The 60,948-nt window shown below is 45.1% G+C and overlaps 1 protein-coding gene across 1 annotated transcript; it reads left to right on the top strand.

Annotated features, from left to right (window-relative positions):
• The first annotated feature begins 805 nt into the window (after window positions 1-805).
• On the top strand, window positions 806-24,375 carry LOC135830886 (uncharacterized). Its single transcript, XM_065343105.1, has 7 exons — window positions 806-905; window positions 1,882-1,977; window positions 20,046-20,280; window positions 20,467-20,866; window positions 21,297-21,435; window positions 22,161-22,276; window positions 24,133-24,375. The coding sequence occupies exons 1-7, from the start codon at window positions 806-808 to the stop codon at window positions 24,373-24,375; spliced, it is 1,329 nt and encodes a 442-aa protein (XP_065199177.1).
• The last annotated feature ends 36,573 nt before the right edge of the window (window positions 24,376-60,948 follow it).

Here is a 60,948-nt window from a genome sequence, read left to right as displayed (position 1 = left end):
AGTTACGTTGGTTAGTCCCTGTGGGGATTGCTACAGAACAGTTACGTTGGTTAGTCCCTGTGGTGATTGCTACAGAACAGTTACGTTGGTTAGTCCCTGTGGTGATTGCTACAGAACAGTTACGTTGGTTAGTCCCTGTGGGGATTGCTACAGAACAGTTACGTTGGTTAGTCCCTGTGGGGGTTGCTATGGAAAAGCGCCGGACATCGCTTACAACCAAAGGGTGACATAAAAGTGTTCTTCGTTATCCCCCCTGGGAATGCAGGAAAGCAATTCAACTTTTAGGTGAGCAATAATTGATGGAAGGTAGGGTTTTGCAAAGGATTGCGTTCTTTTGTTGATTCTTGAAGAAAACGTTGCAACCTTGACACCGGTTTTGGCTGATGTGCAGCAGAGTAATGTTAGCCCAGTTCATTTCCTAGCATTAAGTTTAGTACCCCTCCGCCACAACTCGGAGTGAGCTACCCTCCTTTGGCTAGAACCCTGCTGAAAATAACTGGTTCATTTAGGCGAGGTCTAGTTTGAGGTCTGTGGCTGGTATCCATTGAACTGGTCACCAACTATGGAGAAGTCAGGTTTTGAAAGGGGAAATGGAGAAGGAGGTGCCTTAACATGCTGTATATGAGCCATTGACTGAAAAGGTATCTTGGGACCTGATTTCAACTTTCATCAGAATGTGACGTCAAAGTTACTGGTATTCAAAGAAAACGCGACCGCGATCAATCGTGAAGGCAGTGAAGTCAAAGACGGGTCAATCTTGAATAGGTTGTTTGCAGGTTAGATCGATTGATCCTAGGCAGCCAGAATGGCAAGTAAACGACGTAGCATTGAGTTCGTTGATGTGTCACGTCAGGACGCGTCTCTCCGGGATGAGCATGACAAGTCATTCTACGGCGATATCCCCGGTATGCAGGCAGCGAGGGCAATACTGTCGAGACCCGATAGGATATTCAATATTGCGTATCTGCCTGAGTCCAAGAGCACATGGATGCCATGCTTCTATTCACTTGTGGTAGACTATGGTTATACAGTACAGCTATAGGAGACCCTACACATCGACTTGTTTGCTTTTGTTTTGTTGTGTTTTGCAACCACTGAGCAATGCTCACCCAGATGTCCGGGCAACATGCATTCTCCACTATGCGCCAGCAACTGGAGAACACCCATGGCAGTGTCCACCGCTAGTCAGTCTGTTCACCAGTAAACCTGGACAAGCACAGGCTACGAGTTAGGAACGGTTCTCATTGAGAAGTACACTGGACCAAGGCTTCTTCATCAAAACGTGGCTGCTGCCCACCTTCTTTCTCGCAGGTAAACATGATCACATTGATCGTAATTTATAACTAAGCTGTCTGATGAGAAACGGTGGTTACCGATGCCGAATGGGAAATTTGAAACTGTGGGCAAGGTGACTTCTGGAAACTTTTGCCACTACTGTAACAGCTTACAAATATGGTTTGAAAGTGCTGCACCACAATAACACTGGAGGCATGATAACGCTGACTTCTGGATCCACTTGAATCCAGGTTTATGGCTCCATAAATGAGTACACGCTTTGTGGTGGTTTCCCTTCACGGTAAGGGGACACCTCCTCCAACAGTGACTGGTCCGGGCCCTCTTGGATGGGGACCCACTCCTGTTACAGAAAACCACATATGCACGCGACATGAGGCCTAGCTAGAGCCCTCCACATCGTACTTTGCTATTGGTGGAGTGCATTCAATTTGACCCAGGAGTCGTAAATCGTGTCCTAATGTCTTCGCTTTTAAGTGCAACTACTGCGAATGAGCAAAAATGGGCAAGGCGCCGCACTATAGCTCTTCGAATAGGTTTCCCAAAGGACCATGTTGTTCTGTGTCACTGTTTCTTGTGTGTGCCCAGTCGAGTTTGTCGGGGACAACCTGTGGAGAGTGGGAAATAGGATCTGTTCCCCTGTTGTGATAAGTATCAATTTCGGCTCCTTCAAAACTCACAACTGTAGGCTATTGTATATTCTATCATCCGCGTACTGCTGTGAACATGGAAATCCGGTCGAACGACACGAGGCCCGGCGGTGCCCTCAGTACGTACAGAACGTTGCATGCACAGTGCACGTGTTGATCGTATTCGTACTCACGGCTGCATGGCCAGCATGCCTCCGACCGGATTTCAATGTCCGCAACAGTAGTTTAAGACCTTTGGAGCTTTGGAAATCTGTCCAATTAGAGCCAAGCTTATTAAGCTGGAAAGCACTTTCAAAAAGTTAGGTTTTGGACTGACAACTACGGTTGGATCATATCGGCAATAAAAACCCTGCTCCTTTATCTGATTTTATCAAACCTCCATGGAATGTGAACAAGAAGAGCTACACGAGTCCTACAGTGAAGTGTGTGCAGTTGTTTCCATGGTTTCTACCAGTATGAGAACGAGACAATAGAAAGGATTTGCCGTGCATAGCTTTGAACGAGTGAGCATGACTGGCAATCATAACAATTATTGTGATGGTACCTTTTACGATTTCTTTGAGAATATCGTTACTTGCTCCAAACTGCGCACAGTATTATGTGTGTGTTGCGTCTCCCCATCGTGTGTGTGTGCATGTCTGTGTGTGTTTGCTCCAGGCTTGCCATCTGCCATCCATGCTTCCCCATATGATATATTTTGCTCCTGGAAAACCTTTTTTGGGGGGGGGGGCACTTCATTGCGGCAAGACTCTTGCTGCAATGTAGGTGCCACAAAATGACAGGTGTTCCGTTCCATTTCCCCTGGTTTCAACCATTACGAAGGGGTAAAGGGGGTGGGGTGCTGCTGGCGACTCCATGACTGCCTTCGATCAAACTTTGCCTCAAAAATGGGGTTGCAGGAAAAGGAATCTGTAAGTCTGTGAATAAATCGAAAATCTTGTGCGGTTCAAGTTGCCTCTATTCAACACCTTCCTGGCCTGTATTGCGGAAGACCGCTGGTCAAGATTGTACGGCAAAAGGCCAAACAGCGTCACGACAAAACATGTTGGCTATCGATCTTTGATTTTGCTATTTATAGCATTCAAGGTATTTCCTGTATGTATGCCATCACAACACATGCCCTATATAGTCTGTAGTAGTCTGCAGTATCCATATTCCTGCCCTAATAGAACTGTATTACCTATCTTGCACATTCACTGATCACGTTTGGATGAATCATTCATGAATTCATTTGTTTGTGGATGAATTCAAATGTACTGTTGCATGTAGCATTATTATACAGCCACATCATTCTTACTATTTCCACGCCTGCATGTCTGTTCCCACACACACCTCAGGGATCAGTACACCACTACACACTCAGCGAGTACTACACAATGTGGCCAGCGGGGAGCGAGGTGGAGCAGCACACACTCGGCCGATGATTAGTGCGACCAGCCAAGCAGAGGCGGCAACTGGTGGCTGGAGCCGACCAGACTATCAACCACAACAAACACTAAACAATATTCGACCCTCATGCCACACTATACTCATATTTTCACATTATTGCATTTCTCTCACTCAAATTCTAATATATCCACATTCTTAGTTAGGGTAGTTAGGCATAGATCAGGGCAAGGTAAGAGCCCTGTAGGTCATCTCTTCTACAACCAACCAGCGCTACGGCGTCAAGTCACCGGGCCTACCATTGGTAAATATGTAGTTATGTACTGCATGCCTGGTGTATTGTACAACACCATGTTGTTTAGTAACCGTGTCTGTTACTTGTACTATCCCCATACAACAGTGGCTGTCACAGGCTGCTGTTGTGTGGGTGTATGTAACCAATCAATTGTGTCATGCTCATTCATTCCCTCTCAGGTAGGTTCAAGCACTCCACGGACACCATGGTAGCCTCGCTGATGCCCGTCTCCCTGGTAACGTATATTTGGGTGGTACGTATGTAGACATTGGTAGGGTATGCATTCTGCTGTTTTGGCTTGCTAGTTGCCCATGTGACCATAGCCGGCGATGGCTGCTGTCACATGGGTGTATGCTTCTAATCCATTGTGTGAAGCTGTCTATTTTTCCTCCGCTAGACTTGCAAGGCCAATGGACCAAGATTCTTCACAGCATGGCTAAGTATAAGCCATTTGTTTGGTACGTTACACAATCTGATTTCTGCATGCAGCAATGATTCATTTCTGACTTGCAGAGTAGGTGATAGGGACATGGCCAGAGTGTGTGGTTTGGATATGTTGCTCAATTGTACATGGAGTGTTGAGGTTACTGATGAGTAGCAGAGTTTACATGCGGTTGCTTGCTACTGGCAGGTGTGTTGGGTCGGTGAATGTGTGGCTAATTCTGAAATGGAGCAATCAATGGCAATTGCAGTCATTTTCCAGCTGTTTGTTGCTGCACAGTCATTCTTTATCCCTTTGTATTCACGACATGTGCACCAGTTTGATGCACCTGTCCGTAGCCGGTGAATGTTTGGACGGCTTTGCAACTTGTTTGTGGCTGATGATTGCATGTACAACGGGAGGTACATACCTTGGCCACATCTCAGACCATGCCGCTTACTCTTCTACTGTGCTTGCCAGAAATTTCTTATCTGTTTGAAAACTGTGATCACCATAATTGTCGTGTACCTGGTGCTAATCATTACTGTTTGCTCCATACCTGCCCAGGTAAATCATTACAACCACCATCATTTCAATCACTACTACCGATGCAAGCCATCTCAGTACTACTGATGTCGGCCACCTCGCTACTACCGATGCAAGCCATCTCAATACTACTGATGTCGGCCACCTCGCTACTACCGATGCAAGCCATCTCAGTACTACTGATGCCGGCCACCTCGCTACTACCGATGCCGGCCACCTCGCTACTACCGGTGCCGGCCACCTCGCTACTACCGATGCCAGTTTGCGGCCATAACGCTGCTATCGATGCCGGCCGCCTTGATGCGATACATGCTGACCACTTCCCTATCACCTATGCCGGATGCTTTGCTACTGGCCGCATCAGCCAAACGTGATACTACCAAAACTGCAAATACTAAATAGCTACTGTAAATTGCTACTACCGGCATTGACTATCGAATCACAACAGCTGTGTGACCATATCACGCCAATACCGATGCTCTCAACACCAGCTATCACATGACTGATCACCTCTTGCATGTCACAATGACGCCGGCACCGTCAACCTCTCTACTCTGCAGATGTCAGTCGCACTGTTACTACTGATGAGAAGCTGTCTCTCTCATCGTCCGGGTTGGATGCAGCTTGGAGGTTGCCTTCATCCCCAGCTCTAAAAAAAGGTAAAGCATTTTTCTGGTACCCATTTGTGCGGGCTTGGGAATGAATTGCATGAACTTGCACGTTGTACCCCGGTTAGCACTAGGTCTGGGATCCCATGAGGGTAAACTGTACGCTGACTGGAGGGTAACAATTAGAATAGACACTCTCAACTCCGATACCATGATTCCGAGTGAACAGGGAACTACTAGCACTTGCCAAATGCATGCTTCTCAATAGTGTGAAGCCTCCACTGAGTTCTCAAAGAAAGCCATTTAAATACTATTTGAGAGACCCATTCTAGGGAGCGTACGCATCTTAGAAGGCCTTTATCCACAGCAACCTCTCATGTCCCTAGTCTCCTTGCATGGCTCTTGCCGGTGGAGATTTGACCACGCCTGGGATTTGTTGTGATGGCATACACGCAGCCGTGGGATGCGCCTTTCACAGATAGATGTGTTCATTGCCGCAGCACACTCCACATGTGACATCAAAATTGTACAACTAAAATTGCTGTTCACTAATTCGTAGATGGATTAGCCCGCATGTACAGGTTATCGGCACGCCGCTTGGAACGTCGATGAAGGCCACGTCATGGAGTCGCCAGCAGCTTCCCTCTTATTATTTCAACATTCCCAATAAATCAGCAATGAGCATGGATCAGGAGTTGAGCCTATAATCTTTGATCCTTTCCATTGCATGGAATTTGGCTTTCCAGAGTTTCTTCAATTGGCCGCACACCCATGTCCTTGTCTCATTGCTGACCCGAAAAATGGAACGGAACACCTGTCGATGGGGAGGGAAACTTTTAAACTCACAAAGTCTTTGAAAATCAGATCATAATTGGGGGCATAAATGATGTAATGTTATTATTTTAACTAAGAAACCTCAAATTCCTAAAATACACACAAAAAGGGAAAAAAGCAACAGACCTATGCCCAAATTTTTCAGGTTTGGCTGCCATTTTGATTCTGTATGCATTATATGGGCCCGATCTGATTGTATGCACACCATTCAAATGTATGGACACCATCTAAATGTATAGTTCTCATTCAAATGTATGCACACTGTTCAAATGTAAGTATGCCATTCAAATGTATGCATGCCATTCAAATGTATGGTTCCCATTCAAATGTGTGTACACTGTTCAAATGTATGTTTCCCATTCAAATGTATGTTTGCCATTCCAATGTATGGTTCCCATTCAGATGTATGGACTCCATTCAAATGCATGGTTCCCATTCAAATGCATGGTCCCATTCAAATGCATGGTTCGCATTCAAATGCATGGTTCCCATTCAAATGCATAGTTCCCTCTCAAATGCATGGTTGTCATTCAAATGCCGGTATGGTGGACTCTATTCAAATGTATTGTTGCCATTCAAATGCATGGTTCTCATTCACCCACATTTTTCAGGTTTTAAACTTATCTCCTAAAAGGGATACAACAGAATCGACCTACAAGTGCAGCAGCGTTGGCTAGATGTGGTTAGCTGGCACCTCAGCGCAGTACAGATTACCTGAATGTCTCTCTCTGTGCATAGCTGCAAGGGTTGTGATATTTGTTGGTACGTTGGCGGGAAAACAGTGCACGTGAGTTATGTGTGACCAACGAAATTACTAGTGATTTTAAACGGGGAGAGCAGTGAAGCCTGTCAAAAAAGACCGCTCACGGAACCTTCAACATGTGGTCTCTGTTACCAGGTGGTCTCCTTATCCAGGGTCACTAGACTTGAAATAGCATTGGCCCTGATAATAGTGGTCGCCATATCCGAGTCGTTGCCTTGACAGGTTTTACAAGAGCATAATACTTACTCCCTGATTGTCTTGGCATGCACGCTGCCATACGGGATTGTTGTGTAACTGCAGGTGACATATCTAATCAATTCGTTCGTCGTTGTCAGCGTGTAAACGAAGTACTGCTTGCCTTGAGTCAACAACACGGAATTCACGAGCTACGATAGCTCTTACTACGGCGTTGCATGTTGTTTGTACATTTACAATCACGTACAAGTTGTGTCACGATGCAATGCATACCAATTTATTTCACTACACGTACTACCAAGAGTAGATAAACAAGAGTGTGCAACTCCGGATCTCTCCTGCACAATCTGCAGATACCCTCGCCCACGGCGGAATTTTTTGTTGACGTCACCTTTTTTCAGAAGAACGCGCATTTCGCCGCAGAGCAGTGTGAGAGCACGTGCTGGGCACCGACCTTGTAGTGTATTATTGTAGTGTAAAGCCGGCCAAGAGCACGAGGGAAAACTTTCCGAAAGACTCGCAGCTCGTGCGTCGTCGAAAAGATTACGTCAACAAAAAATTCCGCCGTGGGCCAACCCATCCGCGAGTTGCACACTCTTGTTTATCTACTCTTGGTACTACCCGTAACACATCAATTCTTACTTCGTAGGTGTTTAGGTCCGGTCTTGCGTGACAGAGATAGTTAGTAGGGACTTAAGACCATTTTTTCTAATCGTTTTTTTGTGGCTTGTGTTTTGCTTTTTGGATAGGTTAGAGCTTCCTGAGTAGTTTGGTCTTTAGTTTTTCTAAATCGGACAAAGGAAAAAGTCACAACCAAAATACTCATCGCCTATCACCGGATTTTTCCGACAAATGTCCCACATATTTGAGATCAGAGAGATATGTCAAACTGAGAGAACCCACTTTCCTTAGCAACGCATAGCAACCGCACACCAGATCCAAAAACAATCTTGATTCTCCGCATGAAATAGCTGAATAGCATGGTTTACAATGTAGTGGTTAGTAACAGGAGACATTGATGATACGGTCCTGAGATAGCTTCGGATTGTTGGTGTCAAGAAAAAGAATGGTCACGGAAGAGGCACCTATCTACTTCCTCCGCCCAAGCAAAATGTTCGCTTATCTTTACAGTTTTTACTGATACATTCCAGGTTCTCAGAACGGCTTATAACAACTCGGAATGAGTTGAGGAGTCGTTGAACATCAAGAGAAACTCTCCAATTCGAAAAATGTAGAAGGCATCCTTTGTCGCGAACCATGGACATACCCTTTACATAAACCACTCGAAGCAGACCATTTTTTCCTTAGTGCCCAATTTTCTTGTGAATCAAGACTGAAGAATATTTACAAGGGGAGAGCGATAATATAGGTGAGTCGGAGTGCATGCCTGTAGCAGTAGTGTGCCGTGAAAGTGTCTTGCGTACAGCGTCAGCAGAAATATACAAGCGATAAATATACAAACGCATCGAAATTAGCTCCCAAGGAGTAGCGAAGAATCAAAGAGAAGCAAGAAGAGCACCAAGTTGTGGAACTAAAACAGCTCCACGTGCATGTAGCTGAAAGGGTGACACATAAATATACGCACGGTGCAACGAGTCCAACTGTGAGCATGAAAATGGATAGTGAAGGCCATCAAAGATGCCGATAGTCGTACACACAGTCCGTGTTGGATGTCAGTGCGTGTGCAAACCAAAGTGCATGGGTTCAAAGGGTGCCCGGAACGGAAACATTAGAAATGCAACGAATTGCAAGGTGAGAAAAAGGGTGCCCAGCATTGAACCTTAGAAATGCAACGAAGTGCAAAGTGAAAAAGGGGTGTCACAAAGGGATACGAGTGATTGAATGTACAAATCATGCACTGAACAAGGATACATGTATACTAGCTGTGAATTCTTGGTTATATACATGCATTGTGCTCGTGACTACGAATAAATCCGATCGCATTCGCGACACTCCCGCCCGCTGAAAGTGACTACCATAGTTATGAAATAGCATACGCGTGAGTGAGCAAATACAAACCGTGAATGAAGTGTCGACAGGGAAATTTGAGTGTAAGCAGTTATTTGTAATCAGACTGAATTCGTATTAGTTAATCATGGTTTGCATTTCATCGAGCCTTCGTTGGATTTGAAACCCAATATGTCCAACGTAATCTATGCCTGTGAACTCATACGGTAGCAACTCCATTGTTCTTTCCTTGTGCAAAAGGAGGGGTTTCGGAAGTTGAAACGGGCCACCATCGTGCTGTTTACATGACAAACAGTGTTGTCGTTGTGTAAATTGTATCCATTTCGATTCCGTTCGTTGGTATTCGTCGCGTGAGATGGTATTGCCAACCGGTTTTTTTTGGATTTTATCAATAAATTTCTGTACGTACGCTGTGACTCTGACTAGTTTCCCGAAAGAAGTGAATTGCTCCGGGTCCATGCCTGCTGGTGATCCGTCAGGACCCTCCCCCTGCACGAGAATAGCAGTGACAGGAGTATCCTCCATTGGATCGTGGCTTGTCGTTGGCAACGTAGTGAGTACATGTACTGCATCATCTGTAATTCCATGATACTCCGTACTTCCTGATGGTAAATACCCGAACGTTGATTTTACCATGTACATGCCATTCTGCAGTGCAATACTGCCGTCCATTATGAATCTGTGATAGTAATCTACACCAATCAGTATGTCCACGTCACACTTCTCTGGTTCCTGTACAGGTGGTTCCGCAAGAGGCATGTCATGCAACTTCATATCGTTTGGAAGCGGGAATCGTTGAATTGGGTGACACAGGATTGATGTGACATTTGCGCAGACCTCCGTGCAAGATTTGTCTGGTTGTTCAATTCGTAGATTGAATCTTGGCATGGTTTCGGTTTTCCGTTTTTCGTTACCAAAGCTTGACACTGAGATTGTGTCCTCGCCAATCTTGTTACATTGCAGTTTGTGGCATAGGGATTCAGTGATAAAGGATCTAGTTGCTCCAGTGTCGAATAAAATCCGAGCATGGCATTCCTGGTTTCCACTTTCATTTGACACTTCTGTAGCTGCAGTTTGTAAAACCGTTTTCATGTGATCTGAGATTGCCACTCCCATTGTTGTTTGAATTGGGGATGACACATTCCCTGTGCCAAATTTCTCCGGACAGATACTACAATGGTGTGTTGTGCGTTTGCAGTAGTAGCATGGTTTAGTGCGTTCACATGCCCTTGCACTGTGTCCAGATTTCAGGCAAATGAAACACCGTCCATTCAATTGATCTTTTCTGGTTTCTGCATCTGTGTTCCTGGTACACTCATCAGCGAAATGCGATTGTCCGCAGTAGATGCATTTACGTTCCATTTTCATAGTGTTTGCTGCCATTGAGTGAGCCACGTGTGTCGTTGGGTTGTATGGTCCGTCCCTTTGTCGTTCGTTTCCGCCGGTAGTTGCAGCTTCCGCTGCTTCCATTGCATCTACGTAGTGGTTCATTGCCTCACGTAGACTTCGCACTGTCCATTTCGTGGTAGTGCCTTTCTTTAATTCTAATTGAGACATAACCGATTTGGGTAATTTGGAGGTAATCAGTGGAATGAATAGTGCCTGTGACATGTCCTCATGTAGCGCACCTAGACTTCTGATGTTTGCCTCGACGTCATTCAAGAATTTCCGCAATGATTCAGGTCGGCTAGACGGTTTTTCCGAATCAACTAATGCCAAGTACCGAGCATTGATTACAACATGGTCTTTCCCAAACCGATCCATTAGCAAATCCCATGCAACCTTGTAATTTGAATTTGACAGGGCCAAACCAGAGATACATTCCAGCGCTTTTCCTTTCACGTGTGTTTTCAGGTAAGATAGCTTCTCCACATCAGACAAAGATCTATTTGCGTGAACAGTGGCAGTAAACATATCTTGAAATTCCTTAAATTTCATTACATCACCATCAAAAGAGAACAATTCCAGTTTAGGCAATTTGACCGTGTTGCCAGTTTTATTGCTAGCATTACTCTGAGAATTCGTCAAATTTGTCATGATGCTCTGATTGCTTTGATTCATTGATACCATTTCCGACAGCCGTCTGTCGAGTTTGTCGTCATCCTTTATAGTTGCTGTAGTTCCTGCCGCCATTGCCGTGGCTGCAGGTTGCGGATCCTTTTTTTGACATTCCATTTGTAAGAATTTTAGTGACACCAAATTAATGTTAGTTACACGTATAAATTCATCCATTTGTTCGATCCATTCCGTTTGATTTTCCTTGAATTCCTGGTCGTCAGACCCTTTTATTTCGTACCTGTTAAGGTGGCTCACACCCTCTGCGCGCGCATCGTTTGAAAAGTGTAGATTTTCAGTAAATTTTTCGGTAGCGATGATTTTTGTGCGATCAATCTTTGTAGGAAACGTCTTCTCGCTTTTCTGCAATTCTGGCGACCTAGTACCTAGCTAGAACCTGCTGCTAGTGTCCCTCTTCACTCGTTCTTTCTATGAAAGGGGAAGGCAGCACTCGCAGAAGATTTTCCAAGAATGCAATGGCGACTGGTGCTCGTACTATAAGAAGGTAGAAATCAAAGTCCGCTCTTGAATCACGCCTGAGTCTTAGAAAATTATTTCAGAATACGCTTGTGTAGATTTCCTGTCAGTGCCACTGACATCTCGCAACCTTCAAATATAACTTGCTCGATCATCTCCCGCACTGACTGGTAAATTCGTCGGGTAGCTGTGGATGGATCGATTCAGGGAGATCGAAGGTAAATACATCGAAGCACTTCAAACACGTTTCAAGACGCACTTCAAATTTTGTAATTGTGTCTTGAAAATTGTTTACAACAATTCGTACTTCAATGCGCTGTTGAATTGTATCCTCTGCTTGGGAGTCTCGACTGTTTTATTGCTGCATGGCTTTCCTCAACACCGTTCACTGTACATGTATCGCGGAACGCAGATTGGATGGCATTGGAGGTGAATTTGATAATTTATGACTGTGTCATCAACCAAGTGACGGAGGACATCAAATGTCAACAGGGACGCTCCGAAAATCACAAACGCTGCGAAATAGGTATGAAATGGTATTACACACTGGTGGGTATTCCACATTCATTGTGTCATATCTTTAGACTGTCCGAAAGTTTGTCGTGCGCGTAACTTTCACAGACTAATCCGATAATTGGCATGTGGCCCTATCGGCACACACTCATGCGTATGCCGCTGAGTCTATCTATATGTGCACGCACATGTGTGTATACTTACACAATTTTATTACGTATGCAAAATTAGGCAATCCGGCTACATGTACAATATATATATATATATATACTCAATCTGCGGACAGCATATACAGCATATATATATATATGTGTGTGCACTCACTCCTATGACATAGAATGACAGTGCAGGCTATGTAAAGTCGCACGAATGTGTGTTACCCGGGTGTGTACATGCATGCGCACTTGCGCGGGCGTTTTGTGTGCGCGCCTGGCATGGCATAACGCCGTTCAATATGACTAGTGTTGAACCGTGGTAATTTGCCCCGCCCCTTCTTTTTTCTATTGGCGTTGGATATGCAACTAATGACATAAACTCGGTTGTTGAAAACGAGTGCCATGCACCACAATGGATTGACAATAATATAATACAAGTAGCGCTGTAAAAGCGCTGGTAATACTCATATTGCAGCCATGGCAGTTGTGATTAGCTTTCCAAGTCAAGCCTGCTGCAGAAATTATTGCACTCTGACCAGCTGCAGTGGCCCAGGACTGCAGGTTGTGGAGAACAGGAGTGATGCTTGTATATACGCTTGTATTTACATGATGGACTTCGAAGTAACGTTAGGTGTATTACTTGTATATTCTTCTGCCTGTGCACGTGTACATGTGCTGGTCAGTGTGGAACCGCCATCCATATCAGATCATACAGCTCAGCTGCTATCAATCTCAACAGCTTATATCTGGCAAATAGGGTTTTAGTGACTCAATTTTGCTTACTGTGTTCAACAGAGTGGCATTGCACACAGCTACTTTATGTAATAGTAGCATCTTGGAAATTATATATTTTTGATAGTTAGCTTCAGTAGAAACTTCTCCAGTGTGGCTCTTAGCTTCATTACCACGGAGACTAAGCATTCAAGAAATGCACGAAGAACAGTGGCTAGATGCGAAGTGAAAAGCAATTGGACCGTACCCAATGGAATACGCATTTAGTATAGCAGTATTGCTTGCTATGTTGGCAGCAAACACTGTATACCTAATAATAATTGCATTACCAGTAGAAAGTGCCCAATGTGCATTGCTTCAGCACTGTGTTTTGGAAAAAGCAGTCAAAAATTCCACATCAGTATTGGCTTCATGTTGGAGAAAGTTGTGAAAAACACTAGAGCATACATGTACACTCAATACACATGCTCAGCTACATGTATGGCATTTAGTATGTGGGCGACTTCAAAGTTCTATTTCGGTAGTTAGCTTCGGTGGAAACTGCTAAAACTTGATCCAAAGCTCTACTACTATGTTCTGAAGATGTTGCAATCAAGTAAAGTAAGACACGTATCTGCCGCATTGGAGCTAGTTGTGAAAACCTTTAGACCATACACTCAATGCACATGCTCAGCTATTGCATTTAGTATGTGGGCGACTTCAAAGTTTTATTTTGGTAGTTAGCTTCGGTGGAAACTGCTAAAACTTGATCCAAAGCTCTACTACTATGTTTGGAAGATGTTGCAATCCATTATTGCAAGATACGTATCTGTCATATGGTGGACTCAGGGGTTCTAAGGCGTTGGACAATGTCCCAGTGCAATGTGCTGATTCTTGAAAATATGGCATCACTTGACACTTCAAAGTTTTATTTCAAGAGTTACCTTCGGTAGAACCTGCTCAAACTTGCTACACAGTACCATTATTAAGTTATGATAGCATAACCATCGAATACAGGGCAAGTCCAGTGTCAAATACTTGTGGGCGGGGCTAATATGTGGGACGTGTGCGCTGAAATGGGATGATTCCGAAAAGAGAAAAAGGTCACCTTCTAGCAGAATTCTACCCACTTCTAAAGCTTATGCTGGTATTTAGCAAGTATACTACTGTCCTGATGTTGGACATCAAGAAAAATGGGGTAACTACGAGTGCTACGGCCAAAAAAGTGGTTTTCCGGTGTTTTTTTGGCCTAAATTGGCAATTGTGAGTATGCTATGTTTGGCCCCTCCCCCGAGTGAAACCGGCCGGTAGAACTTGATAAAATTTTGTCTCCGTACACTAGATATCCTACGGAACAAAGTACAATCGTTTGTAGCCACGTTTCAAACAAAAAAAATTTGGACCCGAGGGGTAGGAGCCACCTTAATTAAATCAGTATACTTTTCCAGCGAAATTTCGAGTGCCTCGAGATGCGAGTCCAATTGGAAATTGTGTTGACATAGCTCTCTGACTGCTGCTGGATCCGATTCAATGTCCGTTGAGATTGCCGAGAGGAAACTACCCGTTGTCGTTTCCATATCTTTGATTGTCTTGTGGTGACGAGCAGCCTTTTGGCGCTTGCCCCTCACCGCCGCTTGGTTTTCCATGGTTCGTCGGTCGTTCAAATTCCTATACTAGGAGAGTCGCCGCTCGACTCTCCCGGGTTTCGGCACCAAAATGTCGCGAACCATGGACATACCCTTTACATAAACCACTCGAAGCAGACCATTTTTTCCTTAGTGCCCAATTTTCTTGTGAATCAAGACTGAAGAATATTTACAAGGGGAGAGCGATAATATAGGTGAGTCGGAGTGCATGCCTGTAGCAGTAGTGTGCCGTGAAAGTGTCTTGCGTACAGCGTCAGCAGAAATATACAAGCGATAAATATACAAACGCATCGAAATTAGCTCCCAAGGAGTAGCGAAGAATCAAAGAGAAGCAAGAAGAGCACCAAGTAATTAGTTGTGGAACTAAAACAGCTCCACGTGCATGTAGCTGAAAGGGTGACACATAAATATACGCACGGTGCAACGAGTCCAACTGTGAGCATGAAAATGGATAGTGAAGGCCATCAAAGATGCCGATAGTCGTACACACAGTCCGTGTTGGATGTCAGTGCGTGTGCAAACCAAAGTGCATGGGTTCAAAGGGTGCCCGGAACGGAAACATTAGAAATGCAACGAATTGCAAGGTGAGAAAAAGGGTGCCCAGAATCCGCGATATTCATGTTAAAATAAAATGGCGTCACGATTTATTGAAAGTGGTATAGTTGGTGGTATAAGTGTTCAAAACCATTTGAACTTCATACTGTTCGTCTTCTTTTTGACATGCTCTCTTTCCATCGTCCTTAGCTTTTGTTTGTTGTGAGCTGTTTTGGCTTTCTCCTGTACCTCTGGGGGATGCCAAGTGATGGTTTTGAGAGGCTGGTGATGGCTGTGAGCGAGACTTTGCCGATCGGCGTCGTCCTCGCTGTAGCGATGAAAATACTAGTTACTGCGCACCTGGCAGATATCACAACACGTCGAAGCGTCCAGGAGCAAAGGAATCTTGGGTTTTCACTGGAATCTAGTTCCTCCAGCATCGTGTAGCCCACCGTCGGTGAATGGCGGTCCAGAAAGGTCGAACCTGGTCTTCTGCAGCATCTCGCAGTCCTGCGAGGCACACCGTGTACGCCTGTCATGTATTGTGCAAATAAAACTCATGCAGTAGTGGACTCTACAGTGATGAGTCTCAGCCTGTATGCTGCAAAAGACACAGGAAATGTGACTGGTGCCTGTACACGCAGTGACTGGAGGCCAACACCCCAGTCTTCTCCTGCAGGATCTGTTTGACATTGACATTATGCAGTAGGTCGGCATTGACCTGGTTTGGCAGCTATCGTAATAGTATGTGCCTGGTTGGATGTAGCAGGTTGGTGTTTGCTCGTCGTCCAGTCCGGAATTTTCTTGTAACTCACGGTGGAGTACGCGCAGGGTTTGTGATCATCCCTGTTCACTTCAATATTATCAAACACAACGTTCCCTTTGTCACTCATCTTATCCTGAGTACTGAATTTGCTGACAATATTGCACCACACTTGTCACAACCTACCGCCACTGCTGGCGGTGGCGACTGGTTCGTCAATGGCGGTGACCAGGCTGACTGACTAGCTTCGAGACAGCGGCCTCCTTGTCAACCCCGCGGCAGCCTAAAGGTTGATTTTATCGATCCAGCCTCAGCGCCATGTTGACGATGCCCTAGTGACTGTGTGTCATGGATTGCCTTGCCATCAGCAGTCATTGCCGTCCACCTTGGTGCAGCCCTCAACAACTGGCTCAGCCCATGGGAGTCTCAAGTGGACAAAGTTGTTGCCAAAGTAGCTCAGAGGATTGGTGCATCGTGGTGTAGGTGAGCACATAACTAGAACTTCCCAGGGCCTATTTGTCCAGGCTACGATACTATGTGACATGCTGTACTGCACATTCTTTTCAGCACTGCAAGGCCGGCAGGTGGACCGACTGCAGGGGCCGCGCACATGCAGGCCGCCTGTTGCCAGTGCAGCATTCTGGAACGTTCCTTCCTTCTGAGATCCGTGGAATAATAACTTTCTTTGCTTCAAAGCAAGTTGCTTACCTTTCTGTTGTGCTCCTAGTGTCCTTACAACAATAACCTACAGCAATGTTTTATTTTCCTTTCCATTCCCCAACCAATGAATACTACAATGTCGATTCTATTTCTGAATACTTTAGTGTGTGCCTGCGCACGCACGTGTGTTTGTGTGTGTGTGTATACCTCACTCGCCACTCGAAGTTCTGTTCCCCATCACTGGAACACTGCCTGTTCTTTCAGGACCTGCGGATGGGCATTCAATGATTGTATTGTGTGTGTGTGTTGTTTCATTCAGAATCAGATCCGCTATCGTTGCTATAAGAGAAAATCTGTGGGTTCACATCCAGTGCATTTGTAGATTTGCGTGCTTTTCTCGCCACGGGCGCATACATGGGACATTGTGTGTGTGTGTGTGTGTGTGTGTGTGTGTGTGCGTGCGTCTGTGTGTATGGGGATATTGTCTGTATCGGCTTTTGGTACTGATGTTCAGGTCTGTGCTTGAATGTGTGAACATGAAATTGTTCGGTTCTGTGCATGCTATTGCTATGTTGTACTTCAAGTATATTATTGTATGTATGTGTGCATTTCCATGAACAGTGTAGATGAGCGTGGAGAGTGCATTCATCCCTCATCAACCACTTCCCCTTGGGCTTACGAGAGTTTTTTCTGCGTACCTCTCATTTTTGTTTGTTTCTCTCTGATACTGTATTGATGCCGGTACCTGTACCTCGATGTGCTCCTCTATCTACAGTCGCCTTTAACCTTCGGTCAAGTTAACGTTTATTGTGCTCTATTTATCGTGCGAATCAAAATAAACAATAATAACACAAGTCGTGCTAGAGTGACGACATGTGCGTTTAGTAGGGTTGATGCGATGGGACGTTATAATTAGGTGGAACAGAACACACATTGGGCAAATTGATTGGGCATCATTGATTGTGCTCAGTCTAAACAGTGAACATAATAATTATCTCCAGTGACAGATTGTAGCGGCTAGCCTCCAATAGGTAGCTGGCACTAGTCGCTACTGCTTGTTTGACAGGTGCCGCCAGAACCCCTGTTGTGTCATGCTATAGATGCACATGCCCTATTCTGGGGCATACTGAGGTACTTTGATTTTGTTGACTGCATGTAGACAGCATCCAATAGTAGTACTCGTAGACCTTGGCTCTTTGTAGGTCAACCACCATCGCATGGATCGATCAGTGACTATGCACTTGGAGGTTGGAATAGCTCGCGCTGAACAGATCTTGCCATGGCCCAGGGAGTGAACTCGCTTACTTGACTATCCCGGTTTTAGTTAACCAGCATGAGTGGTGCAATTTGTCCATACCATGTTGCGAGCTCACAGTTGTTTGGGCAGGTTTTGAGCTGCACCACGAAACAAAGCGAAACTTAACGGCGTGACTGTAGAGCAAGGAAGCGGCGAGACGGCACTTCCAGGACGAGACAGGCAGTAGAGATAAGTTCACAGCACGAGCAACCTCTCAAACCCTGCCGGTACTCCACAGTTACAAGAAAATGTCGGACTGGACGACGCGCCAATGCAAACCTGCTACATCCACCCAGGCAGATAGCTGCCAAACCAGGCCAATGTCGACCCACTGCATACCGGTATGTCAATGTCAAACAGATCCTGCAGGAGAAGACTGGGATGATATTGGCGTCCAGGGTACGGACACCAGTCACATTTCCTGCGTCTTTTGCAGCATACAGGATAGACTGATCACTATAAAGTCCACTACTTCGTGATTTTTATTTGTAGAATACATGACAGGCGTATTCAGTGTGCCTCGCAGGACTGCGAGATGCTGCAGAAGACCAGGCTCGACCTTTCTGGACCGCCATTCACCGACGGTGGGCTACACGATGCTGGAGGAACTAGATTCCAGTGAAAACCCAAGATTCCTTTGCTCCTGGACGCTCCGACGTGTTGTGATATCTGCCAGGTGCGCAGTAACTAGTATTTTCATCGCTATAGCGAGGACGACGCCGATCGGCAAACTCTCGCTCACAGCCATCACCAGCCTCTCAAAACCATCACTTGGCATCCCCCAGAGGTATAGGAGAAAGCCAAAACAGCTCTCAACAAACAAAAGCTAAGGACGATGGAAAGAGAGCATGTCAAAAAGAAGACGAACAGTATGAAGTTCAAAATGGGTTTGAACACTCGTGCCACCAACTATACCACTTTCAATAAATCGTGACGCCATTTTGTTTTAACACGCATACGGTCCATTGAACCTTAGAAATGCAACGAAGTGCAAAGTGAAAAAGGGGTGTCACAAAGGGATGCGAGTGATTGAACGTACAAATCATGCACTGAACAAGGATACATGTATACTAGCTGTGAATTCTTGGTTATATACATGCATTGTGCTCGTGACTACGAATAAATCCGATCGCATTCGCGACATCCTTTGTCATCAGCCGACGCAGCACTTGTTGTCGGGTAGTACTTCGCACTTTCCAGAAGCGCAAATATTTTCTATCGACACTTTTTTCCCAAGCGCTTCACCTCCTTCACGAGTACGATCGGTTGTGTTTCTTTCCAGCCGAAGCTGGCGAGCTCAGTCAGCGTCGCTTTGCTGGACCGTTCACGTTGACATCAGGCGAATGAGCTGGGCGAGTGACAACCCTGTCATCGAAGCCTTTCTTTTCCAACTGTTTTGCCCAGTGCCGATTCTGGTTCATTTTGCAGTATGTGGGCGAGCGTCGCTGAGTGGCTTTCTCAGCTTCAAGCTCGCGTGCATTTTTACCGTACACACACCTTGAGCAGGATGCAATCAAACACACTAGCTTTTCGCAACATGACACCTCTGCTCTGTACTCCAGTGCCAGCAGTGGTACTCTAGCAGCACCCACCTTGACTAGTGACTGACTTCGTGTCTTTTTTACCAGTTCACTCGCATTCAACGCGCTCTACTCTAGATGTTTCTTTACTCTTTGCCGACTTGTTTGGAACTGGTACGCCTGAACGAGCAGATTTGTGTGATGGTGAAGTGCACAAGATGCAAAAATTGCTGTCAGACACCTGTCATTGGGCTGAAGGAGATAAGCGAAAATGTTGCCTGGGCGGAGGAAGTATTGCATTAGGTAGGTAACAGCATGCTAGGATTCACTTGACAGGTATTTACTTGCCTTGGGAAGATCAATGAAATGAAATGAAACGTCTGAAGCGTTTGTTCCCGATCAGTACCAGAACCCTTGGCACTGGACCTGCTCACCGCTGCAAAAATTCAGCCACCGGTGGTTTGGACTTGGTGGAAAAGTAGATTCACACGCTTCCAGGCCGCCACCAACTTTCAACGGAGTCGGTAGAAGTCCAAATCTCCATCGACATGGCACTCATCAGCAAGACGTCACTCTGCCAGCTAGGCTCCCAGATTCCTCATCCTTTTCCCCTCACTGGAACATATGTTGGTGGCCAGACGCTGGCTGTATGTTTGCATACGTGTGTGTGTGTGCGTGTGTGTGTGCGTGTCCGTGTGTGTGTGTGTGTGTGTTTGTTTGTTTGTTTGTTTGTTCTTTGCTGCATGGCAATACAGGCGCTTCTAGCCGGTCAGCTGCCGTGGAGTTACTTAGACCAGTGGACACGTCCCAGCATGTCAGCTTTGCAGCACAGCCGTCAGTACATACTGTGTCCGCAGATAACGGTGGGCCGGATATAATGCAGAAAGTCGATGATGGTGTGTCAGACAGCCTTGTTTCCTGTGATGACATGAGCCAGGACGAGTTGGAGTCTGAGTTCGACAACCTGGTGCGCCTCTTGGAAGTTTCCAGGTATAGTGTGTGCTGTGGTGTACTGTGTGTACTTGAGTTGGAACCATTGCTGAGATGATGTGAAACCTGACTGTTACTGCAAGGGTGTTCAGTTCCTGATCACTCTGTTGATCCCGCATACTGTGCTGTGCTGTGCTCGCGCTGTGCTGCCATGTGCCATGCTATGCTGCGGTTATCGACCTACAGAAAAGACACCGGTGCTCTCCAAGCAAAGGTCAGAGAGCAAAACAATCAAATATACACCCTGCAGCGCGACTTGGCCGGTGCTTCGGCTCAGTTAGCTGACCTTCAGGCAAGTCGCACCCAGGAGAGTATGGAGATTGAGAGATGCCTGAAGCAGGAGTTGAATGCTAAGCATGAGCTGATCCAGCGTCGGCTTGGTGAGATAAGGACGATGAAAGAAGAGAGCCAGCGCCATAGTACTGACATGGAAGCCCAGGTGGCTGAAACACAGTATGCACATCAGTTACTTGAGGCAAGTCACGGCGTGGAGAGTGACCAACGTCAAGAGCTCAAACAAGCACGCATGCAATGGAAAAGCGGTGTACGTGCACACCGACAAGAGTTATCTCATCTGAACGAGAAGGTTATTTCATTGAAAGTGCCGCCGGTGCTTGGCACATGCCATTTAACCTTGACTGCACTATGATGTGAAGCAGCAATGTTTGCTGTCCAAACTGCTGCTCAGATCTGCTGCCAGGATGTGTTTGACGGAAGAGTGGCTTACAGTACTTAGTGCCAGAACCAGTTGATGCTGGTAGTGAAATGCATAATGGTTCAATGGTTCTGGTCAGTTACTTTATTCAAGACTCTATTTGGGGGGGGGGGGGTATGTTGGGTAATTTACCATTACATGCGTGTTCTGCCCTTCGTGTGTATATAAACAGGTACATGGATAGGCAATCCAACACAAGGAAATGATACAGGAGCAGGATATAAATACATGTGCTAGACTAGTAATGGGTCAGGAAATGAATGCCACTCGGCTTTGTGCTTGCCAATCTCTTCCTTGGCAGCATCAGAAAACCTTTAGCTTGGCTGAAGTGGGAGCGCGCTGCCAGGCACAGAACCATGATCGAGTCATTCGGGATCAGAGTGCAGCATTGGCAACGCTAAGGCGCGGAGAAACACGGAGTCCTGCAGCGACTACGCCCGGTGAGTCCGTCCAAACAGCTCTCAGATATACTTACAGGGGAGTTGCATAGTGGCGTAGTGTAAAACGTGTGAAAACTCCACCGGCACTACTAACTAACTTATAGAGCCTGTGAATAGTGTAGCGGGAGGAGGTTCTATGGTGACATACATCACGTATTTTTCCGGTTGTAAGTCGACCTTTTACGACTTAAAATAGACGGAGAAAGGGTGGGGGTCGACTTACAACCGGGATTCGACTTATAACCGGGAACTATCAGTATCTTACAAAAATGACCTGCACTGCATGCACGAGTGCACCATGTGTACACATTGTTGCCAGTTTATTGGCATTTTTTTTCAAGGATTGGGACGTTATGCCCTCCAATAAGGAATGTTTACATGATTTGTTGATGTGCTAGTAGCAGGAGGTGGTTAGTAGTGCTTCTTTGGGTGAAAACTTTAAAATGCAGAATTGAGACCTCCGGATACGGGGGTCGACCTATAACCGGGGTCGACTTACAACCGGTAAAATACGGTATGTACAATGTAATAGCATAGCGTTCATTTTCTTCATGTGGCCGTTCTTTACTATCCTCTGATAATATTTGTTGCCACACTCAGGATCCCCTGTATGAAAGATGTTTAATCTACCAACACTAGTGTAGCAGTGTGCACCCATTGTCCTGCATGACTCATTCAATGTGCTATTTAGTACGTCTTCTGTGCACTGCTTTTGAAATATCCAGGTCTATCCTCTTCAGCACGTATGGATGTTGACAGCCAACAGCTCCAGGACACACGGGGTCAGCTTGCATTGCAGAACAAAGCTGCACTGGCCACCACCGCTGAGCTTCTAACCACGGTGAGTTGACAGACAGTGTGTATACAGTCAAATCTGCCGTTAGCGACCTCTGCTGTAGGCGACCATCTACCGTTAGCGACCGATTTTCCGTGCACCAACGGTTTCACATACAAGCTGATCTGTCCAGAGCGACCATCTGCTGTGCGCGACCAGCGACCGCGATTTCATGCACGGTGGCTGCATTCAAATCTGCTGTAAGCGACCGCGACCCAGGTTCAGTAAGGTGCGAAACTGTACTTGCCAGTGCGCTGTCAACTGCAAAGTGTGAAAATGCGCTGTCTTGCAAGTGCGATCGACTGGCGCCTGGCCTGTAGGCTGTACTGAGGCTGTGCTGTAGCTCTCAAGTCCAGGCAGTGTCGATCTACTGCTGTGTCGCATACGCGTACTATACGGGTATGGTCGTCGTTGAATATTTAATAAAATGATATTAAAAATCACATTATTCTCGTCGATTTGAGTACATGGAAGCATATACCTGGTATGCCGGATTTACCATACATCTGCCGTAGGAGACCATCTGCTGTAAGCGACCGCTTTTTCTTGCACCAAGGGGCGGTCGCTTACGACAGATTTGACTGTATCTACATGCCGGTTACACATGGATGTGTGCGTGTAGCGTGCATGTGCATGCATGTGAGTGGTGTGTGAGCCGTGGGCATACACACACACACACACACACACACACACACACACATTTCAGCATGGTCACATAAATATGTGGTGCTTCTTTTTAAATGTAACCGTGACATGTACATGTGGCGACCTTGCTGTTGTGTGTACGTATCATAGTATCATGTATTCATGTACATGTGGTGACCTTGCTGCTGTGTGTACGTATCATAGTATCATGTATTCATGTACATGTGGCGACCTTGCTGCTGTGTGTACGTATCATAGTATCATGTGGCGACCTTGCTGCTGTGTGTACGTATCATAGTATCATGTGGCAACCTTGCTGCTGTGTGTACGTATCATAGTATCATGTGTTCATGTACATGTGGCGACCTTGCTGCTGTGTGTACGTATCATAGTATCATGTAGGCAACCTTGCTGCTGTGTGTACGTATCATAGTATCATGTGGCGACCTTGCTGCTGTGTGTACGTATCATAGTATCATGTGGCGACCTTGCTGCTGTGTGTACGTATCATAGTATCATGTGGCGACCTTGCTGCTGTGTGTACGTATCATAGTATCATGTATTCATGTACATGTGGCGACCTTGCTGCTGTGTGTACGTATCATAGTATCATGTGGCGACCTTGCTGCTGTGTGTACGTATCATAGTATCATGTGGCAACCTTGCTGCTGTGTGTACGTATCATAGTATCATGTGTTCATGTACATGTGGCGACCTTGCTGCTGTGTGTACGTATCATAGTATCATGTAGGCAACCTTGCTGCTGTGTGTACGTATCATAGTATCATGTGGCGACCTTGCTGCTGTGTGTACGTATCATAGTATCATGTGGCGACCTTGCTGCTGTGTGTACGTATCATAGTATCATGTGGCGACCTTGCTGCTGTGTGTACGTATCATAGTATCATGTGGCGACCTTGCTGCTGTGTGTACGTATCATAGTATCATGTGTTCATGTTTTCATGGAGCTTCCCAGAGCTCTGGGGTTGGTTGTTGAAAAAAAGCAAGAGAGAAATACTAAAGCTACCAAAGCAGAGTCTCCTCTTGGCCATTACCGTAGTGCACCGACTTTCCACTTGTAAGCAAGTCCTTTCAAGATCGGGCATAGTGAAAGATCACACATGGGACTATTTTGTTTGTGTTGTTATATCCTGCCTTCCTATTTCTACTGAGTCTGTGGTCTACTGTTGTCATGTCTTGAACCCTGTACGTTGCAGACATCTTCCAACAACAGTGAGTATGAGCTAATTCACAACCAACTAGAGGCAGAGCGCCACGCTCAGCATGAACTCTTGGCCACGCTAGAGGAGAGCGAGAAAGTGGTAAGTTCTGACAGCGAGGGATATATCAGCTGGGTGATGCTCAGCACATGGATGTGGACATCAGGCTGGTCGTGTCATGTTGAAACTAACGTGATATGTAGATATCTGTGGTATCTGTATACATTCAGAAAGTGCTAAATACTTCTAAGGAAGAGCATCAAGTATTACAGTCATGTGTTATATATGTAGGACTCAGTATAGAGTCCATGCACTATATGATGTCCAGCACCCTATATAGAGTCCATTGGTCCAAAATCCACTATACAGAGTCCAGGAGTCCACTCAGTTTTGATCAGCTTCATCCTGCCGCGCAATCCCCTATAAGGAGTACACTTTTTCTACAAGTCCCCTATTCACAGTCCAGGAGTCCAGTTTATCCAGTCACGCCGTCCTGTGTGTTGTGCCCGAAAGAGAACACATTTTCAGTTTTGCTTGCCTCGTGGCAGCGCATTCCTTTCTTCACTTCAGCCATGGCTGCCAATTCTGCTGTGCAGTTGCTGACAGTAATCTGTCTCGAGCTAACCAAGGAGGATAAGGAGACGTTCAAAATCAAATCTGGAAAGCGTCTTGTGGTTCTCTGAAGACGTTTCATCAGTGCGCGGGATGAACGCAGAAATTGCAGAACGAGAAAAGTTCAGCACAGTTCAAATCTGACGAGTCAGGTACACTGACGCTCTCTTTCGTTCGACGCCACAAGGATCCCCTGTTTGGCTGGCCATTGCTGCCAGTAAGACGTTTGAACGGTTTCATAAGAGCGAGGGATGAAAGCAGAAAGCGGAGAAAGAGAAAAGTTCAGCACAGTTGCAATCTGACGAGTCAGATACACTGACACTCTCTTTCGTTCGACGCCACAAGGATACCCCTGTTTGACTGGACAAGAGCTGCCTGTACCACCGTGTCAAAAGGCTGTCCAACTTACTACATGGCAGGACGATGACTGAGGTAAGGAAGCTTTTACTCGTTTCGATTGGTCTGCTGTTCTGTCGTTATGCTTGAATTTTTTTTCCATTTTCAAGGAGCGTATCGCGTTTGTTTGATGTTGCTTGAATGAATGCCCTAAAAGTAATCAACCACTTCGTAATAGTCCTCAAGGACTGCAAGGACTTTGCATCAATCGTATATGATCGTCTAGCTATCATCAATTATTATTTTATTTCATGAGAAATGTATTCAAGTTTATCCCTGTGATAATTATGTGAACTCCACGACACTCTTCCTGTAGTATGATGTCAAATACAATGGGATCCACAAACGCAGTGCCAGTGTACTAGTAGTAGTAGTAGTAGTAGGACTAGGAGGATTGCTTGTATGCCAATGACAAAAAAAGCTTCTCAAGCTAATACTCGTATTCCCTGAAGTAACCGTTTTGATGCCACCAGCATGACATTGTGTCAGTGAAACTGCCTCGTGACAACAAATCATTGCATTTCCATCTTGGGGAAGACTGACTGACAGCAACGCTGTACAGATTGTTCAAATCATCTCATTTCAATTTAGTTGCAGTGAAGTGAAACACTGTGTACACTACATGTATGTTGGTGTGTCTGTGCGTCTTGAGTGTGCACAAACGATCTTATTCCTCGTATTACTAATAGATTATTGTCCCCACCATCACCTCGTCACAGGTCTTTGAGTGGATTGATTTTCATTGAGCATCACATTCGTTGAGAACTCGGTAGTTGTGTGCTCCCATGCATCATTACGGTAATAAGCGTATCCTTGTGCTATCTATTTGTTGCAGGTGTGCTGATCTTCAGAAGCTTGCGGAACTGAGTGCTGCTGAACATTTGCATGGCCATGAGCAATGGTGAAGCTTGCTATTGCACTCTCAGCATGTGCTAGTATTATGCTGACCACTGCACTATGTTACTCTCTTACACTACTACGTGTATGTAAACATGCGTGTACCCGTCCCCGTACGCATTCGTTTCGTATAATTATTTGTTATCCCTCTTGACTTTACATGTAAATGGGTGGACGTTTGCATGGCTGTTGGAGTTGCGTGTGTATTGTGTCTCTACTCTTTTCTTGGTGTTTTCTTGGCGTTGTATAAGTTTGTGTGTGTGTGTGTGTGTGTGTGTGTGTGTGCGCGCGCACAATAATTTGAAAACAAATAATTAATCCTGGGCTCTCCATTATTCTCTTTCGATTCTTGGTTTTTTTCTAGTTATTTTCTTGGCGTTGTGTGGGTGTGTGCATGTGTGTGTGCGTGCACAATAATTTGGCAACACTACATGATTGAGATGTTGTAATTTGCAGCGTCTGCGAAGAGACCACTTGATTTGAGGATGGTGTTTGTTGGGTTTTTCATGTAATGAAGTGGCTGCAGTGGCGCCTCAATACATATTTTTTATCTTGAGAAGTGAATGATGTAAAGGATTAAAGGGAGAGGCCGTTTTCTGGTTAATATTCACTGCTTACAGCAGATCCTATGTCTATTTTCGAACTCGATAGGGGATGCCTAATTGGCTGGACTTTATACAGGGGGTGTTGTCCACATAAAGACTCTTTATAGTTGATTTCAAAGTTTGGACTCCGTACAGTTGATTTTGGACCAATGGACTCTATATAGGGGTGAAGCCAGTTGGCTGGACTCTATACAGGGAGTGATGTCCATCGAAACTTTGAGCTCACAGTTGATTCCAAGTTTGGACTCTGTACAGTGGATTTTGGACCAATGGACTCTATATAGGGGTTGGACATCATATAGGGGCTGGACGCTCTACTGAGTCCAACATATAGGGTGTATCTGTTATATAGGGTGTATCTGTTATATAGGGTGTATGTTATATAGGATGTATCTGTTATATAGGGTGTATCTGTTATATAGGGTGTATGTTATATAGGGTGTATCTGTTATATAGGGTGTATCTGTTATATAGGGTTTATCTGTTATATAGGGTGTATCTGTTATATAGGGTGTATCTGTTATATAGGGTGTATCTGTTATATAGGGTGTATCTGTTATATAGGGTGTATCTGTAGCCAGGGCAGGCTGTCGTAATAAAACGACTCATCCGTGTTCCATTCCCGTGCATGGTACATGCATGGTGCGACGGCACAATGACAGCTGTCGCAAATCACACTGAGTATTACGCGTGTTTTTTTGGTAATTCCTGGTTAGCTGCTAGCTTTTCCCTACTCGAAGATGTTGCCGCCGCGAAATCTGGGGGTTTGTGCTCGTCCTGGCGAAAACCGTGTTTTGATCCGTTGAGGGAGACGAGAGATACAGTGCGAAGACGTACGATCTGGCCGAGAATCGGCGAAGAAGAAAGCTTCGCAGACGACCCGTAGTGGTTGGGAACAGAATGGAACAAATACCAGTCGATGCCTGTCATGAAAGGGATGACTGCTACGAAGTTTTAGCCCCTTGCTCCCCAGCGCTTTTTAGCGCCCGACGATAATAACCAAATTTCATCGATTTTCCATATGGATCAAAGCATAGTCTCCTCAATCTTCTCCAGTCGAGCTGAGTCTGGACGCTACAATGTCGAGACGCGAAAAGAGAACATGCATGAACACACAGGAGCATCACATGCAGCTGCATTCTGCCTTGACGAAGCTGAGAACAACACCAGCACCACGCATTTGGAAGACATTTCGAAGAAGACGAAGAACTACATGTAGGAGTTGCATTTTGATATAAAGTATATTTTTCGCAGTAAACGAGTATTTATTTGTAGAGCTTGTGTTGTTACAGATTCCTAGGTTCAAACCCCAAGATGGGCAGTTAGTTACATTTTTTCTCTCCTTTCGTATTTTGTATCTGCATGTTATTACCCTTTCCGTGAGTCGCTCGTGAGTAATGTATGAGTCGTGTATGGCTAAACCCGTATTTACCCGTATGACTGCGGCTAGTGTTATTGTTCTAGAACATTAGCATAATTAACCAATCACAGTTCACAGCTCTGGAATATTCTAGAATTTCGTCGGCAACCGGTTTATATAAATTACTGATTGGTTGATGACCTAAAAACATGGCACCGTTCGCCGTGTGTTTTGTCTTCTTGCATTGTTCTTTTCTTGTGCTCTTTTCACTTCTTATCTTTACTTGCCGAGTGTGCAACTAATAATTCTGTCCTAACGAGTATTCGTGAAACCACAAAGTGAGTGCTTTGTTTGAGTGTGTGAAATTGTCTCCGAGGGCCAGCTACTACATTGGTGGCAGCGGTGGGATTCGAATCCACGCCTCCGGAGAGACTGGAGCGTTCAAAAAAGCCTCTGTACTGTGCAGTATGCATGCGTGCATGCGCAAAGCACGGGGTCCGCGGATCAACTTCGTTCAATAATCATTGTGCCACACGGGTTGTATGATTTGTGTGCGATCATGGTCTTTCTTCTTGACAAACAAAAGTGAAGTTTTTCGATCTTCAAATCGCCATAGCGTCCTTGTCATGACTCCAAATCAGCTGAAACTTTGCAGGAGGAATGAAAATGCCATGCTGAATCGATTGGTACCATTCTCGAACGGTTTCCTTGAAAAATAAAATTTAGCCTGCACTGGCTAGTATCTGTTATATAGGGTGTATCTGTTACAGTCAACTTCGCTTATAACGACACTCGGCGGGGCATCAGAAAAGTGTCCTTATTCGCAAAGTGTCGTTATACCCAAAGTCTCATTATATGTGTCACAGTTGGATGGGACTTTGCTCTGGGAATGAAAATTATGTCGTTATTCGCGAATTGTCGTTATATCCGCAGTAGTTATAAGCGAAGTTGACTGTATATAGGGTGTCTCTGTTATATAGGGTGTATCTGTTATATAGGGTGTATCTGTTATATAGGGTGTATCTGTTATATAGGGTGTATCTGTTATATAGGGTGTATCTGTTATATAGGGTGTATCTGTTATATAGGGTGTATCTGAAGAGATCACACATGGGACTATTTTGTTTGTGTTGTTATATCCTGCCTTCCTATTTCTACTGAGTCTGTGGTCTACTGTTGTCATGCCTTGAACCCTGTACGTTGCAGACATCTTCCAACAACAGTGAGTATGAGCTAATTCGCAACCAACTAGAAGCAGAGCGCCACGCTCAGCATGAACTCTTGGCCACGCTAGAGGAGAGCAAGAAAGTGGTAAGTTCTGACAGCGAGGGATATATCAGCTAGGTGATGCTCAGCACATGGATGTGGACATCAGGCTGGTCGTGTCATGTTGAAACTAACGTGATATGTAGATATCTGTGCTATCTGTATACATTCAGAAAGTGCTAAATACTTCTAAGGAAGAGCATCAAGTATTACAGTCATGTGTTATATAGGGTGTATCTGTTATATAGGGTGTATCTGTTATATAGGGTGTATCTGTTATATAGGGTGTATGTTATATAGGGTGTATCTGTAGGGTGTATCTGTTATAAACTATTCACAGCAATGCCAAATTTTAGGCGTCACTGAATGCGGGAGCCAGCGGCCTACAAGCAAACCAAAAATGAAATCAATCCGACCACTGACATCACAGCTGGGTCATGTTATAGAGAGGTACGTTGAAAGTGACACGTGGGCACAAATGGGCAAAAAGCGACAATTTCTAACCTTTCTGCCCGTTCGAAGCTCAAGAACTGACCATAGCCACCCTGATCTTGTTGTTTGGCTGGACATAGGGAAGTGAACCGAGAAAAATTACACATTTCAATAACCAACTCGCCCAGGGCTGCTCAAAGCTGATATCAAACTATCTCGAAGTTTTGGGCCATTTTGCCCGTGATTCTTCACTTTGCGACTAATCTATTCACAGCAGTGCCAAATTTTCGTTGTCACTGAATGCGAGTGCGAGCGGCCTACAAGCAAACCAAAAATCAAATCAATGCGTCCACTCAGATCACAGCTGGGTCATGTTATAGAGAGGTACGTTGAAAGTGACACGTGGGCACAAATGGACAAAAAGCGACAATTTGTCACCTTTCTGCCCGTTCGAAGCTCAAGAACTGACCATAGCTACCCTGATCTTGTTGTTTAGCTGGTAATAGGGAAGTGCACCAAGAAAAAATTCCACATTTCAATAAACAACTCGCCCAGGGCTGCTCAAAGCTGATATCAAACTATCTCGAAGTTTTGGGCCTTTTTGCCCGTGATTCTTCACTTTGCGACTAATCTATTCACAGCAGTGCCAAATTTTAAGCGTCACTGAATGCGGGTGGCAGCGGCCTACAAGCAAACCAAAAATCAAATCAATGCGACCACTCACATCACAGCTGGGTCATGTTATAGAGAGGTACGTTGAAAGTGACACGTGGGCTCAAATGGGCAAAAAGCGACAATTTCTCACCTTTCTGCCCGTTCGAAGCTCAAGAACTGACCATAGCCACCCTGATCTTGTTGTTTGGCTGAACATAGGGAAGTGAACCAAGAAAAAATTCCACATTTCAATAAACAACTCGCCCAGGGCTGCTCAAAGCTGATATCAAATTATCTCGAAGTTTTGGGCCTTTTTGCCCGTGATTCTTCAGTTTGCGACTAATCTATTCACAGCAGTGCCAAATTTTAGGTGTCACTGAATGCGGGTGGCAGCGGCCTACAAGCAAACCAAAAATCAAATCAATGCGACCACTCACATCACAGCTGGGTCATGTTATAGAGGTACGTTGAAAGTGACACGTGGGTATAAATGGGCAAAAAGCGACAATTTCTCACCTTTCTGCCCGTTCGAAGCTCAAGAACTGACCATAGCCACCCTGATCTTGTTGTTTGGCTGGACATAGGGAAGTGCACCAAGAAAAAATTCCACATTTCAATAAACAACTCGCCCAGGGCTGCTCAAAGCTGATATCAAACTATTTCGAAGTTTTGGGCCTTTTTGCCCGTGATTCTTCACTTTGCGACTAAACTATTCACAGCAGTGCCAAATTTTAGGCGTCACTGAATGCGGGTGCCAGCGGCCTACAAGCAAAGCAAAAATCAAATCGATGCGACCACTCACATCACAGCTGGGTCATGTTATAGAGAGGTACGTTGAAAGTGACACGTGGGCACAAATGGGCAAAAAGCGACAATTTCTAACCTTTCTGCCCGTTCGAAGCTCAAGAACTGACCATAGCCACCCTGATCTTGTTGTTTGGCTGGACATAGGGAAGTGAACCGAGAAAAATTACACATTTCAATAACCAACTCGCCCAGGGCTGCTCAAAGCTGATATCAAACTATCTCGAAGTTTTGGGCCTTTTTGCCCGTGATTCTTCACTTTGCGACTAATCTATTCACAGCAGTGGCAAATTTTAAGCGTCACTGAATGCGGGTGGCAGCGGCCTACAAGCAAAGCAAAAATCAAATCAATGCGACCACTCACATCACAGCTGGGTCATGTTATAGAGAGGTACGTTGAAAGTGACACGTGGGCACAAATGGGCAAAAAGCGACAATTTGTCACCTTTCTGCCCGTTCGAAGCTCAAGAACTGACCATAGCCACCCTGATCTTGTTGTTTGGCTGGACATAGGGAAGTGCACCAAGAAAAAATTCCACATTTCAATAAACAACTCGCCCAGGGCTGCTCAAAGCTGATATCAAACTATCTCGAAGTTTTGGGCCTTTTTGCCCGTGATTCTTCACTTTGCGACTAATCTATTCACAGCAGTGCCAAATTTTAAGCGTCACTGAATGCGGGTAGCAGCGGCCTACAAGCAAACCAAAAATCAAATCAATGCGACCACTCACATCACAGCTGGGTCATGTTATAGAGAGGTACGTTGAAAGTGACACGTGGGAACAAATGGGCAAAAAGCGACAATTTGTCACCTTTCTGCCCGTTCGAAGCTCAAGAACTGACCATAGCCACCCTGATCTTGTTGTTTGCCTGGACATAGGGAAGTGAACCAAGAAAAAATTCCACATTTCAATAAACAACTCGCCCAGGGCTGCTCAAAGCTGATATCAAATTATCTCGAAGTTTTGGGCCATTTTGCCCGTGATTCTTCACTTTGCGACTAATCTATTCACAGCAGTGCCAAATTTTCGTTGTCACTGAATGCGAGTGGCAGCGGCCTACAAGCAAACCAAAAATCAAATCAATGCGACCACTCACATCACAGCTGGGTCATGTTATAGAGAGGTACGTTGAAAGTGACACGTGGGCACAAATGGGCAAAAAGCGACAATTTCTCACCTTTCTGCCCGTTCGAAGCTCAAGAACTGACCATAGCCACCCTGATCTTGTTGTTTGGCTGGACATAGGGAAGTAAACCAAGAAAAAATTCCACATTTCAATAAACAACTCGCCCAGGGCTGCTCAAAGCTGATATCAAATTATCTCGAAGTTTTGGGCCTTTTTGCCCGTGATTCTTCACTTTGCGACTAATCTATTCACAGCAGTGCCAAATTTTAGGTGTCACTGAATGCGGGTGGCAGCGGCCTACAAGCAAACCAAAAATCAAATCAATGCGACCACTCACATCACAGCTGGGTCATGTTATAGAGGTACGTTGAAAGTGACACGTGGGTACAAATGGGCAAAAAGCGACAATTTGTCACCTTTCTGCCCGTTCGAAGCTCAAGAACTGACCATAGCCACCCTGATCTTGTTGTTTGGCTGGACATAGGGAAGTGCACCAAGAAAAAATTCCACATTTCAATAAACAACTCGCCCAGGGCTGCTCAAAGCTGATATCAAACTATTTCGAAGTTTTGGGCCTTTTTGCCCGTGATTCTTCACTTTGCGACTAAACTATTCACAGCAGTGCAAAATTTTAGGCGTCACTGAATGCGGGTGCCAGCGGCCTACAAGCAAAGCAAAAATCAAATCAATGCGACCACTCACATCACAGCTGGGTCATGTTATAGAGAGGTACGTTGAAAGTGACACGTGGGCACAAATGGGCAAAAAGCGACAATTTGTCACCTTTCTGCCCGTTCGAAGCTCAAGAACTGACCATAGCCACCCTGATCTTGTTGTTTGGCTGGACATAGGGAAGTGCACCAAGAAAAAATTCCACATTTCAATAAACAACTCGCCCAGGGCTGCTCAAAGCTGATATCAAACTATCTCGAAGTTTTGGGCCTTTTTGCCCGTGATTCTTCACTTTGCGACTAATCTATTCACAGCAGTGGCAAATTTTAAGCGTCACTGAATGCGGGTGGCAGCGGCCTACAAGCAAAGCAAAAATCAAATCAATGCGACCACTCACATCACAGCTGGGTCATGTTATAGAGAGGTACGTTGAAAGTGACACGTGGGCACAAATGGGCAAAAAGCGACAATTTGTCACCTTTCTGCCCGTTCGAAGCTCAAGAACTGACCATAGCCGCCCTGATCTTGTTGTTTGCCTGGACATAGGGAAGTGAACCAAGAAAAAATTCCACATTTCAATAAACAACTCGCCCAGGGCTGCTCAAAGCTGATATCAAATTATCTCGAAGTTTTGGGCCATTTTGCCCGTGATTCTTCACTTTGCGACTAATCTATTCACAGCAGTGCCAAATTTTCGTTGTCACTAAATGCGGGTGGCAGCGGCCTACAAGCAAACCAAAAATCAAATCAATGCGACCACTCACATAACAGCTGGGTCATGTTATAGAGAGGTAATAGGAAAGTGACACGTGGGCACAAATGGGCAAAAAGCGACAATTTGTCACCTTTCTGCCCGTTCAAAGCTCAAGAACTGACCATAGCCACCCTGATCTTGTTGTTTGGCTGGACATAGGGAAGTGAACCAAGAAAAATTACACATTTGAATAACCAACTCGCCCAGGGCTGCTCAAAGCTGATATCAAACTATCTCGAAGTTTTGGGCCATTTTGCCCGTGATTCTTAACTTTGCGACTAATCTATTCACAGCAGTGCCAAATTTTCGTCGTCACTGAATGCGGGTGCGAGCGGCCTACAAGCAAACCAAAAATCAAATCAATGCGTCCACTCAGATCACAGCTGGGTCATGTTATAGAGAGGTACGTTGAAAGTGACACGTGGGCACAAATGGGCAAAAAGCGACAATTTCTAACCTTTCTGCCCGTTCGAAGCTCAAGAACTGACCATAGCCACCCTGATCTTGTTGTTTAGCTGGTCATAGGGAAGTGCACCAAGATAAAATTCCACATTTCAATAAACAACTCGCCCAGGGCTGCTCAAAGCTGATATGAAACTATCTCGAAGTTTTGGGCCTTTTTGCCCGTGATTCTTCACTTTGCGACTAATCTATTCACAGCAGTGCCAAATTTTAAGCGTCACTGAATGCGGGTGGCAGCGGCCTACAAGCAAACCAAAAATCAAATCAATGCGACCACTCACATCACAGCTGGGTCATGTTATAGAGAGGTACGTTGAAAGTGAAACGTGGGCACAAATGGGCAAAAAGCGACAATTTGTCACCTTTCTGCCCGTTCGAAGCTCAAGAACTGACCATAGCCACCCTGATCTTGTTGTTTGGCTGGACATAGGGAAGTGAACCAAGAAAAAATTCCACATTTCAATAAACAACTCGCCCAGGGCTGCTCAAAGCTGATATCAAACTATCTCGAAGTTTTGGGCCTTTTTGCCCGTGATTCTTCACTTTGCGACTAATCTATTCACAGCAGTGCCAAATTTTAGGCGTCACTGAATGCGGGTGGCAGCGGCCTACAAGCAAACCAAAAATCAAATCAATGCGACCACTCACATCACAGCTGGGTCATGTTATAGAGGTACGTTGAAAGTGACACGTGGGTACAAATGGGCAAAAAGCGACAATTTGTCACCTTTCTGCCCGTTCGAAGCTCAAGAACTGACCATAGCCACCCTGATCTTGTTGTTTGGCTGGACATAGGGAAGTGCACCAAGAAAAAATTCCACATTTCAATAAACAACTCGCCCAGGGCTGCTCAAAGCTGATATCAATCTCGAAGTTTTGGGCCTTTTTGCGCGTGATTCTTCACTTTGCGACTAAACTATTCACAGCAGTGCCAAATTTTAGGCGTCAATGAATGCGGGTGCCAGCGGCCTACAAGCAAACCAAAAATCAAATCAATGCGACCACTCACATCACAGCTGGGTCATGTTATAGAGAGGTACGTTGAAAGTGACACGTGGGCAGAAATGGGCAAAATGCGACAATTTCTCACCTTTCTGCCCGTTCGAAATTGAAGAACTGACCATAGCCACCCTGATCTTGTGGTTTGGCTGGACATAGGGAAGTTAACCAAGACAAAATTCCACATTTCAATAAACAACTCGCCCAGTGCTGCTCAAAGCTGATATGAAACTATCTCGAAATTTTGGGCCTTTTTGCCCGTGATTCTTCACTTTGCGATTAACTATTCACAGCCGTGCTAAATTTTCGTCGTCACTGAATGCGAGTGCCAGCGGCCTACAAGCAAACCAAAAAGCAAACCAATGCGACCACTCACATCACAGCTGGTTCATGTTATAGAGAGGTACGTTGAAAGTGACACGTGGGCACAAATGGGCAAAAAGCGACAATTTCTCACCTTTCTGCCCATTCGAAGCTCAAGAACTGACCATACCCACCCTGATCTTGTTGTTTGCCTGGAAATAGGGAAGTGAACCAAGAAAAATTCCACATTTCAATAACCAACTCGCCCAGGGCTGCTCAAAGCTGATATCAAACTATCTCGAAGTTTTGGGCCATTTTGCCCGTGATTCTTCACTTTGCGACTAATCTATTCACAGCAGTGCCAAATTTTCGTTGTCACTGAATGCGAGTGCGAGCGGCCTACAAGCAAACCAAAAATCAAATCAATGCGTCCATTCAGGACACAGCTGGGTCATGTTATAGAGAGGTACGTTGAAAGTGACACGTGGGCACAAATGGACAAAAAGCGACAATTTCTCACCTTTCTGCCCGTTCGAAGCTCAAGAACTGACCATAGCCACCCTGATCTTGTTGTTTGCCTGGACATAGGGAAGTGAACCAAGAAAAAATTCCACATTTCAATAAACAACTCGCCCAGGGCTGCTCAAAGCTGATATCAAACTATCTCGAAGTTTTGGGCCATTTTGCCCGTGATTCTTCACTTTGCGACTAATCTATTCACAGCAGTGCCAAATTTTCGTTGTCACTGAATGCGGGTGGCAGCGGCCTACAAGCAAACCAAAAATCAAATCAATGCGACCACTCACATCACAGCTGGGTCATGTTATAGAGAGGTACGTTGAAAGTGACACGTGGGCACAAATGGGCAAAAAGCGACAATTTCTAACCTTTCTGCCCGTTCGAAGCTCAAGAACTGACCATAGCCACCCTGATCTTGTTGTTTGGCTGGACATAGGGAAGTGAACCAAGAAAAATTACACATTTCAATAACCAACTCGCCCAGGGCTGCTCAAAGCTGATATCAAACTATCTCGAAGTTTTGGGCCATTTTGCCCGTGATTCTTAACTTTGCGACTAATCTATTCACAGCAGTGCCAAATTTTCAACGTCACTGAATGCGGGTGCGAGCGGCCTACAAGCAAACCAAAAATCAAATCAATGCGTCCACTTAGATCACAGCTGGGTCATGTTATAGAGAGGTACGTTGAAAATGACACGTGGGCACAATGGACAAAAAGCGACAATTTCTCACCTTTCTGCCCGTTCGAAGCTCAAGAACTGACCATAGCCACCCTGATCTTGTTGTTTAGCTGGTCATAGGGAAGTGCACCAAGAAAAAATTCCACATTTCAATAAACAACTCGCCCAGGGCTGCTCAAAGCTGATATCAAACTATCTCGAAGTTTTGGGCCTTTTTGCCCGTGATTCTTCACTTTGCGACTAATCTATTCACAGCAGTGCCAAATTTTAAGCGTCACTGAATGCGGGTGGTAGCGGTCTACAAGCAAACCAAAAATCAAATCAATGCGACCACTCACATCACAGCTGGGTCATGTTATAGAGAGGTACGTTGAAAGTGAAACGTGGGCACAAATGGGCAAAAAACGACAATTTGTCACCTTTCTGCCCGTTCGAAGCTCAAGAACTGACCATAGCCACCCTGATCTTGTTGCTTGGCTGGACATAGGGAAGTGAACCAAGAAAAAATTCCACATTTCAATAAACAACTCGCCCAGGGCTGCTCAAAGCTGATATCAAACTATCTCGAAGTTTTGGGCCTTTTTGCCCGTGATTCTTCACTTTGCGACTAATCTATTCACAGCAGTGCCAAATTTTAGGCGTCACTGAATGCGGGTGGCAGCGGCCTACAAGCAAACCAAAAATCAAATCAATGCGACCACTCACATCACAGCTGGGTCATGTTATAGAGAGGTACGTTGAAAGTGACACGTGGGTACAAATGGGCAAAAAGCGACAATTTGTCACCTTTCTGCCCGTTCGAAGCTCAAGAACTGACCATAGCCACCCTGATCTTGTTGTTTGGCTGGACATAGGGAAGTGCACCAAGAAAAAATTCCACATTTCAATAAACAACTCGCCCAGGGCTGCTCAAAGCTGATATCAATCTCGAAGTTTTGGGCCTTTTTGCGCGTGATTCTTCACTTTGCGACTAAACTATTCACAGCAGTGCCAAATTTTAGGCGTCAATGAATGCGGGTGCCAGCGGCCTACAAGCAAACCAAAAATCAAATCAATGCGACCACTCACATCACAGCTGGGTCATGTTATAGAGAGGTACGTTGAAAGTGACACGTGGGCAGAAATGGGCAAAATGCGACAATTTCTCACCTTTCTGCCCGTTCGAAATTGAAGAACTGACCATAGCCACCCTGATCTTGTGGTTTGGCTGGACATAGGGAAGTTAACCAAGACAAAATTCCACATTTCAATAAACAACTCGCCCAGTGCTGCTCAAAGCTGATATGAAACTATCTCGAAATTTTGGGCCTTTTTGCCCGTGATTCTTCACTTTGCGATTAACTATTCACAGCCGTGCTAAATTTTCGTCGTCACTGAATGCGAGTGCCAGCGGCCTACAAGCAAACCAAAAAGCAAACCAATGCGACCACTCACATCACAGCTGGTTCATGTTATAGAGAGGTACGTTGAAAGTGACACGTGGGCACAAATGGGCAAAAAGCGACAATTTCTCACCTTTCTGCCCATTCGAAGCTCAAGAACTGACCATACCCACCCTGATCTTGTTGTTTGCCTGGAAATAGGGAAGTGAACCAAGAAAAATTCCACATTTCAATAACCAACTCGCCCAGGGCTGCTCAAAGCTGATATCAAACTATCTCGAAGTTTTGGGCCATTTTGCCCGTGATTCTTCACTTTGCGACTAATCTATTCACAGCAGTGCCAAATTTTCGTTGTCACTGAATGCGAGTGCGAGCGGCCTACAAGCAAACCAAAAATCAAATCAATGCGTCCATTCAGGACACAGCTGGGTCATGTTATAGAGAGGTACGTTGAAAGTGACACGTGGGCACAAATGGACAAAAAGCGACAATTTCTCACCTTTCTGCCCGTTCGAAGCTCAAGAACTGACCATAGCCACCCTGATCTTGTTGTTTGCCTGGACATAGGGAAGTGAACCAAGAAAAAATTCCACATTTCAATAAACAACTCGCCCAGGGCTGCTCAAAGCTGATATCAAACTATCTCGAAGTTTTGGGCCATTTTGCCCGTGATTCTTCACTTTGCGACTAATCTATTCACAGCAGTGCCAAATTTTCGTTGTCACTGAATGCGGGTGGCAGCGGCCTACAAGCAAACCAAAAATCAAATCAATGCGACCACTCACATCACAGCTGGGTCATGTTATAGAGAGGTACGTTGAAAGTGACACGTGGGCACAAATGGGCAAAAAGCGACAATTTCTAACCTTTCTGCCCGTTCGAAGCTCAAGAACTGACCATAGCCACCCTGATCTTGTTGTTTGGCTGGACATAGGGAAGTGAACCAAGAAAAATTACACATTTCAATAACCAACTCGCCCAGGGCTGCTCAAAGCTGATATCAAACTATCTCGAAGTTTTGGGCCATTTTGCCCGTGATTCTTAACTTTGCGACTAATCTATTCACAGCAGTGCCAAATTTTCAACGTCACTGAATGCGGGTGCGAGCGGCCTACAAGCAAACCAAAAATCAAATCAATGCGTCCACTTAGATCACAGCTGGGTCATGTTATAGAGAGGTACGTTGAAAATGACACGTGGGCACAATGGACAAAAAGCGACAATTTCTCACCTTTCTGCCCGTTCGAAGCTCAAGAACTGACCATAGCCACCCTGATCTTGTTGTTTAGCTGGTCATAGGGAAGTGCACCAAGAAAAAATTCCACATTTCAATAAACAACTCGCCCAGGGCTGCTCAAAGCTGATATCAAACTATCTCGAAGTTTTGGGCCTTTTTGCCCGTGATTCTTCACTTTGCGACTAATCTATTCACAGCAGTGCCAAATTTTAAGCGTCACTGAATGCGGGTGGTAGCGGTCTACAAGCAAACCAAAAATCAAATCAATGCGACCACTCACATCACAGCTGGGTCATGTTATAGAGAGGTACGTTGAAAGTGAAACGTGGGCACAAATGGGCAAAAAACGACAATTTGTCACCTTTCTGCCCGTTCGAAGCTCAAGAACTGACCATAGCCACCCTGATCTTGTTGCTTGGCTGGACATAGGGAAGTGAACCAAGAAAAAATTCCACATTTCAATAAACAACTCGCCCAGGGCTGCTCAAAGCTGATATCAAACTATCTCGAAGTTTTGGGCCTTTTTGCCCGTGATTCTTCACTTTGCGACTAATCTATTCACAGCAGTGCCAAATTTTAGGCGTCACTGAATGCGGGTGGCAGCGGCCTACAAGCAAACCAAAAATCAAATCAATGCGACCACTCACATCACAGCTGGGTCATGTTATAGAGGTACGTTGAAAGTGACACGTGGGTACAAATGGGCAAAAAGCGACAATTTGTCACCTTTCTGCCCGTTCGAAGCTCAAGAACTGACCATAGCCACCCTGATCTTGTTGTTTGGCTGGACATAGGGAAGTGCACCAAGAAAAAATTCCACATTTCAATAAACAACTCGCCCAGGGCTGCTCAAAGCTGATATCAATCTCGAAGTTTTGGGCCTTTTTGCCCGTGATTCTTCACTTTGCGACTAAACTATTCACAGCAGTGCAACAATTTTAGGCGTCAATGAATGCGGGTGCCAGCGGCCTACAAGCAAACCAAAAATCAAATCAATGCGACCACTCACATCACAGCTGGGTCATGTTATAGAGAGGTACGTTGAAAGTGACACGTGGGCAGAAATGGGCAAAATGCGACAATTTCTCACCTTTCTGCCCGTTCGAAGCTGAAGAACTGACCATAGCCACCCTGATCTTGTGGTTTGGCTGGACATAGGGAAGTTAACCAAGACAAAATTCCGTATTTCAATAAACAACTCGCCCAGTGCTGCTCAAAGCTGATATGAAACAATCTCGAAATTTTGGGCCTTTTTGCCCGTGATTCTTCACTTTGCGACTAATCTATTCACAGCAGTGCCAAATTTTCGTTGTCACTGAATGCGGGTGGCAGCGGCCTACAAGCAAACCAAAAATCAAATCAATGCGACCACTCACATCACAGCTGGTTCATGTTATAGAGAGGTACGTTGAAAGTGACAAGTGGGCACAAATGGGCAAAAAGCGACAATTTCTAACCTTTCTGCCCGTTCGAAGCTCAAGAACTGACCATAGCCACCCTGATCTTGTTGTTCGGCTGAACATAGGGAAGTGAACCAAGAAAAATTCCACATTTCAATAACCAACTCGCCCAGGGCTGCTCAAAGCTGATATCAAACTATCTCGAAGTTTTGGGCCATTTTTCCCGTGATTCTTCACTTTGCGACTAATCTATTCACAGCAGTGCCAAACTTTCGTCGTCACTGAATGCGGGTGCGAGCGGCCTACAAGCAAACCAAAACTCAAATCAATGCGTCCACTCAGATCACAGCTGGGTCATGTTATATAGAGGTACGTTGAAAGTGACACGTGGGCACAAATGGACAAAAAGCGACAATTTGTCACCTTTCTGCCCGTTCGAAGCTCAAGAACTGACCATAGCCACCCTGATCTTGTTGTTTGCCTGGACATAGGGAAGTGAACCAAGAAAAAATTCCACATTTCAATAAACAACTCGCCCAGGGCTGCTCAAAGCTGATATCAAACTATCTCGAAGTTTTGGGCCATTTTGCCCGTGATTCTTCACTTTGCGACTAATCTATTCACAGCAGTGCCAAATTTTCGTTGTCACTGAATGCGGGTGGCAGCGGCCTACAAGCAAACCAAAAATCAAATCAATGCGACCACTCACATCACAGCTGGGTCATGTTATAGAGAGGTACGTTGAAAGTGACACGTGGGCACAAATGGGCAAAAAGCGACAATTTCTAACCTTTCTGCCCGTTCGAAGCTCAAGAACTGACCATAGCCACCCTGATCTTGTTGTTTGGCTGGACATAGGGAAGTGAACCAAGAAAAATTACACATTTCAATAACCAACTCGCCCAGGGCTGCTCAAAGCTGATATCAAACTATCTCGAAGTTTTGGGCCATTTTTCCCGTGATTCTTCACTTTGCGACTAATCTATTCACAGCAGTGCCAAATTTTCGTCGTCACTGAATGCGGGTGCGAGCGGCCTACAAGCAAACCAAAAATCAAATCAATGCGTCCACTCAGATCACAGCTGGGTCATGTTATAGAGAGGTACGTTGAAAGTGACACGTGGGCACAAATGGACAAAAAGCGACAATTTCTCACCTTTCTGCCCGTTCGAAGCTCAAGAACTGACCATAGCCACCCTGATCTTGTTGTTAAGCTGGTCATAGGGAAGTGCACCAAGAAAAAATTCCACATTTCAATAAACAACTCGCCCAGGGCTGCTCAAAGCTGATATCAAACTATCTCGAAGTTTTGGGCCTTTTTGCCCGTGATTCTTCACTTTGCGACTAATCTATTCACAGCAGTGCCAAATTTTAGGCGTCACTGAATGCGGGTGCCAGCGGCCTACAAGCAAACCAAAAATCAAATCAATGCGACCACTCACATCACAGCTGGGTCATGTTATAGAGGTACGTTGAAAGTGACACGTGGGTACAAATGGGCAAAAAGCGACAATTTGTCACCTTTCTGCCCGTTCGAAGCTCAAGAACTGACCATAGCCACCCTGATCTTGTTGTTTGGCTGGACATAGGGAAGTGCACCAAGGAAAAATTCCACATTTCAATAAACAACTCGCCCAGGGCTGCTCAAAGCTGATATCAATCTCGAAGTTTTGGGCCTTTTTGCGCGTGATTCTTCACTTTGCGACTAAACTATTCACAGCAGTGCCAAATTTTAGGCGTCAATGAATGCGGGTGCCAGCGGCCTACAAGCAAACCAAAAATCAAATCAATGCGACCACTCACATCACAGCTGGGTCATGTTATAGAGAGGTACGTTGAAAGTGACACGTGGGCAGAAATGGGCAAAATGCGACAATTTCTCACCTTTCTGCCCGTTCGAAGCTGAAGAACTGACCATAGCCACCCTGATCTTGTGGTTTGGCTGGACATAGGGAAGTTAACCAAGACAAAATTCCACATTTCAATAAACAACTCGCCCAGTGCTGCTCAAAGCTGATATGAAACTATCTCGAAATTTTGGGCCTTTTTGCCCGTGATTCTTCACTTTGCGATTAACTATTCACAGCCGTGCTAAATTTTCGTCGTCACTGAATGCGAGTGCCAGCGGCCTACAAGCAAACCAAAAAGCAAACCAATGCGACCACTCACATCACAGCTGGTTCATGTTATAGAGAGGTACGTTGAAAGTGACACGTGGGCACAAATGGGCAAAAAGCGACAATTTCTCACCTTTCTGCCCATTCGAAGCTCAAGAACTGACCATACCCACCCTGATCTTGTTGTTTGCCTGGAAATAGGGAAGTGAACCAAGAAAAATTCCACATTTCAATAACCAACTCGCCCAGGGCTGCTCAAAGCTGATATCAAACTATCTCGAAGTTTTGGGCCATTTTGCCCGTGATTCTTCACTTTGCGACTAATCTATTCACAGCAGTGCCAAAGTGACACGTGGGCACAAATGGACAAAAAGCGACAATTTCTCACCTTTCTGCCCGTTCGAAGCTCAAGAACTGACCATAGCCACCCTGATCTTGTTGTTAAGCTGGTCATAGGGAAGTGCACCAAGAAAAAATTCCACATTTCAATAAACAACTCGCCCAGGGCTGCTCAAAGCTGATATCAAACTATCTCGAAGTTTTGGGCCTTTTTGCCCGTGATTCTTCACTTTGCGACTAATCTATTCACAGCAGTGCCAAATTTTAGGCGTCACTGAATGCGGGTGCCAGCGGCCTACAAGCAAACCAAAAATCAAATCAATGCGACCACTCACATCACAGCTGGGTCATGTTATAGAGGTACGTTGAAAGTGACACGTGGGTACAAATGGGCAAAAAGCGACAATTTGTCACCTTTCTGCCCGTTCGAAGCTCAAGAACTGACCATAGCCACCCTGATCTTGTTGTTTGGCTGGACATAGGGAAGTGCACCAAGAAAAAATTCCACATTTCAATAAACAACTCGCCCAGGGCTGCTCAAAGCTGATATCAATCTCGAAGTTTTGGGCCTTTTTGCGCGTGATTCTTCACTTTGCGACTAAACTATTCACAGCAGTGCCAAATTTTAGGCGTCAATGAATGCGGGTGCCAGCGGCCTACAAGCAAACCAAAAATCAAATCAATGCGACCACTCACATCACAGCTGGGTCATGTTATAGAGAGGTACGTTGAAAGTGACACGTGGGCAGAAATGGGCAAAATGCGACAATTTCTCACCTTTCTGCCCGTTCGAAGCTGAAGAACTGACCATAGCCACCCTGATCTTGTGGTTTGGCTGGACATAGGGAAGTTAACCAAGACAAAATTCCACATTTCAATAAACAACTCGCCCAGTGCTGCTCAAAGCTGATATGAAACTATCTCGAAATTTTGGGCCTTTTTGCCCGTGATTCTTCACTTTGCGATTAACTATTCACAGCCGTGCTAAATTTTCGTCGTCACTGAATGCGAGTGCCAGCGGCCTACAAGCAAACCAAAAAGCAAACCAATGCGACCACTCACATCACAGCTGGTTCATGTTATAGAGAGGTACGTTGAAAGTGACACGTGGGCACAAATGGGCAAAAAGCGACAATTTCTCACCTTTCTGCCCATTCGAAGCTCAAGAACTGACCATACCCACCCTGATCTTGTTGTTTGCCTGGAAATAGGGAAGTGAACCAAGAAAAATTCCACATTTCAATAACCAACTCGCCCAGGGCTGCTCAAAGCTGATATCAAACTATCTCGAAGTTTTGGGCCATTTTGCCCGTGATTCTTCACTTTGCGACTAATCTATTCACAGCAGTGCCAAATTTTCGTTGTCACTGAATGCGAGTGCGAGCGGCCTACAAGCAAACCAAAAATCAAATCAATGCGTCCACTCAGATCACAGCTGGGTCATGTTATAAAGAGGTACGTTGAAAGTGACACGTGGGCACAAATGGACAAAAAGCGACAATTTCTCACCTTTCTGCCCGTTCGAAGCTCAAGAACTGACCATAGCCACCCTGATCTTGTTGTTTGCCTGGACATAGGGAAGTGAACCAAGAAAAAATTCCACATTTCAATAAACAACTCGCCCAGGGCTGCTCAAAGCTGATATCAAACTATCTCGAAGTTTTGGGCCATTTTGCCCGTGATTCTTCACTTTGCGACTAATCTTTTCACAGCAGTGCCAAATTTTCGTTGTCACTGAATGCGGGTGGCAGCGGCCTACAAGCAAACCAAAAATCAAATCAATGCGACCACTCACATCACAGCTGGGTCATGTTATAGAGAGGTACGTTGAAAGTGACACGTGGGCACAAATGGGCAAAAAGCGACAATTTCTAACCTTTCTGCCCGTTCGAAGCTCAAGAACTGACCATAGCCACCCTGATCTTGTTGTTTGGCTGGACATAGGGAAGTGAACCAAGAAAAATTCCACATTTCAATAACCAACTCGCCCAGGGCTGCTCAAAGCTGATATCAAACTATCTCGAAGTTTTGGGCCATTTTGCCCGTGATTCTTAACTTTGCGACTAATCTATTCACAGCAGTGCCAAATTTTCAACGTCACTGAATGCGGGTGCGAGCGGCCTACAAGCAAACCAAAAATCAAATCAATGCGTCCACTTAGATCACAGCTGGGTCATGTTATAGAGAGGTACGTTGAAAATGACACGTGGGCACAATGGACAAAAAGCGACAATTTCTCACCTTTCTGCCCGTTCGAAGCTCAAGAACTGACCATAGCCACCCTGATCTTGTTGTTTAGCTGGTCATAGGGAAGTGCACCAAGAAAAAATTCCACATTTCAATAAACAACTCGCCCAGGGCTGCTCAAAGCTGATATCAAACTATCTCGAAGTTTTGGGCCTTTTTGCCCGTGATTCTTCACTTTGCGACTAATCTATTCACAGCAGTGCCAAATTTTAAGCGTCACTGAATGCGGGTGGTAGCGGTCTACAAGCAAACCAAAAATCAAATCAATGCGACCACTCACATCACAGCTGGGTCATGTTATAGAGAGGTACGTTGAAAGTGAAACGTGGGCACAAATGGGCAAAAAACGACAATTTGTCACCTTTCTGCCCGTTCGAAGCTCAAGAACTGACCATAGCCACCCTGATCTTGTTGCTTGGCTGGACATAGGGAAGTGAACCAAGAAAAAATTCCACATTTCAATAAACAACTCGCCCAGGGCTGCTCAAAGCTGATATCAAACTATCTCGAAGTTTTGGGCCTTTTTGCCCGTGATTCTTCACTTTGCGACTAATCTATTCACAGCAGTGCCAAATTTTAGGCGTCACTGAATGCGGGTGGCAGCGGCCTACAAGCAAACCAAAAATCAAATCAATGCGACCACTCACATCACAGCTGGGTCATGTTATAGAGGTACGTTGAAAGTGACACGTGGGTACAAATGGGCAAAAAGCGACAATTTGTCACCTTTCTGCCCGTTCGAAGCTCAAGAACTGACCATAGCCACCCTGATCTTGTTGTTTGGCTGGACATAGGGAAGTGCACCAAGAAAAAATTCCACATTTCAATAAACAACTCGCCCAGGGCTGCTCAAAGCTGATATCAATCTCGAAGTTTTGGGCCTTTTTGCCCGTGATTCTTCACTTTGCGACTAAACTATTCACAGCAGTGCAACAATTTTAGGCGTCAATGAATGCGGGTGCCAGCGGCCTACAAGCAAACCAAAAATCAAATCAATGCGACCACTCACATCACAGCTGGGTCATGTTATAGAGAGGTACGTTGAAAGTGACACGTGGGCAGAAATGGGCAAAATGCGACAATTTCTCACCTTTCTGCCCGTTCGAAGCTGAAGAACTGACCATAGCCACCCTGATCTTGTGGTTTGGCTGGACATAGGGAAGTTAACCAAGACAAAATTCCGTATTTCAATAAACAACTCGCCCAGTGCTGCTCAAAGCTGATATGAAACTATCTCGAAATTTTGGGCCTTTTTGCCCGTGATTCTTCACTTTGCGACTAATCTATTCACAGCAGTGCCAAATTTTCGTTGTCACTGAATGCGGGTGGCAGCGGCCTACAAGCAAACCAAAAATCAAATCAATGCGACCACTCACATCACAGCTGGTTCATGTTATAGAGAGGTACGTTGAAAGTGACAAGTGGGCACAAATGGGCAAAAAGCGACAATTTCTAACCTTTCTGCCCGTTCGAAGCTCAAGAACTGACCATAGCCACCCTGATCTTGTTGTTTGGCTGAACATAGGGAAGTGAACCAAGAAAAATTCCACATTTCAATAACCAACTCGCCCAGGGCTGCTCAAAGCTGATATCAAACTATCTCGAAGTTTTGGGCCATTTTTCCCGTGATTCTTCACTTTGCGACTAATCTATTCACAGCAGTGCCAAATTTTCGTCGTCACTGAATGCGGGTGCGAGCGGCCTACAAGCAAACCAAAACTCAAATCAATGCGTCCACTCAGATCACAGCTGGGTCATGTTATATAGAGGTACGTTGAAAGTGACACGTGGGCACAAATGGACAAAAAGCGACAATTTGTCACCTTTCTGCCCGTTCGAAGCTCAAGAACTGACCATAGCCACCCTGATGTTGTTGTTTGCCTGGACATAGGGAAGTGAACCAAGAAAAAATTCCACATTTCAATAAACAACTCGCCCAGGGCTGCTCAAAGCTGATATCAAACTATCTCGAAGTTTTGGGCCATTTTGCCCGTGATTCTTCACTTTGCGACTAATCTATTCACAGCAGTGCCAAATTTTCGTTGTCACTGAATGCGGGTGGCAGCGGCCTACAAGCAAACCAAAAATCAAATCAATGCGACCACTCACATCACAGCTGGGTCATGTTATAGAGAGGTACGTTGAAAGTGACACGTGGGCACAAATGGGCAAAAAGCGACAATTTCTAACCTTTCTGCCCGTTCGAAGCTCAAGAACTGACCATATTCACCCTGATCTTGTTGTTCGGCTGGACATAGGGAAGTGAACCAAGAAAAATTCCACATTTCAATAACCAACTCGCCCAGGGCTGCTCAAAGCTGATATCAAACTATCTCGAAGTTTTGGGCCATTTTTCCCGTGATTCTTCACTTTGCGACTAATCTATTCACAGCAGTGCCAAATTTTCGTCGTCACTGAATGCGGGTGCGAGCGGCCTACAAGCAAACCAAAAATCAAATCAATGCGTCCACTCAGATCACAGCTGGGTCATGTTATAGAGAGGTACGTTGAAAGTGACACGTGGGCACAAATGGACAAAAAGCGACAATTTCTCACCTTTCTGCCCGTTCGAAGCTCAAGAACTGACCATAGCCACCCTGATCTTGTTGTTAAGCTGGTCATAGGGAAGTGCACCAAGAAAAAATTCCACATTTCAATAAACAACTCGCCCAGGGCTGCTCAAAGCTGATATCAAACTATCTCGAAGTTTTGGGCCTTTTTGCCCGTGATTCTTCACTTTGCGACTAATCTATTCACAGCAGTGCCAAATTTTAAGCGTCACTGAATGCGGGTGCGAGCGGCCTACAAGCAAACCAAAAATCAAATCAATGCGACCACTCACATCACAGCTGGGTCATGTTATAGAGAGGTACGTTGAAAGTGACACGTGGGCACAAATGGGCAAAAAGCGACAATTTGTCACCTTTCTGCCCCTTCGAAGCTCAAGAACTGACCATAGCCATCCTGATCTTGTTGTTTGGCTGGACATAGGGAAGTGCACCAAGAAAAAAATCCACATTTCAATAAACAACTCGCCCAGGGCTGCTCAAAGCTGATATCAATCTCGAAGTTTTGGGCCTTTTTGCCCGTGATTCTTCACTTTGCGACTAAACTATTCACAGCAGTGCAAAATTTTTAAGCGTCAATGAATGCGGGTGCCAGCGGCCTACAAGCAAACCAAAAATCAAATCAATGCGACCACTCACATCACAGCTTGGTCATGTTATAGAGAGGTACGTTGAAAGTGACACGTGGGCAGAAATGGGCAAAATGCGACAATTTCTCACCTTTCTGCCCGTTCGAAGCTGAAGAACTGACCATAGCCACCCTGATCTTGTGGTTTGGCTGGACATAGGGAAGTTAACCAAGACAAAATTCCATATTTCAATAAACAACTCGCCCAGTGCTGCTCAAAGCTGATATGAAACTATCTCGAAATTTTGGGCCTTTTTGCTCGTGATTCTTCACTTTGCGATTAACTATTCACAGCCGTGCTAAATTTTCGTCGTCACTGAATACGAGTGCCAGCGGCCTACAAGCAAACCAAAAAGCAAACCAATGCGACCACTCACATCACAGCTGGTTCATGTTATAGAGAGGTACGTTGAAAGTGACAAGTGGGCACAAATGGGCAAAAAGCGACAATTTCTCACCTTTCTGCCCATTCGAAGCTCAAGAACTGACCATACCCACCCTGATCTTGTTGTTTGCCTGGAAATAGGGAAGTGAACCAAGAAAAAATTCCACATTTCAATAAACAACTCGCCAAGGGCTGCTCAAAGCTGATATCAAACTATCTCGAAGTTTTGGGCCATTTTGCCCGTGATTCTTCACTTTGCGACTAATCTATTCACAGCAGTGCCAAATTTTCGTTGTCACTGAATGCGGGTGGCAGCGGCCTACAAGCAAACCAAAAATCAAATCAATGCGACCACTCACATCACAGCTGGGTCATGTTATAGAGAGGTACGTTGAAAGTGACACGTGGGCACAAATGGGCAAAAAGCGACAATTTCTAACCTTTCTGCCCGTTCGAAGCTCAAGAACTGACCATAGCCACCCTGATCTTGTTGTTTGGCTGGACATAGGGAAGTGAAACAAGAAAAATTCCACATTTCAATAACCAACTCGCCCAGGGCTGCTCAAAGCTGATATCAAACTATCTCGAAGTTTTGGGCCATTTTGTCCGTGATTCTTCACTTTGCGACTAATCTATTCACAGCAGTGCCAAATTTTCGTCGTCACTGAATGCGGGTGCGAGCGGCCTACAAGCAAACCAAAACTCAAATCAATGCGTCCACTCAGATCACAGCTGGGTCATGTTATAGAGAGGTACGTTGAAAGTGACACGTGGGCACAAATGGACAAAAAGCGACAATTTCTCACCTTTCTGCCCCTTCGAAGCTCAAGAACTGACCATAGCCACCCTGATCTTGTTGTTTAGCTGGTCATAGGGAAGTGCACCAAGAAAAAATTCCACATTTCAATAAACAACTCGCCCAGGGCTGCTCAAAGCTGATATCAAACTATCTCGAAGTTTTGGGCCTTTTTGCCCGTGATTCTTCACTTTGCGACTAATCTATTCACAGCAGTGCCAAATTTTAAGCGTCACTGAATGCGGGTGGCAGCATCCTACAAGCAAACGAAAAAAATCAAATCAATGCGACCACTCACATCACAGCTGGGTCATGTTATAGAGAGGTACGTTGAAAGTGACACGTGGGCACACATGGGCAAAAAGCGACAATTTGTCACCTTTCTGCCCGTTCGAAGCTCAAGAACTGACCAAAGCCACCCTGATCTTGTTGTTTGCCTGGACATAGGGAAGTGAACCAAGAAAAAATTCCACATTTCAATAAACAACTCGCCCAGGGCTGCTCAAAGCTGATATCAAACTATCTCGAAGTTTTGGGCCTTTTTGCCCGTGATTCTTCACTTTGCGACTAATCTATTCACAGCAGTGCCAAATTTTAAGCGTCACTGAATGCGGGTGGCAGCGGCCTACAAGCAAACCAAAAATCAAATCAATGCGACCACTCACATCACAGCTGGGTCATGTTATAGAGAGGTACGTTGAAAGTGAAACGTGGGCACAAATGGGCAAAAAGCGACAATTTGTCACCTTTCTGCCCGTTCGAAGCTCAAGAACTGACCATAGCCACCCTGATCTTGTGGTTTGGCTGGACATAGGGAAGTGAACCAAGAAAAAATTCCACATTTCAATAAACAACTCGCCCAGGGCTGCTCAAAGCTGATATCAAACTATCTCGAAGTTTTGGGCCTTTTTGCCCGTGATTCTTCACTTTGCGACTAATCTATTCACAGCAGTGCCAAATTTTAGGCGTCACTGAATGCGGGTGGCAGCGGCCTACAAGCAAACCAAAAATCAAATCAATGCGACCACTCACATCACAGCTGGGTCATGTTATAGAGGTACGTTGAAAGTGACACGTGGGTACAAATGGGCAAAAAGCGACAATTTGTCACCTTTCTGCCCGTTCGAAGGTCAAGAACTGACCATAGCCACCCTGATTTTGTTGTTTGGCTGGACATAGGGAAGTGCACCAAGAAAGAATTCCACATTTCAATAAACAACTCGCCCAGGGCTGCTCAAAGCTGATATCAAACTATCTCGAAGTTTTGGGCCTTTTTGCCCGTGATTCTTCACTTTGCGACTAAACTATTCACAGCAGTGCCAAATTTTAGGCGTCACTGAATGCGGGTGCCAGCGGCCTACAAGCAAACCAAAAATCAAAACAATGCGACCACTCACATCACAGCTGGGTCATGTTATAGAGAGGTACGTTGAAAGTGACACGTGGGCAGAAATGGGCAAAATGCGACAATTTCTCACCTTTCTGCCCGTTCGAAGCTGAAGAACTGACCATACCCACCCTGATCTTGTGGTTTGGCTGGACATAGGGAAGTGAACCAAGAAAAAATTCCACATTTCAATAAACAACTCGCCCAGTGCTGGTCAAAGCTGATATGAAACTATCTCGAAATTTTGGGCCTTTTTGCCCGTGATTCTTCACTTTGCTATTAACTATTCACAGCCTAGCTAAATTTTCGTCGTCACTGAATGCGGGTGCCAACGGCCTACAAGCAAACCAAAAATCAAATCAATGCGACCACTCACATCACAGTTGGGTCATGTTATAGAGAGGTACGTTGAAAGTGACACTTGGGCACAAATGGGCAAAAAGCGACAATTTCTCGCCTTTCTGGCCGTTCGAAGCTCAAGAACTGACCATAGCCACCCTGATCTTGTTGTTTGGCTGGACATACGGAAGTGAACCAAGAAAAAATTCCACATTTCAATAAACAACTCGCCCAGGGCTGCTCAAAGCTGATATCAAAATATCTCGAAGTTTTGGGCCTTTTTGCCCGTGATTCTTCACTTCGTGACTAAACCATTCACAGCAGTGCCAAATTCTAGGCGTCACTGAATGCGGGTGCCAGCGGCCTACAAGCAAACCAAAAATCAAATCAATGCGACCACTCACATCACAGCTGGGTCATGTTATAGAGAGGTACGTTGAAAGTGACACGTGGGCACAAATGGGCAAAAAGCGACAATTTCTCACCTTTCTGCCCATTCGAAGCTCAAGAACTGACCATAGCCACCCTGATCTTGTTGTTTGGCTGGACATAGGGAAGTGCACCAAGAAAAAATTCCACATTTCAATAAACAACTCGCCCAGGGCTGCTCAAAGCTGATATCAAACTATCTCGAAGTTTTGGGCCTTTTTGCCCGTGATTCTTCACTTTGCGACTAATCTATTCACAACAGTGCCAAATTTTCGTCGTCACTGAATGCGGGTGCTAGCGGCCTACAAGCAAACCAAAAATGAAACCAAACCGACCACTGAAAATAGAGCTGGGTCATGTTATAGAGAGGTACGTTGAAATTGAAAGGTCAGCACAAATGGTCAAAATCCGACATATTCTCACCTTTCTGCCCGTTCGCAGCTCAGAAAATGACAATGACCATCCTCATCTCGTTGTGTAGCTGGACATAGAAAATAGCACCATGAAAAAGAGCCACATTTCTCTAAAGAACTCACCCAGGGCTGTTGAAAGCTGAAAAAGAACCTATGTAGAAGTTTGGGGCTTTTTACCCGTGAATCTTCACTTTGCGACTAAACTATTCACAGCGGTGCCAAATTTTTTGGGTCATTGAATGCGGGTGCCAGCGCCCTACAAGCAAACCAAAAATGAAACCAATGCGACCACTGAAATTACAGCTGGGTCATGTTATAGAGAGGTACGTTGAAATTGAAAGGTCAGCACAAATGGTCAAAGTCCGACATTTTCTCACCTTTCTGCCCGTTCGCAGCTCAGAAAAGGACAATGACCATCCTAATCTCGTTGTGTAGCTGGACATAGACATGAGCACCAAGAAAAAGACCCACATTTCTCTAAAGAACTCGCCCAGGGCTGCTGAAAGCTGAAAAAGAACCTATCTAGAAGTTTGGGGCTTTTTACCCGTGAATCTTCACTTTGCGACTAAACTATTCACAGCAGTGCCAAATTTTCTGGGTATCTGAATGCAGGTGGCAGCGCCCTACATGCAAACCACAAATGAAACCAATGCGACCACTGAAATTACAGCTGGGTCATGTTATAGAGAGGTACGTTGAAATTGAAAGGTCAGCACAAATGGTCAAAATCCGACATTTTCTCACCTTTCTGCCAGTTCGCAGCTCAAAAAATAACAATGACCATCCTCATCTCGTTGTGTAGCGGGAGATAGACAAGAGCATCAAGAAAAAGACTCACATTTCTCCAAAGAACTCGCCCAGGGCTGCTGAAAGCGGAAAAAGAACCTATCTAGAAGTTTGGGGCTTTTTACCCGTGAATCTTCACTTTGCGACTAAACTATTCACAGCAGTGCCAATTTTTCTGGGTAACTGAGTGCGGGTGCCAGCGCCCTACAAGCAAACCAAAAATGAAACCAATGCGACCACTGAAATTACAGCTGGGTCATGTTATAGAGAGGTACGTTGAAATTGAAAGGTCAGCACAAATGGTCAAAATCCGACATTTTCTCACCTTTCTGCCCGTTCGCAGCTCAGAAAATGACAATGACCATCCTCATCTCGTTGTGTAGCTGGACATAGACAAGAGCACCAAGAAAAAGACTCACATTTTCTAAAGAACTCGCCCAGGGCTGCTGAAAGCTGAAAAAGAACCTATCTAGAAGTTCGGGGCTTTTTACCCGTGAATCTTCACTTTGCGACTAAACTATTCACAGCAGTGCCAAATATTCTGGGTCACTGAATGCGGGTGCCAGCGCCCTACAAGCAAACCAAAAATGAAACCAATGCGACCACTGAAATTACAGCTGGGTCATGTTATAGAGAGGTACGTTGAAATTGAAAGGTCAGCACAAATGGTCAAAATCCGACATTTTCTCACCTTTCTGCCCGTTCGCAGCTCAGAAAAGGACAATGACCATCCTCATCTCGTTGTGTAGCTGGACATAGACATGAGCACCAAGAAAAAGACCCACATTTCTCTAAAGAACTCGCGCAGGGCTGCTGAAAGCTGAAAAAGAACCTATCTAGAAGTTTGGGGCTTTTTACCCGTGAATCTTCACTTTGCGACTAAACTATTCACAGCAGTGCCAAATTTTCTGGGTGACTGAATGCAGGTGGCAGCGCCCTAAATGCAAACCACAAATGAAACCAATGCGACCACTGAAATTACAGCTGGGTCATGTTATAGAGAGGTACGTTGAAATTGAAAGGTCAGCACAAATGGTCAAAATCCGACATTTTCTCACCTTTCTGCCAGTTCGCAGCTCAAAAAATAACAATGACCATCCTCATCTCGTTGTGTAGCGGGAGATGGACAAGAGCACCAAGAAAAAGACTCACATTTCTCCAAAGAACTCGCCCAGGGCTGCTGAAAGCGGCCACTGAAATTACAGCTGGGTCATGTTATAGAGAGGTACGTTGAAATTGAAAGGTCAGCACAAATGGTCAAAATCCGACATTTTCTCACCTTTCTGCCCGTTCGCAGCCCAGAAAAGGACAATGACCATCCTCATCTCGTTGTGTAGCTGGACATAGAAAATAGCACCATGAAAAAGAGCCACATTTCTCTAAAGAACTCGCCCAGGGCTGCTGAAAGCTGAAAAAGAACCTATCTAGATGTTTGGGGCTTTTTACCCGTGAATCTTCACTTTGCGACTAAACTATTCAGAGATAGACATGAGCACAAAGAAAAACACCCGCATTTCTCTACAGAACTCGCCCAGGGCTGCTGAAAGCTTTTTAGGGTCACTGATTGTGGGTGCCAGCGCCCAACAAGCAAACCAAATATGAAACCAATGCGACCGCTGACATTACAGCTGGGTCATGTTTTAGAGAGGTACGTTGAAATTGGAAGGTCGGCACACATGGTCAAAATCCGACATTTTCTCACATTTTCTTGGTTAGCTGGACATAGACAAGAGCACCATGAAAAAGCACCACATTTCTCTAAAGAACTCGCCCAGGGCTGCTGAAAGCTGAAAAAGAACCTATCTAGAAGTTTGGGGCTTTTTACCCGTGAATCTTCACTTTGCGACTAAACTATTCACAGCAGTGCCAAATTTTCTGGGTCACGGAATGCGGGTGCCAGCGCCCTACAAGCAAACCAAAAATGAAACCAATGCGACCACTGAAATTACAGCTGGGTCATGTTATAGAGAGGTACGTTGAAATTGAAAGGTCAGCACAAATGGTCAAAATCCGACATTTTCTCACCTTTCTGCCCGTTCGCACCTTAGAAACTGACAATGACAATCCTCATCTCGTTGTGTAGCTGGACATAGACAAGAGCACCAAGAAAAAGACTCAAATTTCTCTAAAGAACTCGCCCAGGGCTGCTGAAAGCTGAAAAAGAACCTATCTAGAAGTTCGGGGCTTTTTACCCGTGAATCTTCACTTTGCGACTAAACTATTCAGAGCAGTGCCAAATTTTCTGGGTCACTGAATGCGGGTGCCAGCGCACTACAAGCAAACCAAAAATCAAACCAATGCGACCACTGAAATTACAGCTGGGTCATGTTATAGAGAGGTACGTTGAAATTGAAAGGCCAGCACAAATGGTCAAAATCAGACATTTTCTCACCTTTCTGCCAGTTCGCAGCTCAAAAAATAACAATGACCATCCTCATCTCGTTGTGTAGCTGGAGATGGACAAGAGCACCAAGAAAAAGACTCACATTTCTCCAAAGAACTCGCCCAGGGCTGCTGAAAGCGGAAAAAGAACCTATCTAGAAGTTTGGGGCTTTTTACCCGTGAATCTTCACTTTGCGACTAAACTATTCACAGCAGTGCCAATTTTTCTGGGTCACTGAATGCGGGTGCCAGCGCCCTACAAGCAAACCAAAAATGAAACCAATGCGACCACTGAAATTACAGCTGGGTCGTGTTATAGAGAGGTACGTTGAAATTGAAAGGTCAGCACAAATGGTCAAAATCCGACATTTTCTCACCTTTCTGCCCGTTCGCAGCTTAGAAAATGACAATGACCATCCTCATCTCGCTGTGTAGCTGGACATAGAAAATAGCACCATGAAAAAGAGCCACATTTCTCTAAAGAACTCGCCCAGGGCTGCTGAAAGCTGAAAAAGAACCTATCTAGATGTTTGGGGCTTTTTACCCGTGAATCTTCACTTTGCGACTAAACTATTCAGAGCAGTGCCAAATTTTCTGGGTCAATGAATGCGGGTGCCAGCGCCCTAAAAGCAAACCAAAAATCAAATCAATGCGACCACTGACATTACAGCTGGTTCATGTTATAGAGAGGTACGTTGAAATTGAAAGGTCAGCACAAATGGTCAAAATCCGACATTTTCTCACCTTTCTGCCCGTTCGCAGCTCAGAAAATGACAATGACCATCCTCATCTCGTTGGTTAGCGGGATATAGAAAATAGCACCATGAAAAAGAGCTACATTTCTCTAATGATCTCGCCCCGGGCTGCTGAAAGCTGAAAAAGAACCTATCTAGAAGTTTGGGGCTTTTTACCCGTGAATCTTCACTTTGCGACTAAACTATTCACAGCAGTGGCAAATTTTCTGGGTCACTGAATGCGGGTGCCAGCGCCCTACAAGCAAACCAAACATGAAACCAATGCGACCAATGAAATTACAGCTGGGTCATGTTATAGAGAGGTACGTTGAAATTGAAAGGTCAGCACAAATGGTCAAAATCCGACATTTTCTCACCTTTCTGCCCGTTTGCAGCTTAGAAACTGACAATGACAATCCTCATCTCGTTGTGTAGGAGGACATAGACAAGAGCACCAAGAAAAGGACCCACATTTCTCTAAAGAACTCGCCCAGGGCTGCTGAAAGCTGAAAAAGAACCTATCTAGAAGTTTGGGGCTTTTTACCCGTGAATCTTCACTTTGCGACTAAACTATTCACAGCAGTGCCAAATTTTTAGGGTCACGGAATGCGGGTGCCAGCGCCCAACAAGCAAACCAAATATGAAACCAATGCGACCGCTGACATTACAGCTGGGTCATGTTATAGAGAGGTACGTTGAAATTGGAAGGTCAGCACAAATGGTCAAAATCCGATATTTTCTCACCGTTCTGCACGTTCGCAGCTTGACAATTACCATCCTCATCTCGTTGGTTAGCTGGACATAGACAAGAGCACCATGAAAAAGCACAACATTTCTCTAAAGAACTAGCCCAGGGCTGCTGAAAGCTGAAAAAGAACCTATCTAGAAGTTTGGGGCTTTTTACCCGTGAATCTTCACTTTGCGACTAAACTATTCACAGCAGTGCCAAATTTTCTGGGTCACTGAATGCGGGTGCCAGCGCCCTACAAGCAAACCAAAAATGAAACCAATGCGACCACTGAAATTACAGCTGGGTCATGTTATAGAGAGGTACGTTGAAATTGAAAGGTCAGCACAAATGGTCAAAATCCGACATTTTCTCACCTTTCTGCCCGTTCCCAGCTCAGAAAAGGACCATGACCATCCTCATCTCGTTGTGTAGCTGGACATAGACATGAGCACCAAGAAAAATACCCACATTTCTCTAAAGAACTCGCCCAGGGCTGCTGAAAGCTGAAAAAGAACCTATCTAGAAGTTTGGGGCTTTTTACCCGTGAATCTTCACTTTGCGACTAAACTATTCACAGCAGTGCCAAATTTTTAGGGTTACTGAATGCGGGTGGCAGCGCCCTACATGCAAACCAAAAATGAAACCAATGCGACCACTGAAATTACAGCTGGGTCATGTTATAGAGAGGTACGTTGAAATTGAAAGGTCAGCACAAATGGTCAAAATCCGACATTTTCTCACCTTTCTGCCAGTTCGCAGCTCAAACAATAACAATGACCATCCTCATCTCGTTGTGTAGCGGGAGATGGACAAGAGCACCAAGAAAAAGACTCACATTTCTCCAAAGAACTCGCCCAGGGCTGCTGAAAGCCTAAAAAGAACCTATCTAGAAGTTTGGGGCATTTTACCCGTGAATCTTCACTTTGCGACTAAACTATTCACAGCAGTGCCAATTTTTCTGGGTCACTGAATGCGGGTGCCAGCGCCCTACAAGCAAACCAAAAATGAAACCAATGCGACCACTGAAATTACAGCTGGGTCATGTTATAGAGAGGTACGTTGAAATTGAAAGGTCAGCACAAATGGTCAAAATCCGACATTTTCTCACCTTTCTGCCCGTTCGCAGCTCAGAAAATGACAATGACCATCCTCATCTCGTTGTGTAGCTGGACATAGCAAATAGCACCATGAAAAAGCACCACATTTCTCTAAAGAACTCGCCCAGGGCTGCTGAAAGCTGAAAAAGAACCTATCTAGAAGTTTGGGGCTTTTTACCCGAGAATCTTCACTTTGCGACTAAACTATTCACAGCAGTGCCAAATTTTCTGGGTCACTGAATGCGGGTGCCAGCGCACTACAAGCAAACCAAAAATCAAACCAATGCGACCACTGAAATTACAGCTGGGTCATGTTATAGAGAGGTACGTTGAAATTGAAAGGTCAGCACAAATGGTCAAAATCCGACATTTTCTCACCTTTCTGCCCGTTCGCAGCTTAGAACATGACAATGACTATCCTCATCTCGTTGGTTAGCTGAATATAGACAAGAGCACCATGAAAAAGAGTCACATTTCTCTAAAGAACTCGCCCAGGGTTGCTGAAAGCTGAAAAAGTACCTATCTAGAAGTTTGGGGCTTTTTACCCGTGAATCTTCACTTTGCGACTAAACTATTTACAGCAGTGCCACATTTTCTGGGTCAATGAATGCGGGTGCCAGCGCCCTACAAGCAAACCAAAAATGAAACCAATGCGACCACTGAAATTACCGCTGGGTCATGTTATAGAGAGGTACGTTGAAATTGAAAGGTCAGCACAAATGGTCAAAATCCGACACTTTCTCTCCTTTCTGCCCGTTCGCAGCTTAGAAAATGACAATGACCATCCTTATCTCGTTTTGTAGCTGGACAAAGACAAGAGCACCATGAAAAAGAGTCACATTTCTCTAAAGAACTCGCCCAGGGCTGCTGAAAGCTGAAAAAGAACCTATCTACAAGTTTGAGGCTTTTTACCCGTGAATCTTCACTTTGCGACTAAACTATTCACAGCAGTGCCAAATTTTCGGGGTCACTGAATGAGTGTGCTAGCGCCCCACAAGCAAACCAAAAATGAAACCAATGCAACCACTGAAATTACAGCTGGGTCATGTTATAGAGAGGTACGTTGAAATTGAAAGGCCAGCACAAATGGTCAAAATCCGACATTTTCTCACCTTTCTGCCCGTTCGCAGCTCAGAAAATGACAATGACCATCCTCATCTCGTTGTGTAGCTGGACATAGAAAATAGCACCATGAAAAAGAGCCACATTTCTCTAAAAAACTCGCCCAGGGCTGCTGAAAGCTGAAAAAGAACCTATCTAGAAGTTTGGGGCTTTTTACCCGTGAATCTTCACTTTGCGACTAAACTATTCACAGCGGTGCCAATTTTTCTGGGTCACTGAATGCGGGTGCCAGCGCCCTACAAGCAAACCAAAAATGAAACCAATGCGACCACTGAAATTACCGCTGGGTCATGTTATAGAGAGGTACGTTGAAATTGAAAGGTCAGCACAAATGGTCAAAATCCGACATTTTCTCACCTTTCTGCACGTTCGCAGCTTAGAAAATGACAATGACCATCCTCATCTCGTTGGTTAGCTGGACATAGACAAGAGCACCATGAAAAAGCACCACATTTCTCTAAAGAACTCGCCCAGGGCTGCTGAAAGCTGAAAAAGAACCTATCTAGAAGTTTGGGGCTTTTTACCCGTGAATCTTCACTTTGCGACTAAACTATTCACAGCAGTGCCAAATTTTCTGGGTCACTGATTGTGGCCGCCAGCGCCCTACAAGCAAACCAAAAATGAAACCAATGCGACCGCTGAAATTACAGCTGGGTCATGTTATAGAGAGGTACGTTGAAATTGAAAGGTCAGCACAAATGGTCAAAATCCGACATTTTCTCACCTTTCTGCCAGTTCGCAGCTCAAAAAATAACAATGACCATCCTCATCTCGTTGTGTAGCGGGAGATGGACAAGAGCACCAAGAAAAATACTTAGAAAATGACAATAACCATCCTCATCTCGTTGTGTAGCTGGACATAGACAAGAGCACCATGAAAAAGAGTCACATTTCTCTAAAGATCTCGCCCAGGGCTGCTGAAAGCTGAAAAAGAACCTATCTACAAGTTTGAGGCTTTTTACCCGTGAATCTTCACTTTGCGACTAAACTATTCACAGCAGTGCCAAATTTTCTGGGTCATTGAATGCGGGTGCTAGCGCCCCACAAGCAAACCAAAAATGAAACAAATGCGACCACTGAAATTACAGCTGGGTCATGTTATAGAGAGGTACGTTGAAATTGAAAGGCCAGCACAAATGGTCAAAATCCGACATTTTCTCACCTTTCTGCCCGTTCGCAGCTTAGAAAATGACAATGACAATCCTCATCTCGTTGTGTAGCTGGACATAGAAAATAGCACCATAAAAAAGAGCCACATTTCTCTAAAGAACTCGCCCAGGGCTGCTGAAAGCTTAAAAAGAACCTATCTAGAAGTTTGGGGCTTTTTACCCGTGAATCTTCACTTTGCGACTAAACTATTCACAGGAGTGCCAAATTTTCTAGGTCACTGAATGCGGGTGCCAGCGCACTACAAGCAAACCAAAAATCAAACCAATGCGACCACTGAAATTACAGCTGGGTCATGTTATAGAGAGGTACGTTGAAATTGAAAGGTCAGCACAAATGGTCAAAATCCGACATTTTCTCACCTTTCTGCCCGTTCGCAGCTTAGAACATGACAATGACTATCCTCATCTCGTTGGTTAGCTGAATATAGACAAGAGCACCATGAAAAAGAGTCACATTTCTCTAAAGAACTCGCCCAGGGTTGCTGAAAGCTGAAAAAGTACCTATCTAGAAGTTTGGGGCTTTTTACCCGTGAATCTTCACTTTGCGACTAAACTATTTACAGCAGTGCCACATTTTCTGGGT

Source organism: Sycon ciliatum, chromosome 1, assembly GCF_964019385.1.
Source record: "Sycon ciliatum chromosome 1, ocSycCili1.1, whole genome shotgun sequence".
Lineage (NCBI taxonomy): Eukaryota > Metazoa > Porifera > Calcarea > Leucosolenida > Sycettidae > Sycon > Sycon ciliatum.
This window is presented reverse-complemented; position numbering and strand designations above follow the sequence as displayed.

What these genes read in the sequence shown, in the direction of transcription:
- LOC135830886 (XM_065343105.1), top strand. Translation starts at nt 806, where the DNA reads ATGGCAAGTAAACGACGTAGCATTGAGTTCGTTGATGTGTCACGTCAG. An exon ending in ATTCTACGGCGATATCCCCG is followed by an intron (nt 906 to 1,881) that starts GTATGCAGGCAG and finishes GTGTGTGCCCAG; the next exon opens with TCGAGTTTGTCGGGGACAAC. An exon ending in TATCTCATCTGAACGAGAAG is followed by an intron (nt 20,867 to 21,296) that starts GTTATTTCATTG and finishes CTTCCTTGGCAG; the next exon opens with CATCAGAAAACCTTTAGCTT.